At 36.1% G+C, this 72089-nt stretch overlaps 4 protein-coding genes and 1 long non-coding RNA gene across 6 annotated transcripts; 4 read left to right on the top strand and 1 right to left on the bottom strand.

Moving 5' to 3' along the window:
• Nucleotides 1-14280: 14280 nt before the first annotated feature.
• On the top strand, nt 14281-19427 carry LOC148297402 (F-box protein At3g07870-like). The gene is made up of 3 exons (XM_088246828.1): nt 14281-14410; nt 14601-15012; nt 19241-19427. Exons 1-3 carry the CDS (start codon nt 14281-14283, stop codon nt 19425-19427), a joined length of 729 nt encoding a protein of 242 aa, XP_088102954.1.
• A 7007-nt stretch (nt 19428-26434) lies between these two features.
• LOC110744601 (xyloglucan endotransglucosylase/hydrolase 2) lies at nt 26435-28480 on the top strand. Its single transcript, XM_088246637.1, has 3 exons — nt 26435-26847; nt 27436-27629; nt 27963-28480. Exons 1-3 carry the CDS (start codon nt 26566-26568, stop codon nt 28318-28320), a joined length of 834 nt encoding a protein of 277 aa, XP_088102763.1. The 5' UTR covers nt 26435-26565; the 3' UTR covers nt 28321-28480.
• A 12391-nt stretch (nt 28481-40871) lies between these two features.
• LOC110744600 (F-box protein At3g07870-like) lies at nt 40872-42077 on the top strand. Its single transcript, XM_021944589.2, has one exon. It carries the CDS (start codon nt 40872-40874, stop codon nt 42075-42077), a length of 1206 nt encoding a protein of 401 aa, XP_021800281.2.
• A 5123-nt stretch (nt 42078-47200) lies between these two features.
• On the top strand, nt 47201-48745 carry LOC110758117 (uncharacterized). The gene is made up of 3 exons (XR_015835319.1): nt 47201-47726; nt 48011-48206; nt 48399-48745. It is a non-coding gene; the product is annotated as an uncharacterized LOC110758117 (long non-coding RNA).
• Nucleotides 48746-52935: 4190 nt separating this feature from the next.
• LOC110744598 (uncharacterized) lies at nt 52936-57731 on the bottom strand. 2 transcript variants are annotated; one of them, XM_021944585.2, is made up of 7 exons: nt 56946-57731; nt 56647-56746; nt 55701-56542; nt 55398-55500; nt 54505-55286; nt 53379-53477; nt 52936-53257 (listed from the first exon to the last, which is right to left on the bottom strand). In XM_021944585.2, exons 1-7 carry the CDS (start codon nt 57579-57581, stop codon nt 53165-53167), a joined length of 2655 nt encoding a protein of 884 aa, XP_021800277.1. In that variant the 5' UTR covers nt 57582-57731; the 3' UTR covers nt 52936-53164. The 2 variants fall into 2 exon arrangements, with proteins under 2 accessions (XP_021800277.1, XP_021800278.1); XM_021944586.2 differs by having other exon boundaries at nt 56647-56743; nt 56946-57730.
• Nucleotides 57732-72089: the final 14358 nt, after the last annotated feature.

Genomic DNA, 72089 nt, shown 5'->3' with positions numbered 1-72089 from the left:
CAGCAGCTGGCACTAGCAAAGGATATAGTAGGCAGCAACAACTATACTAGCAGCGTCACAAATACTTCCATTATTGCAGACACAACTTCTCTTCACTCCTCCTCTCCCCCTGAAGAGAAGGGGTTGTCAGAACCATAAGAGCAGTGGCACTTGAGAAACAGAAGCTGACTGAAGCTCAGATGTAGAAGAATCAGTCATGGCAGATAGGTAACTGAATTGCAGGCAGCGGAATAGATGAGCAGCAGTGTCACTCCCCCTCAAATTCGACGACGTATGAGAGTCGAGATTTGGAGAAAGCAACACCGGTAATGACAATAAAGTTGCAGCACCCAAATAAAGTTGCATCTATCTCCCCCTCAAATCTGACACTGGTAGAGGGTCGAGATTTGGAAGAAGAGAATGAAATAATAGTAAAGAGACTCAAACATGCCAGTCTCGTGGTAGAAACAAATGCAAGGAAAGGTGGAATGGAGATGGGTATCCGACAACTGGAGAAAAGGAATAAAAGATGGAAAAGAGTCTGCAACCCAAAAAGAAAGAAGGATTAAAAATGAATGAAGGTGGATGACGTGTATGCACACAAAGAGAGAAAGGGATGAATATTGTATAGATAGGGTAGGTGACGTGGACAAGTGTAAGAGGTGTTGAAACGGAAGAGGCTTATGGTGCAAAACAAGTCCAATAAAATAAAGGGAAAAGGAAGCCAAGTGATTGGCGTGAAAGAGAAGAGGTAGCAAAGAAAAGATTTTCATATATATATATATATATGGGTAGACAGAAAACTTTGATACCCACCAAAACATTAGGCACAAATGTGGTGTGCATGAGAACGAAGAGATGAGGAGAAAACACCCGTGGGTAACACAGAGAAAAGTGAAAGGCAACAAGGGAGAAGAAATATATCAGACAAAAATGGGATGGAAATAGAGTGGAAGAAATAATTTAAGGAAATAAAGGGGAATAAAGTAAGAAGTATGTGATAGGTGGTGAGAAAAGAAACCATAAATAAGAAAACACAAGATGTTGGCGTGAGAGAGAGAAATAGTCAAATTGGAAAGGGAAAAAAAAAGGTAGACAAGATAGAAATAAGACAAGAAAATAAAACACCCTTGGGCCTACAAGTTGGCAAAAGCAAATAAAATCAATAAAGAAAAGAAGAGCAAATAGGGAAGAGAAATCCCAATGAGAGAAACTCAGACACAGAGAAGAGCTTATACGGGAGCTAAACAATGAGAGGGGTTGGAAAGAGAGAGTTGAAAGGAGAGCTCGTTAGAGAGCAAAGAGATGATGCAAACACCAGAGTGGCTGTGCAAAGGGAACATCGGCAGTAGTGTAGCTGGGCAGGACAGAGACAAGGCCGAGTAGGAAAAGGCTCAGCGATCGGTGACGAGGCTCGCGGAGGAAAGGAAATGGCTCGGTGAGCGATGACGAGGCTCACGGAGGAAAGAGATCATGGTGATCAAGAGACGTACTGCCCATAGGAAACAAATTAGGCCATCGTGGCCAAGGGACTTATTGCCCATACAAATAAAGAGAGGAAATTTAACAGAAACAAGAGAATTTACAGCAACATGAAAAAAACGCCAACGACTCTCAATTTGATAGAGGATCTTAAGGATTAGCCATAGGCTCTGATACCATGCTAAAACATAGAGAATATTGAGAGTAGAGAGTGGAAAGTGTAGAGAGAATGAGAGTTGTAGAATATTTTCTGATTTTCACTTATGCTTTCATTACTTACAATCAACACATATATATACAAGTTCCTAAGACATTAGTCAAGCCCCCCAAGTTAGGCAACCAACCAAGTTAGGCAACCAAACTAATTAGGCAACCAAACTAGTCAAGCCCCCCAAATATTGTAGGTGCCAAACATAGTAGGTGCCAAACATTAATTGACTACATAATTAACACATTAATTGACTACATAATTAACATAAAGAGGTGGATATTGTGAGTTCGTGCAACGGCTTACTCTGCCTCTACAAATTAGACTCTTGGAATCCGCCGTATAACCGTTTATACATATCCAATCCCATCACGGGTGAGTCTTTGGCTCTTCCAACACCGCCAGATGAGTACGTAATTAATTTTCCATGTGGGTTTGGGTTTAGTCCCATGAGTGGTGCCTATAAGCTTGTTCGGTTCAGGGCTAAAAGTCAATGGGAGAAGCCTTGGGAATTTTAGCTACAATTTGGACTACATGCTATATGGGGTTTGTGTTAGTGGGTTTCTTCATTGGATTGATTGGTCAAGGGCTGTGATATGTGCCTTTGATCTTGAAAGAGAGGTTTTCCAAGAGTTGCCCCTACCCCCTAGTTGGGATTTGGAAGGAAGGAATAATATATCAAGATTGGACTTTAGCGTCATGCAGGGTTGCCTCTCTGTAACTGTAACTGTAGGCTCCAAGCAAAAAATGAGTATTTGGGTGATGAAGGAGCATGGGGTTAAGGAGTCTTGGAGCCTAGAGCTTACAATTGGAGGCGTCGTAGTTCCACGTTCTTACCAGCAGCTGTTTCGGAATGGGCGAATCTCGTTGAAGTTTGGGGATGGGCCAGTCTTGTTGAAGTTTGGGGATGGGCAAGTCTTGTTGTTTATTGGTGGGAAATTGCTGGCTTATGCTTCTGGGAAGGGTCTTGTGGACGTTGAGTTTGATGGGATATATTTTATTTCTGCACATGTCCAAATTCCAAGCTTTGTTTCGCCTAAACATATTATCACGGGATAGAGCTCCAGCTCCGGATCAAATCGGGAGTATTATTATATGTCAAAACTAGTTAAGTTTCAATTTGGTCTTTCGCTGTTGTGTGCAATTTCAAACTTCATGTCAGTTATTTTACTATCGAAAAGTTGAGCTTTTGAAAGATATTGGAATGGAATAATGTTATATAGCTTTGAACTGTTGGAGTTTGAATTATATTGTTAAAAAGTAATGCACATTTGTACTAGAATAATATAGAAATGTCTTGAATAATTTAGAAAAATCAAGAAAGATTGAGTAAAAGTAGACAAGTCAAATTTGAGCTCTACACTAGAAACATCTTATTAATTATTTAATGTATTGTAACTAGACTATTCTAAACTTATATTATATATAACTAGTGGCTGGAAAACAGTTTGAGAAGTCGGTTACTATGCAATAACCGACTTCACTAGATATTTGTTATCTTTAAGTCGGTTCAGCTACTCTATATATATAGCAATAGCAGCCCAAGTGTGTAATCAAGTGAAAGCTGAAGCTACAGCCTGTCTAACTCCCAGCCAACTCTTGTATCCAACTCTAAAGCCTTGTACCCTTCTTATTTCAATCAATAAAATAAAATTATCTTGTTACCCTTTCAAAAAGCTTTCTGTTCCATAAAAAAGAATATTGTCCTAAATAGCAAACCAATTATTCTCTCTAGGCCTCTCTTCTTCCTATCAACTAACAGTGGTATCAGAGCTTGTTCCGATCAACCTTGGGCGTTGGTTCACTCTAGTCCTCCATCATGTCTACCACTAGCCAAAACTCTGACCATCTTCCTATTTTCACAGGAGAAAACTATGACTTATGGAGTATTAAAATGAAGACCTATTTTATGTCTCAGGATTTATGGGACATAGTTGATAGTGGCTTCAATAATCCAGAAAACCCAACTGTGGAACAGTTGAGGCAACTGAAGAAGGATCAACAAAAAGATGCAAAGGCCATGAGGACTCCATGAGGACTCCTTGTTGGAGCTTGTTCACACAGACGTTTGTGGACCCATGAGGACTCCATCTCTTGATAATAACAGGTATTTTATCCTGTTCATAGATGATTATACTTGAATGACGTGGGTTTATTTTCTGCGAGAAAGATCAGCAGTATTTAATATCTTCAAAAAATTCAAAACCCATGTTGAAAAACAAAGTGGCCACTATATTAAAGCTCTAAGAAGTGATAGAGGAAAAGAATATACCTCTAAAGAATTCAACAAATTTTGTGAAGATGAAGGAGTAGAGCATCAACTAACAATTGGCTATGCTCCTGAACAAAATGGAGTCTTAGAAAGAAAAAATAGAACCGTCATGGAGATGGCAAGATCCATGTTATTTGAAAAAGGTTTGCCAAACAGATTTTGGGCAGAAGCTGTGTATACAGCAGTATACTTGCTAAATAGATGCCCAACAAAAGCTTTACAAAATAAGACTCCTATTGAGGCTTGGAGCAATATAAATCCATCAGCAAAGCATCTCAAAGTATTTGGATGCATTTGCCATGTGCACATTCCTAAGGAGAAAAGACACAAGCTAGAAGAAAAATCTGAAGTTGGCATATTCCTAGGATATAGTTCCCAATCTAAAGGCTATAGAGTCTACAATCCCAAAACGAAGAAGTTCATGATAAGCCGAGATGTTGAGTTCGATGAATCGGCATCATGGAACTGGGAGGAAGAAAAAGTTAAAAAGAAAAGTGTTACAATAACGCAACCATGCAGAGAGGAAATTGAAGAAATTCCAGGTACGACTCCACCACCTACAACTCCTCCATTTATACAACATGAAGGCTCTCCAGAACCAGAACAAAGAACTAGATCACTCCAAGATATATATGAAACTTGCAACTTCATAACTATAGAACCAGAAAGTTTTGAAGTTGCAATAAAAGAAGAAATCTGGAGAAAAGCTATGGAAGAAGAAATTAAAACAATTGAGAAAAACGAAACATGGGAACTCGTTGATCGCCCACAAGACAAAGAGATCATTGGGGTTAAATGGGTCTATAAGACCAAATTTAATCATGATGGATCGATACAAAAGCATAAGGCAAGGCTAGTAGCTAAAGGCTACTCGCAGCAGCCGGGCGTAGATTATAACGAGACATTTGCACCAGTTGCAAGACTTGATACTATAAGAGCACTGGTAGCATTAGCAGCTCAAAAGAAATGGAGAATTTATCAGCTAGACGTAAAGTCTGCATTTCTAAATGGAGAGCTCGAAGAAGAAATATATGTGGAGCAACCACAAGGATTTATTGAGCAAGGAGGAGAAGATAAAGCACTCAAGCTAAAGAAAGCCTTGTACGGACTCAAGCAAGCACCACGAGCATGGAACAGCCGCATAGACAAATACTTCATCAACGCAGGCTTCAGGAGGAGCAAAAGCGAGCCTACTCTCTACACCAAAACTCAAGGTAAGTCCGATATCTTGATCGTCTCTCTATATGTGGATGATCTCATCTACACTGGAAACAATGAAGAAATAATTAAAGAGTTCAAAAAAGATATGATGAAAACATTTGAGATGAGTGACCTTGGGTTGATGCACTATTTTTTGGGCATCGAAATAAACCAAGAAGAAGATGGAATCTTCATATGCCAGAAAAAGTACATTGAGAATCTTTTGAAAAAGTTCAAAATGTACGGGTGCAAGACTGTAGCTACTCCACTTATCACCAATGAGAAATTCAGAAAGGAAGATGGATCAAGAAATGCTAATGAATCAGTTTACAAAAGTCTCATTGGGAGCTTACTATACTTAACAACAACAAGACCTGACATCATGTATGCGACAAGCCTACTATCAAGATTTATGCAAAATCCAAGTCAAATACACTATGGAGCAGCAAAAAGAATATTAAGATACTTGCAAGGCACAATTGACTATGACATATGGTATAAGCCTACTACAGATCCAAGACTATTTGGCTACACAGATAGTGATTGGGCTGGATCAGTGGATGACATGAAAAGCACATCAGGCTATATATGCATTTACAATTGGATCAGGAATATTTTCATGGTCATCAAAGAAACAAGAGACTGTGGCTCAATCATCAGCAGAAGCCGAGTACGTAGCAGCAGCAAGTTCAACATGTCAAACTATTTGGCTCAGAAGAATATTTGAAGATATGAGAGAGTACCAAACAGAAGCTACTGAAATACTTTGTGACAACAAGTCTGATATAGCAATGGCAAAGAATCCAGTATAACACAGCAGGACAAAGCATATTGCCATCAAGCATCACTTCTTACGAGAAGTCTCAGCAAACAAAGAAGTTGAGCTCAAGTACTGCAAGACAGAAGAGCAGATTGCAGATATCTTCACTAAACCACTTCCAAGACCAAAATTTGAACTGCTACGAAGCATGCTCGGAGTAACACAAATGTGCATTAAGGAGGAGTGTTAAAAAGTAATGCACATTTATACTAGAATAATATAGAAATGTCTTGAATAATCTAGAAAAATCAAGAAAGATTGAGTGAAAGTAGACAAGTCAGCTCTACACTAGAAACATCTTATTAATTATTTAATGTATTGTAACTAGACTATTCTAGACTTATATTATAACTAGTGGCTGGAAAACAGTTTGAGAAGTCAGTTACTATGCAATAACCGACTTCACTAGATATTTGTTATCTTTAAGTCGGTTCAGCTACTCTATATATATAGCAATAGCAGCCCAAGTGTGTAATCAAGTGAAAGCTGAAGCTACAGCCTGTCTAACTCCCAGCCAACTCTTGTATCCAACTCTAAAGCCTTGTACCCTTCTTATTTCAATCAATAAAATAAAATTATCTTGTTACCCTTTCAAAAAGCTTTCTGTTCCATAAAAAAGAATATTGTCCTAAATAGCAAACCAACTATTCTCTCTAAGCCTCTCTTCTTCCTATCAACTAACATATATGCACTTGTTTCTATTTTTTAAAACAAGTAAAACATATAAATTTCTTTAGCTCATTTGATATTTACATCAACATATATTGGGGTTGTTGCAGACAAGTTGATCTGTGTAAAATAGATACGATTGTCGATTCGATTTGAGTTGTTATGAGAAGGATTAGCAATGATTAGCAAATCTTTGTAAGACAAATCTTGTCTTAGTCCAAATAAGGTGATCTCCTAATCCTAAGAGGACTCGGTTTTCTTAGTTGATCAGGAAACAAAACCTAGTCTTCTATCTAAACACTTATACAGAGTTTATTAAAGAAAACAAGTGTGAAGAGGATTCCTAGTATATTATGGATTGAACTAAACGTAATCTAAATGCAACAAGGACACACGATTACTTCTTGATAGGCAAGGTATCGATGTGATGCATGTATAAATAGAGGTCCCTTCCCTTGCAGCAGATCATCTCACATACAGACCTCACCCTATCTAAGAGACAAGAGAATAAAGGCTGCATAGGTGAAGAAGACACTCTATTCGATTACCATGGCTGAACACGGTTAGTATTGTTAAATAAAAGCTTAGTAAAGATTTACCTGTGGTATCAGAGCTCTAGGTTTTTGTTTATTAATCTAGCTGTTTTAATCATGAGCTAACAAGTTTGCAAGTTCTTTTTTGCTATGCATATTCTAAATTGAAACACGAGCACAAGGTTATTTTCTGCTCGAAAAGGTCTTGATCAATAATTTTAAAACTGTTATGCAGATTGAGCAGCCACAGCTGCTCAAGCTGTGTAAGAGTTTTAAAATTTGACAGTTTGATCAAGGAATTGCATCAGTGTTCGTAGCCTTCTAAGTGATTCTCCATCCACAGATGTGAAATTGCGTAGATTGATCACAACACTGATGGAACAATCTGGGCAGTTGACTACACTGGCTTGCAAGCATCTCTACATCCACATATGTGAGTTTGTTTGCGCAGGATGTCTGTGCAGTTTACTGTCTAGGGTTTTGGAACATGCTAACTTGAACTCACAGATTTAAGTTAACATGTTTAATTAAAGATTTTAGGGACAGTTCTAATTTGCATTGTAAATTTTACAGTGAATCACAACTCCATTGAAACTTTGACTGGATCAAACTATAGCAAGTGGAAGCAGGATTTGGAAATATCACTAGGTTTTTTGGATTACGATTTTGTGCTTAAAGAAGAACCTCCTCAAGTGCCGGCTGCAGATGGTACTGCAGAAACTAAAACCAAGTTTGCCAAGTGGGAAAAGGCAAACAAGATGGCTCTGTAGATCATGCAGAGGGCTATGGCTTCTTCAGTGAAAGGGAGCATTCCAAAATATGAGAATGCAAAGAAATACTATGAGGCAATAGCACGGAGGTTCAAAGAATCCGAGAAAGCTATCAAGAGCACTCTGCTGAATCAGTTGATTGACATGAAGTATGATGGACAAGGTTGCGTTAGAGCTCATATCATGAATTTAATTGATATAGGGACCAAACTGCAGGAGCTAAGCATGACAGTAGATGAAGATATGATGGTTCATTTTGCACTGAATTCATTACCTAAAGAATTTAAGTCCCTCAAAGAAACATACATTGCTCAGAAGGAAAGTTGGACCTTGAATGATTTGATTACAATTTCTATCCAACAAGAGCACAACCTCATAAAAGAAAGAGGAGCTAAGATGGTCAATATGGTTCAGACCAAATAGAACAAAGAGTACAAGCACAAATTTGCATCTGGAAAGGGAAAAGCCTTGAAACCTACAACTGGAATGAACTGTTTCTTTTGCAAGAAGCCAGGCCATATGAAGAGAGATTGCAGGAAATATAAAAATTGGTTGGAGAAGAAGAAAGGAAAAGGTAACAACAACAATATGATTTTGGTTTGTTTTGAGTCAAATTTGGTTAATTTCTCATGTGATTCATGGTGGTTAGACAGTGGTGCTTCTATTCATGTGGCTAATTCTTTGCAGGAATTCACAACCAAGAGACTGCCAAGCAAGGATGAGGTGAAAGTGTTCGTGGGAAATGGAGAAGAAGTCCAAGCTAATTATATAGGGACAGTTAGAATTAAGCTTGATTTTGGTTTTGTTTTGGAATTAGATGAAGTAGTTTATGTTCCTTCTATGAGGAAGAGTTTGATTTCAGTTACTAGGCTTGTAAGATCAAAATTCAATTTGAATTTCAATGGAACAGGATGTTCTATTTTCAGAAATAAAGTTTTAATTGGCAATGCAAGTCTTGTGGATGGAATGTTTAGATTGAATTGCAAGAAAACTGAAATGGAAATTAACACTGTGCAAACCAAAATCAAAGAGAACTCATTCGAATTATGGCATAAGAGACTTGGACATGTTTCAAAAGAGAGAATAACACAACTATGCAAAGAATCAATTTTACCCCCTTTGAATCACGTTAACACAGATGAAATTTGCATTCCATGTGTTAAAGGGAAATTGACCAATCTAAGAAAGAAAGGAGCTTTGGGAAGCAAAGGCTTATTAGAACTCATTCATACTGACATATGTGGACCTTTTCCAGATCCAACTCATGAAGGGTTTAATTATTTCATAACTTTCACAGATGATTTCTCAAGATTTGGATATGTCTATCTCATTAAGGAAAAATCCAGTGCATTAGACAAATTCAAAATATATAAAGCTGAGGTTGAAAACCAGTTAAATCTCAAAATTAAAGTGGTTCGATCAGATAGAGGGGGAGAGTATTATGGAAAGTTTAATGAGGCTGGAAGAAATCCTGGGCCCTTTGCCAAGTTTCTTCAAGAGGAAGGAATTATAGCACAATACACCAATCCAAGAACACCCCACAAAATGGAATTTCAGAAAGGAGAAACAGAACCTTGAAAGACATGATAAGGAGCATGATGAGCTGCACAAGCCTTCCAATTTACCTTTGGGGAGAAGCTTTGAAAACTGCCAATTATATCTTAAATAGAATTCCAACCAAAAGCATAAATAACATTCCCTATGAAGTATGGAATGGAAGGAAGCCTTGCATAAAACATCTGAGAACATGGGGATGTAGAGCAGAAGCAAAACCTTACAATCCTGCAGAAAAGAAATTGGATCCAAAAACTATAAGCTGTTACTTCATTGGATACCCTGAGAGGACAAAGGGCTACAGATTCTATTGTCCTCACCACACAACAAGGTTCATAGAAACCTCTAGAGCAGTCTTCATAGAGACTGACCATGAAGGAGATAAAGAAGGAGAATTCAGTTTTGAAGAAACAATTTTGGATCAAGATATGTTATTGAATCCTAATGAAGATATTGTGGTCTTGCCTCAATTTAATTCAAGCGATACTCAAATGGAACACACTGAAGAGACTAATACAGATGGGCATGAAAATGCAGAACAATTGGAATTGAATGACAATCAAGCATTACAAATGGAGGATCAAAATACGAATCATGCACAAGTAGTGGAAGAACCAGAACCAAACATGCAACTAAGAAGATCACAAAGGCAAAGAAAACCTGCTTTGGGAGATGACTACTTTGTGTATTTGCAGGAATCAGAACATGACATCAACACGCATGATGATCCTGCAACTTTCAGACAGGCAATAACAAGTGAAAATAAAGATAATTGGTTCGTAGCAATGAAGTCGGAATTAAAATCGATGGAAAAGAATGGTGTTTGGAATCTTGTGACTTTACCTCAAGGCTGCAAACCAATTAGTTGCAAGTGGGTGTATAAAACAAAATTGAATTCAAAAGGGCAGATAGACAGATATAAGGCAAGGTTGGTTGCTAAGGGATTCACACAGAAGGAAGGGATAGATTTTAATGAGACATTCTCACCAGTCTCAACCAAGGATTCATTAAGGGTAATCATGGCTCTTGTGGCACATTTTGACCTTCATTTACACCAATTGGACGTCAAAACAGCTTTCCTAAATGGGGATTTAGAAGAAGACATTTACATGGCACAGCCTGAGGGTTTTGTTCAAGAAGGAGGAAAAGAATTGGTCTGCAAGCTATGTAAATCGATCTATGGCTTAAAGCAAGCCTCTAGACAGTGGTATTTGAAGTTTAACAAGGTAGTTAAGGATTTTGGTTTCATTGAGAATGCCTTGGATGAATGTATCTATATGAAAATGAGTGGGAGACATTTCATTATACTAGTTCTTTATGTAGATGACATCTTGTTAGCTTGCACAAATCAGACCATGTTACATGACTGCAAGAATTTCTTATCTAAGAATTTGGAAATGACTGATCTAGGTGAGGCATCATATGTTTTGGGAATAGACATAAGCAGAGATCGAAAGAATGGGGTTCTAGGACTGTCTCAGAAGTCTTACATAGAAAAGGTGCTCAAGAGGTTTAATATGCATAATTGTACAGGAAGTGACATTCCTATAGCTAAAGGGGACATGCTGAGCACTAAGCAAGCACCCAAGACTGAACAAGAAAGGCTAGAGATGGTTGACAAACCATATGCTTCTTTTGTAGGAAGTTTGATGTATGCACAAGTCTGTACCAGACCTGACTTAGCTTTTGCAGTAAGCATGCTAGGAAGATTTCAGTCGAATCCTGGACAAGCACACTGGATTGCGGGGAAAAGAGTGTTGAGATCCTTGCAAAGAACTAAAGATTACAAATTAATCTTTAAAAGAAGTGATACACTTGAATTACAAGGTTATGCAGATGCAGATTTCGCAGGTTGTCAAGACACCTTGAAATCTACATCAGGTTATGTGTTCATGTTTGGAGAAGGTGCAGTATCATGGAGAAGTGTGAAACAACCATTGACAGCAGGTTCAACCATGTTTGCAGAATTCCTAGCCTGTTATGAAGCTACCTCTCAAGCTATATGGCTGAGAAATTTCATTCTCAGTCTAAATGTGGTTGAATCTATCCATAGGCCCCTTCAAATATGGAATGACAATAATGCTGCAGTTTTATTTGCAAAAGGTAACAAGAGGACAAAAGGTTCAAGGCTATTGGATGTTAAATTCATAATAGTAAAAGAAAAGATTGCTCAAGGATATACCAACATAAGCCACATTGGTACAGAAAAGATGATTGCAGATCCACTTACAAAAGGGGTTCCAAATGCAGTTTTTCACAGGTACGTTCATAGGATGGGACTGAAGAATAATTTGGATGTTTAAAACAGTGGGAGCATTGTTAAGATTAAGAAGTTTCGATTTTTATATTGTTTTAAGTTCACAGTTAGTTTTGGTTTCAATGGAGGATGATCTTGTTTTGAGGTTCAAATAAAGGAATTTATCAGTTCATTGAGCAATTATATGTTTAATGGATGAGTATGCGTTTTAATGCTTGAATGAAATGAAACAGAAAAGCTAGCTAAAGATATCTGTGCAAATTTCATTCATGACGGAATTGTCACTGTAACAAGTGATTAGACCTTGGCAGTCGAATAAAGGGACAATGAATGAATGTGTTCATAAAACTCTACAGTAGAACATGTTTGTTTTCTGTTTAATCTTGATGGAAGCTTATGTAGTTTTAAAGGATGTTAAATGTGATTATAAAGACCCTGGGGTATTAGATATTCAGTAAGGTCTTGATGGTTCTTTCACATTCTTTAAAACTGACAATTGCTTGAAGGAATCAACTAGAGTTATGTTTCACAAAGGCCTTAAGTGATCAACATAGAAACTTAGGGATTAGTCGATCAAGTGGGAGAATGTAAGACAAATCTTGTCTTAGTCCACATAAGGTGATCTCCTAATCCTAAGAGGATTCGGTTTTCTTAGTTGATCAGGAAACAAAACCTAGTCTTCTATCTAAACACTTATACAGAGTTTATTAAAGAAAACAAGTGTGAAGAGGATTCCGAGTATATTATGGATTGAACTAAACCTAATCTAAATGCAACAAGGACACACGATTACTTCTTGATAGGCAAGGTATCGATGTGATGCATATATAAATAGAGGTTCCTTCCCTTGCAGCAGATCATCTCACATACAAACCTCACCCTATCTAAGAGACAAGAGAATAAAGGCTGCATAGGTGAAGAAGACACTCTATTCGATTACCATGGCTGAACACGGTTAGTATTGTTAAATAAAAGCTTAGTAAAGATTTACAATCTTGTGTTTGAGAACGATTGCCTCCTTCCTGGGCTATTCCCAACATTAGCAACTCATATGTTAATGTTTTCTTTGATGGATGAAGAGTTCTATATTGGAAAAACTAAAAAGACCAAACAAATGAATTTAGTTTACTAGTAAAATCCTTTTGCACCTTCAAGTTCTTCATCCAAGCATGAGGCTGTTCATATAATTTATTTTTACTATTCCAAGTGAAGTGGAATTGAAGTAAGAAAGTGGAACTGACGTTGCAAAGAAAGTTGGGGAGAAAGAAAGTGTGTGAAGATACTCAGATAAATTTTGGTTGATATATATTAGGGTCGGATAAGTAGACCAAGTCATCAACTGTAGCATATAGAGGAGATCTTCTGCAAAATTCCAATTCGAACCATCATCTGATGCATGTTCGTGTGCAAGTTCTGGCTTCATTTGATATCAGACCCCTGCTTCACGGAACAACTCTTTTCACGAACTACTTGTCTTCTGTTCCGAAGACATATATGGCTGCCAGATTGAGGTGGCCACCCTGCCACCCCGAGCCCAAATGACATCGCATTGAAGGTTTGTAGAGATCGGATTGTGCTAACTAGTACTACTGCTGGCGTGAATATTGTGGGTTTGTGCAACGGCTTCCTCTTATAGGAACAACAAGAGTGACTGTAACTGTAGGATTGGAGGACACGATGAATATTTGGGTGATGAAGGAGCATGGGGTTAAGGAGTCTTGGATCCTAGAGCTTAAAATTGTTATGATTGGATCTCCATCAACTCACGTTTTCAAGTTTGAGGATGGGCAAGTCTTGTTGCTTATTCGTGGGAAATTGATGGCTTATGCTTTTTGGAAGGGTTTTTGTGGACGTTGAGCTTGAGGGGACAGGACACTTCGTTGATGCACATGTCCTTATTCCAAGCTTTGTTTCGCCAAAACATATTATCAGGGGTTAGAGCGCGATTCCAGTTGTGTGCAAGTTCAACTTCAAACTTCATGTCTGCTATTTAACTCTCGAAAAGGTTGAGTTTTTTAGGAAGAAATTGGAATGGTACCTCGGAATGGAATTATGTTATACATTTTAATACTGTTAGAGTCTTTCAGCATTATTATATTTTTTTTAACAAATAAAACAAAAAAATTTCTTCAGCTCCTGGAATATTTACATTAACATATATACTGGGGTTGTTCCAGAGACAAGCTGATTTGTGTAAACTCATATACGTGTAAGTTTCGCAAATCATGTGTTTGTGAACGATTGCCTCCTTCTTGGGCTATTCCCACAATTAGCAACTGATGTTAATGTATTCTTTGATGAATGAAGTTCTATACTTTGCTGGCCAAAAAAAAAAATTACCTAAGCAAATGACTTCAATGTTATTGCTTTTATTACCCTAAATTCCTTTTGCACCTTCGAGTATCTTGGGAGATTTACAGCTGTCGATCCTCCAGGAGTCCTAAACCCTATCACACCCAAATGGCTTCTTCTCGGATTAGGCCTCCGCTAGGCTTCCCTCCTTTCCATAGGAATAAAAACCAACAAAGTTTCATCCATGAAGAAGAAGCAAAAAGGGGATCATAATCCCTACATTCTCCAACTTCCAAACCACATTTTAGAGGAGATCTTCAACAAAATTCCAATTAAAACCATCGTCCGATGCATGTTTGTGTGCAAGCTTTGGCGTCATTTGATATTGAAGGAAGTTGAGGTTCCACCCCAAAACCAATTGGCAATGGGGGGAGTAGCCCAACTCCTTATAAACCCAGGCTAGGTCCCTTAACTTTTCAATGTGGGACAAATACTCTCAACAGATATCAGACCCCTGATTCACTGAACAACACTTTTCATGAACTACTTGTCTTCTGCTCCGAGGATCCAGCTACAATACCGAGGGTGAGGGCCACTTCTTGGCCAATATCGACAACGCCTCCCCGAGCCCAAACGATGTCGTATTGAAGCTTTCTCAATATCCGATTGTCCTACCGGTTGTTAATATTGTGAATAGTGTGGGTTCTTGCAACGGCTTCCTCTACCTCTACAAATGCGACTATATGAACAAGTATGACTCCTTTTATATATCCAATCCCATCACTGGTGAGTCTTTGGCTCTTCCAACAAATCCACCGATGGCTGAGAACATGACTAGTTTTACTTGTGGGTTTGGGTTTAGTCCCATGAGTGGTGCCTATAAGATAGTTTGGTTGCGAGGTCGTTATGGACTGGAACCGGAGGCATTTGTTTTGACTGTTGGCTCTGGGACTTGGAGAAGCACTGGGAAATGTAGGTACCGTTTCATGTACAAACATGGGATTTGTCTTAGTGGGTTTCTTCATTGGATTAATTATTCAAGGACTATGATATGTGCCTTTGATCTTGAAAGTGAGGATTTCCAAGAGTTACCCCTACCCCCTGGTTGGGATTTGCAAAGCCTTAAGAAATCTGGATTGGACTTTAGGCCCTGTTTGGTAGGCTAGACTGGACTGGATTGGATTAACCTTTCTATACTAGACTGGAGTGGTTGGGATATGACTGGATTTTAAGCAGTTGTTTGGTGCAGTAACACCAAGTTGAGATTCTCTGGACTGATACAAAATTTGCAGAACAGAAAAATTACAAATAAATGTATAAAAATTATAATAATGCATACAAATCTACCCAATTCGCATATCCAAGAACAATCATAATTTTCACAAAATCGACACAAACAATGACATGCAAAATATTTCATTTACAAAAACAAAACAGAAGAAATATATTATTTGCATTGAGATATGATACTGAACTACTGAGAAATCACAAGAAATGAAAATAAAAATATATCTCAACTCAATGTTTCATTTAGATTGTCTTTTCATCGCAATTTTTTCTCAGGAAACAAACATAGAGAGAGAGAGAGAGAGAGAGAGAGAGAGAGAGAGAGAGAGCATATGCCAAGTGATTCTTATAATGGAAAAAGCTTAGCCAGATCGACGAGAAGCGGCGACGATCTGTGCAACGCACTCTTGTTGCAGTTCCTCCGTGCCTTGGTCTGCGTGACGCCACTGTTGCTGCAATTCTCAAAGAGGAGGAGAGAGAAGGCGTCAAACCAGAGGAGGCGCTCGCTCTCACAAGATGACACGACTTCTAAACCCACGTCTGGGCTTGGGTTTCATAACCTTAGTTATTTGGGACTTGGATCCAGAGGTCCATATCCAGTTTGAGATAAATTTAAGCCCACCAAACAATGGTTAGGATCCATGTCACGACCCGATTCGAAAATAAAGAATATTCCCGAATCATGGCGTGAGTCATACCATAGTCATAAGAATAAAATCCTACAACCATGATATGATGAGAAATAGAGGCATAAAAAAATACAAATTTACTTAACAATGCAAAATCAGAGTCGCAGTAGCTTGTAATTAACTACACACTAAGATCTTTAACAAACGGTTGACTACTTACAAATATTAATTACACAAATCAACAATAAAAGCTCAGCAGCTTAGTTGAATCCACTTCCTCAAACTTCTTCCTTAATGCTGCACAATCTATTAGGGTATGAGCATTCTAATGCCCAGTAGAGTACCGTCAAACCCCTCAAGGTCAGCTATCACAGTTAATCAAAATGTCATGCATCAAACAACACAAGATATACAAATTTTGCAATCATACCAGATAAATAAATTTTCATATGCGGTGATGCCATGAACTCACTCCCTTCTAATCCCACGAATTCATATCCTAGGGCAACAAGCCTGCATGTCCCACACCATGCGTTTTACCACTGTGGCTCCGAATACCCTAAAATATGAACTAGCGCCCATCCATCCCTTAACCAATTTTTCTTTTGTTTATGAATTTCTCAACTTTCACTTTTCATTAGAGGCCCTGCTCCCATCACCTCAATATATTCAAGCTCTGCTCCCGTCACCTGAATATACTCCATATTTTATTTACTTAGATATATCTAAGGCCTTCTCCCACCCCTTAAATATACCTCAAACGACACACACACACACACACACACACACCCCAAACAGCACTGTCTTTATGATGCATATGTAATGTAACGGAAACATCATTTATCTCTGCAGAATAATAATATAGATAATAACAATAATATTTCAGGCTTAATCACATGCATAATAATATTCACCCAACATCAAATAATATCCACGGAAAAACATCAATAATAATATTCACATAACATCAAATATTATTCACCGAGCAACGCAAAAATAATATTCATATTTATAGTACTATATATAATCACCAAGATTAAAAGTGACATAGCCCAATCATCGGGAAATCAGGAAACCCTACCTCAAGTCCAGCTAGCTTAACCTTGTGCAGTTTCGTCCTCGAAAGTACGTAGAGTAGAACACCTAGTTGAGATAATTTACTGATTAAAATCCATTGGAAATAAGGAAACAAATTTGAGTGTCCTATTAGTGCACGTAGACCTAAAACCCCATAAAACACTTGACAAGTTGTTTGACCCGATTGTTACTCCCTTAACCTCACATCCAAGCAAGCATAGAACCAAGCGTTTAAGGAAAACTAATCTATTCCCCTCCTATAATAGTTCTACTCTTTGGGATGTTTAAAATCAGGTGGTTCGGCTCTAGACTCATAAAGAAAATTTAAAACATCAATTTAAAATTAAAATTTCAGTTTTGCTAAACATTTGGGTTGGAACACGTTAACTTTGAAAATTCATTAAGTATTGAGTTCAAATCAAAATAATGTAAAACTTTCCAGATCACAACTAGACCTAGAAACATTAAAGATGTCAAAATTTGATAAAAATTAGGGTTAAAGAAGCATGTCAAAATAGAAACCAAAACAGACCAGGCTGCATAACGTTCTTTTTTTAAATATTTTTTTATAGGTTTGTACACTTTATTTTGAAAAATCACCAAAATTACAATTTACAACCAAACTGGATAAAACTTTCCAGATATGAAGAAAATACGAGAAAGTAAAACATACTAAAATTTCATGAAAATCCCAGTTTAGGAAGTTTTCAAACACTTACTTCAAAACATGGTATGCAGCAGAATCAAAACAATTTCAGCAGGATAGTCTCTACTTTGAAATTTCACAAAAATCAATTTAAATTCAAATGACACAAAACCAACTTTGAAATAACCCTTGAGATATTCATTTTGATGTAACAAAACCCCAAAATGAAATTGGAACAAAAATCATATCGAAATAATCTAGAACTTCACAAAAACACACTTCGAAAGATATATATATACTTGAGGCATTCTAACCACACTTGGTTTAAAACTAGTACTCAAAGAGACAATAAAAAGATGAGCTTCAAGCCTTCAAAGAATTATTCACTTGAGATGATAGTGGCTAAATTTGAGTAATTTAATGATAAGGAACAAGCCATTTGAGAGAAAGTACACATCTATAACAAGAGATTCAACATAATCAATTGAACAAGTTTTGTTCATACCAATTTTCAGAGAGTTATAATGGTTTCGTTTGGATGATCTTTGGATATGTTATAAATAGGAGAATTTGGAGTAACTATCATGAAGAAACCATAGTGTTTTGAGCTTTTGAAATAAGTGTTTTGGACTGAAAACGAGGGAAGGAACTAAGGTTGAAGACTATAAACAAGTTCCACTCTAAACGTTCCCAAGGTGGCTATAGAAGTCCGATCAATCTGAAATTTTGATATGTTATAATAGACAGCATTTCAAACAACTTTGATGAAGGAACCAAAGTAATTTGAGTATAGGAAATCACAGAAATAAACTGAAACCGAGCATACTGCTGTGAAATCAGGAAATGGTAAACGTATTGTGATCATACCAACGTTTCAGAGCCTATACTAGTCGGATTGAGCTGAAATTTGAGTGTGTTATAGGAATCACGTAAATGAACAACTTTTATGAAGAAAGTTTTCTCATTTGAGCTTCCGAAATTTGAGTTCTCGGCTGCTCCAAGAAAGTGACGAATTTTTTATTTTTGAAGAGGAATAAAAGAAGAATAAGGATGAAACTAAGATGAATGAGGAAGAAAGGGATGATACAATGAATGATGAGGATAAGAGTAAATTCATGATTGAGGAGCCTTAATTAGACTAGGTGAGTCATCCACTTAGAAGAGGGTGATAATACAATGAATGGGGAGAAGAGAATGAGAAGAATCTTAGGCTAGACTAGGTGACTCATTCACTATAGGCTTACAACTCATCCCAAAATCAGATTTTTGAAGAGAATGTAAGTGGGAAGGGGGGAAGAATGAAGGAGGGAAGAAATGCTTGGCTTACACATTGCCTCCTTTTTTTTTCTTTTTTTCTTTTTTTCCTACAAGGGTATTTTGGTAATGTTTGTCCAACTTGAAATTAAACACACTTAATTTAATAACCTCCATCCAAAATCACTTGATAAAATACCCATAATCATTCTCCACAATTATATTAATTTTCACTAAAATAGGAAAGTCCACCTTGAATTTTTCGGGGTATTAGAATCCATGTCCATTTTAATTGGAAATATCCCATCCAGTCCAGCCCACCAACAGGACCTTAGGGTTTTGAGAGGTTGCCTCTTGATAACTGTACGCTCGATGGAGAGGATGAGTATTTGGGTGATGAAGGAGTATGGGGTTAAGGAGTCTTGGAGCCTAGAGTTTAATATTGTAGACATCGTATACACGTCTTACGTGTTGAAGTTTGGGTTTTGTGGATGTTGAGTTTGATGGGATACGACACTTGAGAGATGAATGTGTCCACATTCCAAACTTTGCCAGGGGTTAGACCTCGAGCTCCAGATCGAGAGTATTAATTATACGTCAAAGCTAGTATTAAGTCTTTGGTCTTTGGTGTCTGGTCTTTTGGTGCTGTGTGCAATTTCAAACTTCATGCCTTTTGTTTTTATTTTTTTTAGTATCGAAAACTTTACTTGAAAGAAATTGGAATAGTAGAATTAGTTTGATCTTTCTCAGTACAATTTGTCATTTGATTAATGGATGTTTGCAATGATCCCCTGTGGATACCGATTGTTGCCCAAACAAAGTTAGAGCTCTCTGCAGATTTAGGTGATGTTTGTGGGAAGCTTCTTCTTCATTTCATTCAACCTATTTCCATGCACACTCGCTATGTCTTCTCATGTTCCGTGCTGTTAACAATTAATCCAAAATTAAATCCCATCAATCCTAATGTAAATAGACTACCCAAGGAAAATTAGAAATCCCACAATTATTTATAACCAAACAAATGACTTAATTTTAATCCTATATGTTTACCCTGAAAAATCCAACAAAGCCCTAGAGCAGACTTTGGGAAAGTGTGAGTTGCGAGTGTGCCACTATTAGCAATTAATCAATTTTAGTAGACGAAAATATAAATAACTATAAATAAATAAAAGACTTGCGCACCAAGTAAATGACTTAAAATCAAACAATTGTGATTGAAACGGTAAACTGAATCAATGAAGGCTCTTTCCTATGCCTTTAAATCTAGGAAATCATCATATAATAATAATTCCTTGATTATTTACCATAAATTGGTCAGAATATTTAATCAACGTTAAAAGCCCAAGTCATGAACTGGCCCAATATGGCCTTATTCTCGGTAGTGCGAAAACCAGGCCTAAACACTTACATTATGAAATACGTCCAAGCATGAGTCTGTAATTGCTGGCGTACGTCTCTTTTGGTTGCCCCAATTTAAAATTTGAAAAATAAATACAATAGATAAGTTTATCGAGATATTTAATAATATTAAGTTTAGATGTATTACAATATCCGTATGAGTTAAGAGTTCCAATTGAAAGCGGACTAGAAGCTACAAAGAAACGTGGGGGAATAAGGTTTGGAAAAAAGGTGATTGGGTTAGATAATAGGCAGCTTTAGTTTTTTATTTTTTGAGAAATTTTGGAATTGCATTCATAATTCAACAAAAAAAGTGATCTAACATCAAAATTAAGACAATCTAGCTATGGCTCCTCTACTAACGATCACGCATGATTGAAGAAACTTCAACATAGGCATCCCAACTAAGAGTGCAAACTTAGAACAACCAAAGAGAGATAAAGCAACCAAGCCATAACAATACAAATAAAACTCTCACAGAAGAGAGGTGGAAAACTTTCACAAAATGAAAGGTGAAAACTAAATAAAAAACCCAAAAAGGGTCTGCGACTTATTTCAAACATGAAGAAAACACAAAAAGGATGGTGGTAGAGATCCGACACTGAAACGCAGGTGGAGATTTGACACCGAGATGCATCCGTTTGTGATGAGTGGAGGAAAATCATAACAATACGAAGACAAATAGGAGTAAGGGAAACCATATGTCTCTAAAAATAGGTGAAGATAGGAGCAAGGTCTAAAATATCGATGGTTTTGGAAATATCGGTAGTCCAAAAATACGGAAAATTTGATGGAAATATCGGGTTATTATTGGTATCAATAAAAATTGAATAAAAACCACGGAAATTGTAAGAAAAACTTAGAAATTTTTCTTGAAACTTTGGAGGATGTTTATTTAGTCAATTATCTATTACTTTATAATAAAAATTGGAAGGAAATGCATTACATGATGGGCTTAACATCCTCCTAAGGTTTTAAGCTTTTTCACAAAACTCCTTGAGGTTTTAGAAATTACAAGTAACACCCCCTAAGGTTTTAAATTGTTTTCACAAAACTCCTTAAGGTTTTAGAAATTACAAGAACACCCCCTAAGGTTTTAAATTGTTTTCACAAAACTCCTTTTCATTGATTTTTCATCCAAAGACTGATGATTTTATACAAAAAAATTCTCCAAATGACAAAGTTGGCCTTTGAGATTAGATTGCATATACTTCATTGAGGTTAATTTAGTCATTTGCATAAGTTCTTTTTCAATGAAATCATCAATTTTTGGACAAACAATTAACGAAAAGGGGTTTTGTGAAAACAAACTGAAACCTCAGGGGGTGTTCATGTAATTTTTGAGACCTGTGGGGGTTTTGTGAAAACGCAAGAAACCTCAGGGGGTGTTAGTGTAAATAACTCTTCAAATGTTTCATTGTCTTTATCATCTCGATATTATCGATATTATAGCGATATTTTGGCCAAATATTGCTGAAGTGTTAGAGAAATTATCGACGTCCATATTTTCCGATATTATCAATATTTATACGATATGTGTATGGATAGGTTCCAAAATATCTTTGACCCGAAAAAACAATAATATCCTCGATATTTCATTGATATTATTGATATTTTAGACTATAGTTCGGAGAAGGTGGAGGAAAAAGGAGAAGGGGAGATGGGAGGAAGAATAGTGGCTTCCTCCCCCCTCAAAGTGAAAACGGCTCTAGAGTGTGTTTTTTGGGAAAGTACAACCCTTGACATAAAGGGGGATGTCAATTTTGAAATCAAGCTTCTTGCCTTCAAACCTATGTGGAATTTGATTACTCAGTTGGAACAATTTTTTCTATTGCTAAAATTATAGGATTATTTTATTAAATATGAAGGTTAACGTTTACATGTTGTGCTGAAATATTAAAGAACCACTTTGGTCTAGTGTAGTGGTTTGGAGCAATTGCTCCCCCAAAAAAGGTTATGAGTTCGAGTCCTAACATTCGTGTGGTGTGTTTGAGTTTAATATGTTATCTCCCATCTCAATAGACAAGATCTTCAAAAAAAAATTATTAAAGAGCCACTTTGGTCCAATTTGGTCCAATAGTGAGCCCAACCCACTCTGAAACCAAACCTAGCAAAGCTGCACCATTACATTGATCCGGAGTACGCATAAACAGAACTTCACGAAAACGCTTCAGCAAAGTCTGGACATAAAAAATAAGTCCCTCCATGTCAGCTTCCACCATCGTCTCCCCTATGCATGATAGCTCAAAAAATTTATTTTATTTGCGCGTGTATAATATTAAAAAATAAAACTTTTTATAACCTTAAAAAGAAGTTTAGGCCTCTCACAAAATGTCATTTATTTTCTGTGTATAAAAAATGATTGAAGAAAAAAATTAATAAAAAGCTGAAGTACTTAATAAAACCATGCTCTTTGCTGGGTTTCCAACTTGGGTTGGGTATGAATTAAAAACAGCTTTCACCACTGTTGCAGATGTGAAGTTTGGTGTCGTTATGACTACATTTAAATACATAAATTTTTTTGGGGCCTCCCATGAGCAGAGGCCTAGGGCGGTTGCACCTTCAGTCATGGCTTAGGCCAGCTCTGAACATGAGCAAACCCGTCTAATTCTTGCCATTTTATCTTCATGTGACAATCGGAAATGTTATTTATAATTACAAACTATGAATTAAAAGTGTTCGTTACGCAGATTTATGTGTAAATACAAATTTTTTTTTGTGAGAATCAGATAATATGTCAAAGTCGATTGCCTACTATTATTCTTCTTGTATCATTGTAATTGGAGAATAGGAGTTTGAAAGTGGTCGTTCAAAGTGCTTAATAATTAGAGTAGTTAGATGATCGAGTGATGGCGACGGCTGTTTCAAATCATTGGAAAAAAAAATCACGCGTCGAATGTGAGAATCCCAATTACAAAGGGAATCTCTCTTTATTTTTTTTCAACAAAATAAAGAATTTCTTTTGACAAACAAATCTTCATGAATCATATGCCCCCACTCCACTCCTAATAAATACTAACAACTATACACCGCCGCTCTACCCTATCCTGCCTCATGACTAATTCGGTTGGTGGAGCCTGTGGCTCTTACCTATTCATCTCTCCATTGAACATTCGATAATTTTATTGGCACCTTCATATTTGTTGAAAAAAAAGAGGTGAGATTTGTCCCAATTTAAAAGAATTTAGTTTTAAACCACAAGGTGTGATGCGGTTGGCAAACTGCCACTTTCAACTAGAGAGCTATCTAGTGCCTCAATGGCAGGGGTTCATATCCCATTAGAAGCACTTTGTGGCCAAGGGCATGCCGAACCCCGAACAGAGATTAATCACATTCTTTGAGTGTGGGGACACCTCGTGATATTTACGAAAAAAATAAAAGAATTTAGTTTTGGGTTCATACGAAATGACGTATAGTACACAACACCAAGTATGAAACATGCCTCCCAAATATTTGGTTATGACTTTTTCACTAAACTATATCAAGATTCTCTCTCATTTTGTTGAGTTTGCCAGCCAATGATACTAATTAATATAATTGCAAAATGAACAAATGCTTTAAAATATTGGGGATAGAGTAATAGAAATGGAGCTCTATATGGATGCATCCAATCCAAAACTAAACATAGTAATTAAATGATTAGATTAGAGTTGGGTGCACGCATGCTCTAATTTGTCAAGCATTAATCATCAAACTTGCCTGTATACTGGATGGCAACCTAATTTTCTATAACTTATTTATATGCAATTTACTCCAAATAAAGCCAAGATTTGTTGTAAGGTAATCATTAGCTTCAATGAGGCAATGGAAGGCCTTGATGTTACCCCAAAGTGTGTCTTGCAAACTTTAATAAGCTTGAGCTGGAGTTCCTTTTTCTTGGTGAAATAATTCATTACTAACAAAGAGAACAGCAATGTGTCTATCACCAGCTCAGTCCATTCAATATTCCTAACAGCTAGCTTTGAAGATTTTGAGCCATTGCCCTTCTCATTCATATTATATGTATACACATTAGCTGAATTGAGTATTATTGTTTAGTAGTATTTGTTTCCATTTAGTTGGAGGAAATCTCAGGTTCAACTCAAATGAATAGCGAAGACGATATATATTGTGATGAGTTTGATACCTAATCGTGATGTAGCTTTCTTGTGGGTGTATTGACCCGTTGCGTGGGTATACTGGCCCATTATAAAACGTACATTATAAAAGGAGGAGAGATATCATAAAGGTAAAGAAATGAATAGGCATCTTTACTGCCTGCTTTTCTCGCTCTTCCTACTACAAGTTGCAAAGTGAGAGAATCAGGTTAATTATATTAGACATGAATCATGTTTAACAGCTAATCAGTCCTCAGAATAATATTATTGCATCCAGCAATTGGGCATTTATAGATATTAAGTCACTTCTTGTCACCACCATCATAATTTCTTATTTCTTGGCCGTTAGCAAGGTCCTCATGCCATATAAATTTATAAAAATCCATTGCTCGAGCGACTAAGTTGCTGCGATCAAGCGCAATTAAACTGAATTGCTCTAAACGTTATTAAGTTTCAAACACTTTCTTTGTTGCCCGATTAGGATTATTTTTCACAATACGAACACAAACTAATACACTAAAGCACAACATGTTGCCAAGTCTAAGAAAATGCTATAAACCGATATGTCAAATTGCCATATGAACATGAAATGAAAAAAATTGAAGGTTCAAATTATTCCAACCGAATAGTTAAATCCTACATGAATTTAAAGGCTGGAAGAGATATGTCAAAAATAACATATCGAAAAGCTTGATGTCAAATATTTTTTTAATCATGGACCCCATTATAATTTTCTCTATTTTAAAACTTTATGCATCATATGGGCCCTATTTGCTTTTAAAAATATAATAAAATAATATGATATTTGGCACTTCAGATAGAGTTAAATTTTTTCCAAATGCCAAATTACAATATAAGCCATCAAATTCAAATTCAGCAATTTTCTATCAAAAGTATTCATGCTGCTTTGGAATATGTGATAGTACCGATGCAAAGTCCCCACAGTTCCAGGGACCCCTTGGGAGATTTTTCCCTGCCAAATGTTGGACCATCAACTTTGGAAAGGATGGCTTTATTGCCACCTCTGAGGTATAGTAGGTCTCAAAAACTTCAATTTTTATCATGTACTATGAACCCAATTTCACCCTTATCCATCCCTAATTTTTTTGAAAGGAAAAAAGAAAAATTGCCCTTTCCCTTTCCTTTGACAGACCATGGCCACCATGATGGGTTGCTTTGTGTGTGAGAGAGAGAGAGAGTGAGGACGCTAATAAAATACAGAGGGAGTTTTTCTCGTACATTATCAAAGTGTCATAAGAATTCGAACTTATGATCACTGATCAATAAATCAAAATCATTAAAAATAGCACTTAAAAATACAACGATGTTTGTAAGAAAATAGAGAGAAATTACAAATGATATATATGGATTTGGGAATCAATAATTGCTGGGATTGTATGTATCAGTGACCATTAGGTCTGAGATCACTTTCAAGCACCTAATAAAAACAAATCAACCTTGCAGCTCATAAAAACCAAACCTATATATGCTGTAAACAGCCAAAGACAATTGAATTTTTAACCAATTTCTGAACTGATTGTCTTTGTGAATTGAAATACAGCCGCTTGAAATCAAAACCCTTGTTTCAAAAAATCAAGCCATGTCCTTTAAACACTATATATCATGACACAGAAGCTGGTGACTCAGATATTATTTTGCCAACTGTCAAATTCCTAATGGGAAGCCTTCCCTCCCTCTCCCAAAGACACGATTGATGGTCCCAAAGAACATTAGGGAAACTTTATTCTCCCATACCCACACCAAGTTGTCATCCACCACCAAAATTTAAATCATACCAAAAGAGATGAGGTCCTACCAATCAGCCATCATGTATCCTGGGGACAAATCCATCATTTTAATAGCCAAGCTTTAGCTACAGCCAAAAACAAACCCAAAACCTAAAGCCTCTCCCTTCATGCCCAAACAAAAGTTTCCAGCTTTCATTTTGTGCTTAGCTGGCTTCTTCTTTTGTGTTTGGCTCCTCCAGTTAATATTGCTCACAAGTGCCCCACCCCTACCATTACCTCTCCTTTACACAACAACCTGGCTCTCTTCCTTCCTATATAAATACACCTCTTTCTAAAACCCTATCACACAATCACAAACACACACTCTCTCTCTCTCTCTCTCTTTTTGCCAAAATGGGAATTTCTAGTAATGGGTTGTGTTTGGTTTTGTTGGTGGGATTAGTTTTTAGCTCTTTAATGGTAGCAACTTATGCTGGAAACTTTTATCAAGATTTTGACCTAACATGGGGAGGTAAGCGACCCAAAATATTCAAGGGAGGCCAGCTTCTGTCTCTCTCTTTGGACAAAGTTTCTGGCTCTGGGTTTCAGTCCAAGAAAGAGTACCTATTTGGGAGGATTGATATGCAGCTTAAGCTTGTTCCTGGCAACTCTGCTGGCACTGTCACTGCATATTACGTATGTCTTAATACTCATACACTCATACTAGAAAAAGAAAAAGAAAAAAGAAACTTGCACATTTTCCCTTTTTTTTTTTTAAATTTATTTATTTTTATATATAGCTTATATAACTCAATTTTTTAATTTTCCACCTCTCTCATGTGACATGGTGGGGTCCATGTTGCGTGGGACGCATAAAAAAGTTAGGTCTTATTTTATTGTTTCTTTTGGATAAAGTCACACATTTTTCTACGTATATGTAGCTTGACATGAATTCTGATGGCCCACTTGAATTATTAAGCTCGTCGTATTGAAACATCTTCAAAGGAAAGAGACAGAAAAAAGAAGCTCAAGTTTGTGGATAAATTCTGTAATTTAAAAAAATAAAAATAAAAAGAAAGAAAGTTACTATACATTCACGAGGGCTTCCTCTAAGTCAAAATTCACTCGAGGTTAAAAAGTTCGTTTTCAACTATATATTTGCATGCATAATTATTAACCCTTTACCCCTTGCATGATAGTGAGGCTATAAAAAGATCTCTTGTTTTACTGTATGCAGACAAGAATTTTAATAAACTGTTTGTGTTTGTGTTTGTTTTCATGTAGTTGTCCTCTCAAGGCCCTACCCACGACGAAATCGACTTCGAGTTTTTGGGAAATCTCAGTGGCGATCCTTACGTTTTGCACACCAATGTTTTCACTCAGGGCAAGGGAAACAGAGAGCAACAATTCTATCTCTGGTTTAATCCCTCAAGAAACTTTCACACCTACTCCGTCATCTGGAAGCCCCAACATATAATGTAAGAAATAACTATTAATCCATTCACACGTTCACTAACATTTATACTTACTAATTGGTTTAGCCTCCTTACCATTTTTAACATATAGTGGAGGTTTTTAGCCCGTTAAAAGTTCGACTCTCGTTCCTCCCATTCATACAACATATAATATATAAAAAAGAATTCGTTAAGTTTCGAAATGGGAACAATAAAAGTCGAACTTCAATTTTGACAATTTCAATTATGTATGTCGGATTTCGGTCTTGAATTATACTAAAAGTATAACTCATATCCAGAATTATACTAAGTAGATATATTGGGTTTTAATTGGGTTTATTGCTTCTCTACTTGCAGCTTCTTGGTTGACAACATTCCCATTAGAGTATTCAACAACGCCGAATCAGTTGGTGTCCCATTCCCTAAGAGCCAACCCATGAGGATTTACTCAAGCCTCTGGAACGCCGACGACTGGGCCACCAGAGGAGGCTTGGTTAAAACGGACTGGTCAAAGGCGCCGTTTACAGCATACTACAGGAATTTCAATGTCATAGAATCGAAAATATCCCATTCCTTCGCTGAGTGGCATACCAATGCGCTTGATGCTCCCAGCAGAAGACGTCTCAGATGGGTTCAGAAATATTTCATGATTTACAACTATTGCACCGACTTAAAACGCTTCCCACAAGGCCCTCCGGTTGAGTGCAGACATTGAAGGAGATTACTTTATGTAAAATATCGATGTTAAATAATAAAAGAAATCTTTTCTTTTTTTCTTTGTGAGATTTTAGTGGTGTTTTAAGATCTGTTTCATATAATAAAATTTCATTTTGGGCTCTTGTAATTCAATGGAACAGAAAAACAGGTTTGGTTTATTTTTTTGGGCTTTTGCGAAGTGGATCGAAAGACAAAAGCAGGGGTTTTAGGTGCACACAAGACCCATTCCACAATTACAAACATACTAACGCCCAAATTAACATCAGAAAATACTACAATAATTTGTTCAAGAGGCAAAAGTTGTAGCACTTTAATTTGAACAACCAAAACCCATTTTTATTAAACAATCTGCCCATATAATCCGAATAGTATCTTTGGGCATCCAATATCTTTGGTCTAGATACTCTTGTCAAGGACAAAATAACAACTAGGTGCTTCCCTCTTGCAACATTCATCTACGGAAAGGGCTAACCTTTATCTCTAGATTAAATAGGGAAATTTGCACAAATGCCATATGAACTTTTAGATATGTGCATAATTACCATTAAAACTTTTTATTTTAATTTTTAACCCTATACTTTTAATTTGAATTTTTAACTGCCTGAACTTTGTAAAGTATTGCAATTCGCCAACTATGTCTAACTCCGTTAAAATTTCTGTTCGCCAACTTTGTAAAGTATTGAATTTTATTTAAGGGCATTTCCATTATTTTTATTTTCAATGGAAAAAGTTTTTCAAATACCATGACTAAAAATTTAAAAAGAGTTATTTACCCCAACACCCCAACACCCACTGAAGTTTTAGGCTTTTTCACAAAACTCCTTGAGGTTTTAGAAATTACACGAACACCTCCTGAGATTTTAAATTGTTTTCACAAAACTCCTTTTCATTGATTTTTCATCCAAAGATTGATTATTTTATACAAAAAAAGTTTCTCCAAATGACAAAGTTGACCTTTGAGATTAGATTCCATATACTTCATTGAGGTTAATTTTGTCATTTGCATAAGTTTGTTTTCAATGAAATCATCAATTTTTTTTACAAACAATCAACAAAAAGGGTTTTTGTGAAAACAAATTGAAACCTCATTGGGTGTTCGTGTAATTTTTGAGACATGAGGGGATTTTGTGAAAACACGAGAACCTCAAGGAGTGTTAGTGTAAATAACTCAATTTAAAAATGAACAAACAGAATTTAAAAATAAATAAAAAAGTCAACATAAGTATCTCATGACTCCCCAAGCCATTCCAAAACCTTTTCGTCCCCCACTAACCCCTTCGACCACCCTCTCCAATTGAAGATGTTTACACCCTTTTTGGAATAACTATAAAAAAAATTACTCGCTGGAGAGAGAGAGAGAGAGAGAGAGAGAGAGAGAGAGAGAGAGAGAGAGAGAGAGAGAGAGAGAGAATAACTGTCGCTGAATAGTGCAAGCCAACAAGTTCATGAAGGCAACTGATTCAATGAAACGACCATTGCAGTATACTATGAGATCAAGTGGAAGAGAGATATGGAGCAATGCGGGAGAATTGGTGTTGGAAAGGGGTGGTGGAGGTCGTGGGATAATTAGGTCAGCTCCTTTTTTTTTTTTTTTTTTTTTTTTTTTTAATGTTTAAATTTTGTGTGTTTTAGTTATAGCGAAACTGACGAAAATGGCCTTAAAAATACACTTGACTTAACGGAAATTTTAATGAAGTTATATATAGGTGGTGAATTGCAACAGTTTACAAAGTTTAGGTGGTTAAAAATAAAAATTAAAAGTTCATGTGGTATTTATGTAAATTTCCCATATTGTAGGAAAATAAAGCATAATGAAAGTTTAGGAGTACTTCTGGAATGACGAAAACCTATTTATGACAACCAAAAACATTTTTGATTGTGTTTGATAGAACAATTTAAAAGTTCTTATGGGTCATAAAAGCGGTTTGCAGAGAAGTACATGGAGCTGCTTCTTTTAGGAAGCACTTGGATTTTGAACAAATTTTTTATGCTTCTAAGAGCATCACCAAGGGAGATGTCAAATGCAAAATGTTAAATTTGAATTTGATGGCTTATGTGGCAATTTGACACTTTAGAAAAATTTAACTCCACCCGAATGCCAAATATCATATTATTTTATTACATTTTTAAAAGTAAATGGGGCCCATATGATAAGTTTTAAAAGAGTGTAGATGATAGTGCAATATATGACTAAAAAATATTAAAATAATATTTGACATCAAGCTTTTTGATATGTTGTTTTTGACATATATCTTTTGGCCTTCAAATTCATGTAGGATTTGACTACTCGGTTGGAATAACTTTAACCTTCAATTTTTGCAATTTCATATCTATGTGGCAATTTGACATATCGGTTGGAGATGGTCCAACAAAAGTGCTTCAAATAAAACAGTCCGATTATGAGCAAGAGTATTGCATATTGAAGCAGTCTTAAATGGGCCTTAAGTAGGGGTGGCATTTTTTACCGAAAAACCGAAAAACCGCAAAAACCGACCGATAATTTACCGCAATGAAACCGCAATCGCGGTAAACCGAACCGCATTTGCGGTATTTAAAATCGAACCGCATTTGCGGTTGCGGTATTTGATTTTCAAAACTTGCGGTTACCGCAAACCGCAAATATATTTTAAATAATATTATCTAAAATATATTATATTGAATATAATATAAATATACTTATATAATGAAGGATTTTGGCTTTTGGCTCTGTGACTAATATAAGTTATATTCAATATATTGTACGTAAACAAGTATATTTCATACAATATTTATTTTGTATTCACACCCATTAATCGTAGCCGTTAGATGCGATCAGACCTAAGCCTCTCTTCTCTCCTTATGCGATCTCACTCTCTCATCTCAACTCTCTGATTCTCATTCGTCTCTCTCTCTCTCTCTCAACTCTCAAAATCGGCTTCTCTCTCACAGACCCAAATTGAACTCAATCTCTTGAATTGGTGGAAAGGGAATCAAACAAGATATCCTATTCTTTCACAAGTTGCCAAGGATATCTTTGCAATTCCAAGTTCTACGGTTGCTAGTGAAAATGCTTTTAGCTTAGGCAAGAGGATTGTGGATCCTTTTAGAAGTTCTTTGCATCCTAAAATGGTAGAGGCATTAGTGTGTACTAGTGATTGGCTTAGAGCGGACAAATTTTCCTTTTACAAGGAACCAACGGATGATGAGGTTGAATTCTACAAGGAAATGGAATATATGACAACTTGTAAGTAATTAGTTTATTTTTGCTCATGTTATTATGCTTCTTCTTATAATAAAATGTACTAAACTTATGTTGTTTTATTTGTAGATAGCATTGGTGCTCAATCAACACAATGGGGTTCTTCAAATCCACTTACCACCACCAACACTTGAGTTGGTAACTTTAGTTTGTAATATTGGTGCATTGCATTTTTGTTCGGTTCATTTTTACACATGATTTTTCATGTTATTCACCCACTATTTTGAGTTAGTTCTTGACATTTTATAGCTTTTTACTTCCTTTTTGTGTTTTCTTAGATTTTACCTTGGTTGGAATGAAAATGAGCTAAAAGTGCTTTATTAGTTATAAATTTTGTTTTTGTTCATTTTCGTAGGTCAACTTCTTGGCCTGGGATCAACATGCTCTGGTGCTCGGATGAGGTCATGATCTTCATGAGACTTGTTCCAATGGATGTTAACTACAACATATCCAAATTTGAGCTCCATTGGACAAGTATTGCCTATCCAACCAATCCAGCATGTTACCACAGCTCTGGAAATCCAGAATTGGCCAGCTTTTACCTCCATTGTGTCATCTTGATTATTCTTGTTACCATAACACTTGGTAACAAGAATTTACCTTAGTAGATGAGATATTTTCTGAAGCATTTGGCATCTTTGTGAGGAAAAGGCTTCATTATTTGCAAGGGGACAAGAAGACAATGGGTGAAGACTTTGCATTAGAATACTAAAAGTAAAGCTAGAAAGGAGGAGAGAGGGAAGCAAAGGGAGTGTAATTTGATATTGGAGAGGCTTTTCAACGGGGGTATTGGATCCATTACAGAATTCCACAATTGAGGAGCAGATTGGAGAGCAAAAAAAGCTAAGGAAGGAAGGAGAGGGAGGTGCAGCCGCAGGAAGAAGGGGGAAGACTTCCACCATTGAAGACTTCAAGCTTTCATCATTTCCAAATCTGTAAACTCTTTCTAGTTATATTTCGAATTTGTGTTTGAAATGATTATGAGGAACTAAACTCCATAGCTAGGGCTTAGGTTGAAGCCCTAAACATGATTACCTTATTGTTTTGATGCTTGAGTGTATGAATTTCTAGATATTGTTGATGAATTCCAATTCACCAAATTAATCTATCCTTGATGTGTGTTTTTCCTTGGTTGGCCATCTTTGAAAGCATGCTTCTTGAGATTGTTGGGATTATGTGTATCTTCATGTTATCCTAAGCAATAAATGGATGAAGTAAGAATCATCCATGTGATTTGGTTTCTTGAATACCTAATGTAAACACCATGCTATTAGGATTCTTGTGATGTTCATATTCTCTTTGAACTTAATGGGTTCTCCTTGTAATTGAATCGAAGTACGAACCATACCTAGGTTCGGTTATGGGGAGGGCACAAGTATTGTAGCACGAACCATGCACTTTACGTATATTAGAGAGAATCAATGCGTCTTGAGCCACGACCCATGGTCTTGATTGCGAACATCTTCATCAACACGTTTAGAGTTCATCACTTGAGTATCCATGAACATTGGTAGAATTGTTTAGGGTGGATTCCAAAACCCTAGTGTTTGTTACATCTTGATTCCACTCTTTGATAATTCATCTCTGCCATTCTCATTTAATTTCAAAGTCCATTTACTTTCATGCAATAGAAATAGGTCACTTCAAACAAATCAAAAAACCCCCCCCAATGTGTGTGTGAGTTGCGTGTTTGACACGTTATGTGTCTTTGTTACTAAATTTTATCTATTTCCGTAATTGTTTTGGACCTTTAGTCCGCGTTGTGTTCTTGAATTTTCTGTGCTGAATCCAACCGTATAAAGAACGTGAATTTTGGACGTACGGTTGGAAAGTTATAGGCAAAACACTGGACAGAGGTCGAAACTGAAAAACAGAGAAACGAATCTGCCAAAAACGACCGGTCGTTACTGTTTAGACGACCGGTCGTCACTGTTCACGGTACTGTTCACTGTTCACAGCACTGTTCACAGGTGATAAAGTGGTGATAAAATGGCGATAGAAAATGCTGTTTTTGTTTTTGTTTAGTTTTCTTGTGTTGTTTCATTTCTTTTACACTTCTTTACTCATTTTTAGTTTCCATTTTGCATTTGTGCATTTGTGGTGTGTCAATTAAGTGTTCTTTACGTACTCAAATTAGAACTTATAGGAAGCCGACAAGTTCTTCGTGGGATCGACCCCGTACTTACATAATCTATACTTCAATAGATTCGTGCACTTGCGGGTATTTTTAATTGGTTGTTTGCACATTAATTTGTGTCCTCTTAGGAATGCAACAATTTTCCTTTTAGTTTGTAACTTTAATTAACTTTAAATTGGATTTTCTTTTGGGTTGTAAACTTTAATTCATTTTGCATTGTATTTTCCTTTTCGTTTGTAACTTTAAAGAATTTGGAATTGGAATGCTTGAGAAGTTTAACTTTAATTGGAATGCTTGGAATTGAACTTTAATTTTCTTTAGGTTGTGATGCTTGAGAAGTTGAATTTTTATGACACAAAAAGAACTTGCGGTTTTAAACCGCTAATTCACAGTAACCGACCGCTTTTTGCGTGCGGTAAACCGCAAAACGCGGTCGGTTCGCAGTTTCAAAAATCACCATACCGCAAATAGTCGGTCGGTTTGCGGTTTGGGCAAAAAGTCGCGGTTACCGAACCGCAACCACCCCTAGCCTTAAGAGTGAAACGTGGGACCCACGTAGGTACTTAATAGATTTAATACCGGATTGGCTAACAGTGGTGAATATGTAGGTTTTTCGAGAGTTCATGTATGAGTTTAAAATGTTGAGAAGTTCATAGCTAATCGGAAAATGACCTAAAAATTTGGGTAGATTTATGTCGTTGAACCGAAAAAGATATTAAAGGAAATATAGCCAATTTGTTTCATTTTAGCTCTTCATTTTTAAAAATCACAAAAATAGAAACATGAAGGGGTTTACCACCTTAATCAACTAAGCCTCCCACCTGCAACATGCATCCAGTGAACGACTAACCTTATCTCTAGAATCTAGATAAATTAATATATATATATATATATATATATGTAGGAACATAAAAGCAATCGAAATTTGAGCAAAAGTAAAACTTAATAATTAAGCATCATATCAGTAAGAAAAATAACCTCCAAGCCGAACATAACGTGAAAGACCAAATGCTTGAAACTAGCTATACATACATGATATTACCATCGACTAACCTTTTATAACATCCTTAAGAGAAACTGAGCTTGGAATATGGACATTTGCATGACCCACCAAAGGAACCCTATCAATCTCAACCCTCACAAATCCCTTTGGTCTACTTGCAATAACGCGCAAGTCAGACTTATCTAACAACAACACTTCCCCTTCCTCTGTAAGATTCAACACTTGAGGAAAAGATAGAGACCAAAAAAAGAGGTCGCGGATAAAAATCCTAAGCTCTGGAGTCCAAGACTCTTTAACGCCATAATCCTTCATCACCCAAACAATCATAATATTAAGCATCTGAACAGTTATAGACAGCCGACCTTTCAAGACTCCAAGCTCAAAATTAGGAGGTGCTGTTCATGCTCTTCTTCTTTTTCATCTTCTTGTTTTGTAGGTCGATCAGATTCAATGCTCTTTAGGGAGTGGCTTGGGGCCAGTCTCTTTCTTTTCATGCTTGCAGCTTTGGAGGAAACATAAAAGCGAAAAAAATAAAAATAAAAATCTACGAGAGGAGAGATTTAGAGAAGGAAGCTTTGGAAAGAAGCGAGGCTCAAGGTTAAACTTATTGTGGAGACTTACATTCATATAAGTATATGTATGTTTGTATGATATAAGTTATTAAGTTGTATTATACTTGTGTTATTATATATCTTAATATGGTTGATTATATTTTTAAGTATATATATTGAGTAGTTTTATTATTTTTTGTTTTTACTTATTTAGATATAATATTTATTTTAAATGGTGGATTAGTTTGGGTTATAAAGTTTACAAAGAAAAGAAACATAAAACAATGCTCTTTTCTATTGCTTGATGGCATGGGAAAACATGAGTTGCTACCATTAGTGGGTTTATATTGAGAGAAATTATAGAATACTACGGTAATATTATATAATACTCGTTGCATTGGGATGAAATTTGTACTCCACACCTGTAGAGATAGATTTATGTAAATCTTTTTCCTAGGAAAGAAAGTTGATTTAGGGATGAAAAACTGAGCTCGCACATTGAAGACTAAGAAATGAGCTCATCAACTCATAGCTGGTGAAAAAGCAACTGAGCCCCTCGTGAAAAAGTTTTTTCGAAATAAAATATTAAATTTAAATAGTAATAGATAATAGGGAGCTTTAGTTTTCACACACAATATAGCTTACTATTTAGGTAAATAGGAATTCAATTTCAGCTAATTAGGATAAAGTCAAAAGCCAAAATATAGTATCTACTTTTACCAAAATATAACTAAAGAACATCAAAATTACAACATATGCCATTATTGTCAAATTTCAATATTTAGTTTTAAACCAAAACTTACAGCTGTCAAAACGACATCAAAACACCAAAAACTTAACCAAAAACGACATCTACTCAAATTAAATGCTAACCCCTTTGTGTGACCTTTCATCTTCACCTCGAGAAATCGCCTTCAATAGTTCCACACTATTCCCCAAAATCTCATAAACGATCATTCGCATCAACGGTGACCACCAATGGTGACAACCACCAATGATCGAAGCCGATTCTTCATTCTCTCTTTCAACAAAAACTGGAAGAAAATGAACGCTCTAATACCTACTATTCATTCTTCATTCTGCAATGTAGTTTAGGTTTTAGGTTTAGTTTTGGTTTTAAAACCTCTAAAAACCAAAAAATACCAGAGAAAGAGAAAGAGCATCAAATATATCTATTTTCTGCATCGCAAAAAATGGAAACTGCACTGCAGTTTCTAGTTTAGTTTGTAGTTCTTTAGGGTTTAGACTTTCCTAATCTTTCCATTTTATGTCAAGTTAATGTATATTTTCTGTTATATTTTGTGTTTTGGATTTCTCCTATTATATTTCTTGACAGGACCCACCCCTAATTCCTCAGAATCCGAGACGAATCCCGTGGTATTTCCGACATCAAACCGATGCCGGACCCACTTACTAAAGAACGAGAATTTTTGCCGAAATTTCGGCAAAGTCTCCCCTGTAAAATGGACTTTTTCCAAATTTTTCAACTTGTTAGAATCACAAATAATATCCACAATTGGAAGCATGCACAAGTTAGCATTCAAATAGTTTACAACAATGGCCTCCGACCTCACAAATCAAACCCTAGTACGGGCAATAACAGAGCAATCTAAGAGTTTCAGTTTACAAACGATAACAAAGTTTAATGGGAAAGGGACGAACAAAGCTTAGTCTACTGAGACTCAAGGTTTAGGAGTTCAGGGCTCAGCTCTGCTGCTCAACTCAGTCAACTACTGTCTGGGGGGCGCAAAACAGAAAAGTGTGGGTGGACAAAAACAAAGTTTAGTTCACAAACCAACATAATATAACCCCACCGTTTATAAAATGATGCCGAAAACCATATGCACTCAAAATCGATAAAGCCATATATAATAATATAGTTGGGTCAAAACCATAATGAAATCCGAAATCCCATAATGAAATTTTCCCTTATTATACCCAAACTAGTCTCTCGAAATGCGTGCCCATTGGCAAGGTGAGTGAGGAAGTATCCTCACCGATAAACAAGAACGAATGAATATATATATAAGTATGACACCAACTAGTTTGTACTGGGGAAACAATCCAATCGGGGGATTGTTTGACTAGTCCACATGGAAGAATCCTCAATTAACCATGTGGCTAGGGAACGAGCCGTCCAACTGGGACTAAGCTCACTAGCACGTACAGCAGAATCCTCAATACTCGTACGCTTGTGACAAGTCCTATGGAAAGAAACAATTTAATGCAAAAACATTACCATTAAGTAACAATTTAACATAAAGACAAAAAAAAATGTTGAGGCCCAAAAATCCAAGGGCTAGGCCCAAACTTGTTCTTAGCCCGGCACAAATAATTAGTTGCAAAAGAAGCCCAATCGGGACATAAAAAGAAATTGTAGGACACGCCTACATAAGCCGTGGGTCATGTGTCACGCCAAGCAAGCATGCGCAAAAGGGCCAAAAAATTCAACAGCCTTATAAATTCACGCTCATGAACCTGTCCGGTGCCATTTAATTCGATATTGGCTTAATATGGAGCAATAAAACTCAAGCACAGGCACGACAAATAAACACGCGATGCCGTCAAGCCATGCTGCATGCTCGAGTAGGCCCAAGCCACATAATTACCCGGGGCTTGCTGAGAAGGTTGTGGTATGGACGGGTACGAGCACTCGCAGGGCCCATTGAGGGACCAAGGAATGGAAGTTTTAGGCCACTTGGGAGCACTAAAATTCAAGCCCATTCCCTGAGCCCAAATACATGAGTTAGCATGAGAGAGAGAAAAATGGGGTCCAATGCCTTAGGAGAGCATCCCATAGGTCGCTGTAGTACTTAGGCAGACCCATGTTAGTTAGAACGCCCAAAAACAAATAGGCCACTTCCAGCAGCTTGACGAAAACATGCGGACCGCTGGAAAAGAAGACACCAATAACCCAATACCTATGAGCAAAGCCCAGCCTAGGTTCTTGCTAAAAATCTAGTATCGTGTTCCAACCTTGACAAAACTCCATAACGGTCAACAAGAAGCCATTGAAGGAACCGAAGGAAATTCATAAGTATAGAAGGAATATCCATTGGACAAACAACTCTACCCATTCCCTTTTTCCTCTGCGAGCTCTAGTTTGAAAACCAGGGAAGAAAGCAGGTGGTGCCTCACCCCCATGGGGAGGTTCAGCCGCATAAAACCTTGGAACCCCAAGAAAACATTGACTCAGGCACTCTGGTCGAAGAGATTTCACAAGAAAGGGAGTAATTGGAAAAAAGCAAAGGAAAAGTGGGAATGGAGGATCAACGAAATTAGGGTTCCAAATGCCTATAAAAGAGAGCTTCCTCTACCCAGAAACACACATCATTCCAGAGCAAGACCAAGCTTTGTTGAGCAAATTGGAATTTACCCCATCTTTTATTTCCATCGTTTCTCTCTCTTTCTGAGATAGAAACGCTCCTAATCTTCCCCTCTTCCACTCTAAACCTTATTTTCCGAAAGAAACTCATGCTTTGATCTCTCTCTCTCAAATTGCTAAACTTGTGAAGGCTTAGCTCCCATGCCACAAGCTCCTCAAGCTAAGTCACTAATAAATTTGATACGTTCTTCTGGTTGTTGGTGAAAAGAACCCAAACGTATTTTTCTTAGGCTTCAGCAAGTCTTTTAAAAATTCTTTTGGGAGTCTGGTTCTTGAACTCAGGCATCAGGAGGTTTTGTTCGTTTTCTTCTTACAGCAGCCCAAGCCTATTCGTCAGGCTGCTGGAACAAAAAGACCCCTACAAAAAATTACAATCTTGATTTAAAAAAACAACTAGGAACAAGGAATAAATTAAAAATATAATTGGAGAAAAAAAAATCAAATAAGATCAAAATAAGATATCAAAACAAAGCTAAAAAATATGGAAAGAAAATAAGACATCAAATTAGTTGGGAAGGACCCCACCACTAATCATGTGACTTTCCACTAGTACCAGCGAAGAAGCCTGAAACATCAAGGTGGGTTACCATCGGGTGCAAGTCCAAAGGAACAACTTCAAACCAATGTATGTCAACCATTTTTTCTTTGCCCTTTATCGCGACTTGGTAAAGATCTACCAAATATTTTGACGTGCGGCAGACCTGTGCCCAATGCCCATATGCACCACACCTATGACAAGCTTCCCTAATTACCTTATTTGTCGACTTTTGGGGGCCTTTTGCCTTGTCTTGTTTGTTCCACTTATAGTGGTTATTGTTTATGGAGTAAACATTAATACATCTACCAAAACTTTTGATTTAGGATCTTTACAATTGGAATTGAGACACCTCATACCCTCATTTATTTAGAATCAAAAGAACTTTAGATTATGATTCGATAAAGGAACTTCATTAGGTCCTAATCTAATTATATGATGAGGATCGAGGAACTTCAAGCCCTAATCTCTTCTATATTGTAATGAATTAAAAACATGCTTAAAATTAATAAATAAACTAATTAATTAATGTATGATTAGATATGAGAAACATGTCAAGTGTGAAAAGAAAAAAAATTTGTAGCTATATGACAGAAGAAAAGAAAAAATGTCAATAGTAAACATGTATGCAAGTATATTAGGCGTATGCATGCATAACAATTGTTTTGAGGATATGAATGCATGTTATTATGCTCGGTTACTATGCATACCAATTAACTATGTTAATGCATATCAAATAACTATGTGGTTATTATGGTTATCACACCAAGACATCAAAAGAAAATAAAAATAAATAAATAAATAAAAGAATCATAAGCATCATGAAGCCATGCGGGTGAGTACATGAAAACTCTAAACCACGTGATGACTTTAGCTTAGATAGAAAGAAAAAAAACTCAGATAAAGAAATAATATAAAGAGCAACATCATGCTGATAACGTGTTATAAAATTAGGGGAAATTGTAGAGAGTAATAAGAGGAAGAGAAAGATAGAGAATTTGTTATATGAACTTGTATATCATTCATCTTTAATACCTACTATTTATAGGCTTCGGGTATAGACAAACATTCATCACCCATTATTGGTAGGTTACAAACACATAATTACAACCCATAAATGTACTAAATACAATCCTTAGTATATAGGTTACAATGATATTATGATGTGTTTTATGGTAGGTATTAAGAGTGATATTATGGTGGTCATCCACAATCAATGAATTTACAACAAATGAAAAGTTTTAAGTTAATCTCCATCGGATGATATGTGGTGATGGTTTGGTAAAACGGTTTTCAATTTTAATGTTACTCTTACCACATTTGCATACCACATTCGCATACCACCTTATGTGGCAGATGAAGTGGACAGCCACATCAATTAAAAGTGTCAATAAATCATAAAAGAAAAGAAAATGTTAAACTAATTTTAATTGATGTGGTTGTCCACCTTATCTGCACATAAGGTGGTATGGGAATGTGATATACAAATGTGGTAAGAGTAGAATTATTCTTTTTTTAAATAATCAAAATATTCTTTTGATGTTGTAAAACTGTAAAAGTGAAAAGATAATGATATAATAATATTTAAAATAATATTTTTCTCCAACCCTTAGATTATATCTAATGGTTTCCTTGGAACAAATTTCTTAATAAAAACTCTGAAAATACCCAAAACCCTAAAACCCTAAAGCACCGCAGCCATGACAGAAAGCATCCATGATGATTGTGGAAAAAACAACATAGTTTCATTCATGGAGAAACGAAAGGAGGATCATAACATTCCCAACATTCTGCAACTTCCAAACAACATATTAGCGGAGATCTTCCAGAAAATTCCAATTAAAACCCTCGTCCAAAGCAGGTTCGTGTGCAAGTTTTGGCATCGTTTGCTATCAGACCCCCAATTCAACGAACAACTGTTTTGGCGAACGACTTGTCTTCTTTTACGACCATCACGCTTTAAGGTCCACCTGGTCACCCTCAAAAACGACTCCTCGAGCCCATATGACGTCGCACTAAAGCTTTCGGAAGATCCAATTGTACGACGTACTGATCGGTTGCATATCGTGGGTTCGTGCAACGGCTTACTCTGCCTCTACAAACTCCACTCTTGGAAACCGCCATGTGGCCGTCTATACATATCCAATCCCATCACGGGTGAGTCTTTGTCTCTTCCAACACCGCCAGATGAGTGCATAATTAGTTATCCATGTGGATTTGGGTTTAGTCCCATGAGTGGTGCATATAAGCTTGTTCGGCTCAGGCCTCAAAATAAATCGCGTGATGAACCGCAGTGCTGGGAGGTATTGGTTTTGACTATTGGCTCTGGGACTTGGAGAAGCATTGGGAATTTTACGTACTGTTTGGACTACGTGCTATATGGGGTTTGTGTTAGTGGGTTTCTTCATTGGATTGATTGGTCAAGGGCTGTGATATGTGCCTTTGATCTTGAAAGAGAGGTTTTCCAAGAGTTGCCCCTACCCCCTAGTTGGGATTTGGAAGGAAAGAAAAATATATCAAGATTGGACTTTAGCGTCTTGCAGGGTTGCCTCTCTGTAACTGTAACTGTAACTGTAGGCTCCGAGAAAAAAATGAGTAGTTGGGTGATGAAGGAGCATGGGGTTAAGGAGTCTTGGAGCCTAGAGCTTACAATTGTAGACGTCGTGGTTGGATCTCCTCCACATTGGGTGAAGTTTAAGGATGGGCTCTCGGCGAAGTTTGGGGATGTGCCAGTCTTGTTGAAGTTTAGGGATGGGCAAGTCTTGTTGCATATTGGTTGGAAATTGCTGGCTTATGCTTCTGGGAAGGGTTTTGCCGGCGTTGAGTTTGATGGGATACCAATCGTGTCTGAAGCACATGTCCATAATCCAAGCTTTGTTTCGCCTAAATATATTATCAGGGGTTAGAGCTCTAGCCCCGGATCAGATCGAGAGTGTTATTATATGTCAAAGATAGTAAGTATGCATTTGGTCTTTTGCTATTGTTTGCAATTTCAAACTTCATGTCCTTTATTTTCCTATCGAAAAGTTGAGTTTTTGAAAGAAATTGGAATGGAATTATCTTATTCATTTGAACTGTTGGAGTTTGAAACTATATGCATACTTGTTTCTACTTTTTTGTCAAGTAAAACAAATAAATTTATTCAGCTCATCCGATATTTACATTAATATATATTGGATCGTCAATTCGATTTGAGACAAACGTTAGCATTGATTAGCAATAATCTCAGTATAATTTTCATTTGATTATGGGTGTTTGCAATGATCCCATGTGGCTATTGATTGCCCAAACAAAGTTAGTACTGTGTGTGTTGAGAGGTATATATGAGAAACTATGAGAGAATATTGTTTGTGGGGGGAATTTCTATGTATTCTTCTCTTTGTGGTGAGGATGGGTTGATGGGGCAGGTTGGTGCATGCGGCGGCTAGTTGGGGGAGAGAGAGAGAGGTCAAGCGCTACAAATACAATTAGAAGTTGCTAGGAAGCAGTGTGTTGCCAACTTTGAGAAATGTTGGACTGGCATGACAGTTATTATTTAGCCCCCATTTATTTAGGAAGAGAGTTCTATACACTAGGATCTGTTTTCCCTAACTATAGGTTTTTCAGCTATATTTTCTATTCTTCTTCAAGATAGAGGTTGATTGTAATTCTAATTAACATGTTTGAAATTAATGATCTAGGAATTGATCTTGTACTGTTTCCCACATTCTTAATTTCTATCCGAAGTTTAAACCTCAAATCATTGTACACATTTGATTGTCTTTGCTTAAGTTTGCATCTCCTTCTTCTTTTTCTTTTTTTCTTTTTTTGGATTTTAAGCATGCATCGTATCCACATAGATACTAGAGTTAGTTAATTTATATATATATATATATATAAATTCTCTTATGCGGACATCCGGACGTTATTATCATGCGAACGCCGTGTATTTTGTACTACCCCTCTCTGTCTCTGTTTTCCTGCCTGTTTACAATAGGATCAGCACGATAATAACGTGCGGACATCCGGATAAGAGAATAAATATATTATATATATATAAAGATACGCAAATAGATACCATAGAGTTGTGTGCAAGCAAAATAATTGAGTCTAGATGAAATTGCCTCCTCACGGGTGCTTAACATCTCCCAACTTCACCCAGAAGCAGCACTCCAATCCCCAAGAAAAGCAAACTCAGACAGTACCAATGAGACCCTCGCCTGTTTCTGGTACAGCGATGACAAAAAACATCCATGGTAATGGACAAAACGACAGAGTTTCATCTCTGAAGAAGCAAGAAGATGATAACAACCCCTACATTCTGCAACTACCAAACCACATAATAGTGGACATCTTCCGCAAACTTCCAATCAAAACGCTCGTCCAATGCATGTCTAAGTGCTTGGGAACGATTGCCTCCGTCTTGGCTATTCCCAACATTAGCAAAGACATTTGATGTTTTCTTTGATGAATGAACTTCTATCGTTTGCTGGGCTTGAAAAAAAAGACCAAGCAAATGACTTTAATTTTATTACTTTCATTACCGTAAAATCCTTTTGCACTTTCGAGTTCTTCATCCAACCATGAGGCTGTTGTTGTGGGCCTCTCTGGTTGGCCCCAATAGTAAGTAAAATATAAATAAAATAGTTTGATTTAGAGGGATATTTTAAGAATATTAAGTTTTTTTTTTTGTTTTGCCAAATTAAGAATAATAAGTTGAGATGAATTACAATATTTGGAAGTGTAGGAGTTCCAAGTAAAGTGGAATAGAAGTTAGAAGGAAAGTGGAACTACTGAAGTTGGGGATAAAGTTTAGGAAGTCTCATTTTGTCTCACCTTGTCTCATTTTGTTAAGAGCTACTCTTACTATATTTTTATAGTACATAATTTCGTCATTTGGGCTTTTGCCAAGTGGGTTGAAAGACAACAACAACGATTTTAGTTGCACCCTAGAGTTTTATTTGGACACCCATTCCGCAATTACAATTACAAACATACTAACGTACCAAAATAACATCACAAAATTATAATAATAAAATTTCTTGAAGAGGCAAAAGTTGTAGCACATCATAGCAGAAGCAACACTTTAATTTGAACAACCAAAAACCCATTTTCATTTAAGATTATTTGCAACTAATTGGCAAAACTAACTTAAAAATTTCACTAATTAAGTATGAGAGACGAAATGCTTCATTACCTATGACACATGATCATATTACCATCGAGCACTAACTCCCTATTAAAAAATAGAAAATAAATTAAAGTGAATACCCTTACCCATAGGGGTGGAAACAAAATTGCAAGGGCTGCCATCATTCACGTGAATAGTTATAGCCCTTACCGTGCCCTTGCTTTGCTCTTGCCCATAGGAGTAGAAGTGCTCCAATAGAATCTTATGGAAGGGGATATGGTGTACCAAATTTAGCGTCCCCTCATGTCCCTTTATTTTTATTGCTTGACATCTATCCATTAGTTAACTCCAAATTTAACAGGGTTAACTTTGAATAAATAAATAAATAACTAAAAAGTTTTTAAAAAAACCTATAAAATAAATAAATTAATAAATAAAAGACCTAACCCAACTTCACCATATTCGTAAAAAAAAAATTTAAAATTATTTTTTTGTTCCAATTATGCCCCTTATAATTTAAATCGGGTAAGTATAATTTATATCATAATAATTAACTAATTAATACAGTTATTGACTCTGAATAATTAAGATTAATTGCAATTCAAACGAGTAAGAAATTAATTTTATGCCATAATTAATTACTATATTTGACCTTTTAAATAATTATGATTTGAATGTATAAAATATTTGCATTTATTATAGTCTATCAATTTGAATCTTTTATTCTAAAAAAAAAAACTTGATTTAGTTTATTTTATTTAGTGATTTTTTTTTTCCTTCTCCAGATAACTTGATTTGGTTTGGTTTAATTTTATATTCTTCCTTATTTGCGCATGATTATCTCCAAATATTCCGGAGATAGTTACTGATCAGCACCGTAAAAATTAAAAAAGATGTAACCATTATTGGCTGAAATGGAACTTGGTGTTCCTGCAGCCATTCATTTTAATATTATAAGGATTTAGTCATATTTTTTACTAATCAATAATGCTGTTTGTATTTGTGACCAAATTAGTACATGGTCGTGAATAACATATTTTGTCGTGGAGACTGGAGAAAATCTTTAGCATATCATTTGTTAATTACTAACTACCCACAGTGGAGCGGACCATAGTATGAAATATTGATAATATTGACGAAATATCGAGGATATTTTGGTTGTTTCGAATCACGGATATTTTGGAACATATCCATGTACATATCGTATAAATATCGACAATATCGACGATAATATCGGAAAATATCGCTAAAATATCGAAAATATCGAAAACATCGATGTAAAGGAAAAAAAAAAAAAGAAAAAAATGGGAGAAAAAAAACACAAAGGGTATTTGAACCCCTCCCATTTTACTCCTCCAACACCTTAACCACTATATCACTTATGTTTTGTGATAATATGCTAAAATATTTATATTTATATGGGTGGCATGTTAACAATTACATGCAAAATTATTTTGGGGATTTATCATTTGATGACTACTCTTCACAATACCCTTACTCTACACATAGAGATGATGAAGATAGTGAAAAATTTGAACCTCATAGGAATTCTATGTGGTACTAAGTCACTCATGTATCTTACCATGCAATGTATAAAGTGTAAAATATTATAGTAAATATTATATATAAATGATTATAGTGTGTTTAATCTTTTTTCATTAATTACTACATATTTTCTACACTTACAGTGTTTGCCAGCTCACTGTATAATCAACTTAAATCAGTTAAATCCATCATGCAATGCATTTTCTTCTAATTTTTTGTGATAAACTAATAGATAATTGACTAAATAAACATTCTCCAAAGTTTCAATAAAAATTTCCAAGTTTTTCTTACAATTTCCGTGGTTTTTATTAATTTTTTATCGATATCGATAATATCCCAATATTTCCATTGAAATTTCCGTGTTTTTGGACTACTGATATTTCCGATATCATCGATATTTTAGACCTTGGAGCGGACAGAGTGTGGGGAGGGTGTGTGTATCCTGTTGAGCATATCGCATGGGTTAAATTTTTTATTTTTAATTTTTATACAAATGATAATGATATTCTATTTTAAATTAATTTAAATTATGGGAAAAGGGAATTTGAACTCGGGTGCAGAGTGGGGAGCATATCCGCCTTAACTAATTGGCTAAGGCTCCGTTTGGGATTGAGTTTTTTTTTTTTTTTGGCTAAAAACCTGCTTCACTTTAAAATTAAGCAGTTTTAAGTCCATGCCTGTGTATCGGTTTAAATTTTAGGGTTGTTCCAATATAGAAACTTACAACTACTATATCCTAAACACCTACCCACACCCACCTACTTTCAAATCTTTACTTAAAACTCAAAATTTTCATCTTCTTGTTTGGTAGGTCGATCAGACTCAATGGTCTTTGGGGAGTGACTGGGGAGCAGTCTGGTTCCTTTCATGCTTGCAACTATGGAGGAAACATGAAAGCAATTACAAGAGGAGAGAATTAGAGACAGGAAGCTTTGGAAAAGAAGCGAGTGTCAAGGTTAAACTTAAATATATTGTGCAGACCCTAGATTCTTTAAGTATACCATGTTTGTATGAGAGTTTTTTTAAAGGGTTAATTGCTATAGACGTCCGTGAACTATGGCCCCAGTTGCAATTGGGTCCGCGAACTAATTTTTGTGGCAAAGACATACTTTAATTAGACAATTAGTTGCAATTGAGTCCTACCGTCCAACTCTGTCAATTTATCCGTCAAAATGAGGGGTAAAAGCGTCCTTTCGGGTTCTTCATCCATCATTGACCCCAACTCCACCTTCTTCATCCATCATTAACCCTAACAACCCCACCTCCATCTTCACAAGTTTAGAAAAATGAAACACCCACTACTACAAAAATGGAAAACTACGACGCCTTTTTAACGACGGTAAAATTAAAAAGCGTCGTGTTTTTAAAAACCATGAAAAACCACGACAGTTCCATCTAAAACCGTCGTGTTTTAAAATAAGCTGGCAAACATTACGATGGTTACTTATAAAAACCGTCGTGCTTTAAAAGGCGCTCGACAAAAAATTCACTTAAGTTTTCGCTGAAAGGCAACTTTCACCGCACTCTCTCGCAACCTTTAGAAACCCTATCTCTCTCAACTCCCCTTTCTCATCGATGAAACACTCCATCGCCCCCACGATCTTCACGAGGACACCTCCACAATCTTCGAGATCTCCTTCATGAGGTCTCTCTCGAGCCCACAGGTTTCTTCGCCTCCACGATCTCCTTTGCGATCTCCATTGATGCCGCGAAGCCATTGACTCGGCGACGCCGTGGATGCCATCATCTCCTTCGCATCAGTCATCACCTGCCGCCATCTTCCTCTCAACGGATCTCTCTCGTCGTCTATCTCTCGATGGTTCTCTCTGGTCGGCGCTCTCTGTCTTGTTATCTGTTTCTCTAGCTCGTCCCCAAAGCTTCTCATGTCTACACTCTCAAGGTAACCCTCTCTCTCTGTCACTCTTCTATGTTCAAAATTTTGTCCTAAAATTCGTTTGATTGGAGATCAAGATTTTATCAAGGTATCATCTCCCTCTTTTCCTTTTTGTTTCAATTTTGTTTATGCTATTGTGATTTGATTTGCTGTTTTAATTTCTATATTTATCTGTGGTGTTGGATTTTTTAGATTTGATTTCAGATTCGATTGGGTTAGTGAGGTAGCAGTGTCATTCTTTCAGCCTAATATTCTTTTTGCGTTGTTTTTTTTCTTCCTTAAATTGTAAGGATATGGCTGCTGAGTTCTGTAGGCTATAGAGGTGAAGCTAGCTGCAGTAAGGGAGGCCTGCAAGACAGGTAAAACTTTAACTTGGTTTCTGATTAAGTGACTGTGATATTGAATGAGATATTGGGTTTGCTCTGTTTGGGGCCTTGCCGAGTTCTATCACCCTGAGAAGGAGTATAATGTTCGTGTTGCTTCAAGGTGGTTTTCATATATTTTACTTCACAAAAGACAATAATATTTATTCACATCTCATACATTCTTATCTGAAACTGTGATAACTTTTTAAAAATTTTCTGTTGTAGAAACTGTTGCTCTTGCCTAAAACCTTCTTGTATATAGAGAATTGATTGTGTGGAAAGTTTAAAATTACAATTCTATATTTGAATGTAGGAATGTGGGAAGACACTTGCTGGACAGAACTTCCCTTATTAAAGCTACATTGTTTTAGGAAACAAGTCCCCTTCTCCCTCCAGGCCCACCCTCTTTTTCTTTATTTTGAGGACTTTTTCCCTCAAAACTGCATTCTTTCAAAAAAAAAATTTCTTTATTTTGACTTGAGGAGTGATATTGGAATAGACCGGATGGAAATTATGCCACATTAGTGCAAAATCATACCTGCAGTATTTGGAGTTATTTGGGAACATGGGAACCACAGCAAAGTAGAAAATAGATGCAGGATGAAAGGGATACTTTTAGTTTATACTATGAAATGATGGTTATTAGTAACATAAAGCTGATTGCAGGTAGTCGCTAATATACCCTTTAATATAAGTACAGATGTAGTCAGACAACTTCTTCCAATGGGTGAAATCTTTTCTGAAGTAGTACTCTTACTCCAGGTTGGCATTATTCTATTAATATTGTTCTATGATTCTCATTGTTTCAAGTTAAGTAATTATATTATGTAGCCCTGTATTAATAATCCTTTCATTATTGGTAATGTTATATGGATTGTATATCTCACTATTACATTATTTTGGCTTGTTAAGCAATTTCCTATGCCATGGAAGTGGTTCGAACGAAGCTACTCCTAGCTTGGGGGAAGTAGTGTTGGTTCAAGCTGCTGTTAGTGGTAAAAGTGGAAGAAATGCAAAGGAAAATTGGTGATGATGAAGGCATAGCTTTGTATGCATATGGAGAACTTGACTTGAAGGATAATTAGGTATAGGAATTTTGGTGTATTATTGTAATTAGGCTTGTAGCTTGCAGCTTGCAGCTAGCAGCCCTAGAGTACTTTTATTTTTTAGATTTTATTTTGTTCTATTGTACTCTTGATATTCTATTTATGAAAAAAAAACAATTTTTGAGTATATATATGTATGGCGCGGGTAATAGCATATTTAGTATATATTTCTTATACCATTGGAAACAAGAAAAAAAAGAAGCTAAAATGTCAAATTACGATGTCAGTGTAACAGTTAATAGACGATGGTTTAATTGAAAAAACCGTCGTTTTAGAGTTAATAGACGACGGTTTTTTCAAAAAATCTGACATCTTCGTCGTCTATTACATACAATAGACGACGCTTTTTCTAAAAACCGTCGTCTATTACTTCTAATAGACGACGGTTTTTCAGAAAAAGTGTCGTCTTTACAAATAATAGACGACGGTGAATAACCGTCGTAGTTTGGAAATTGAAAAGACGGCAGTCGATTTAACGACGGTTTTCAAAAGAAAAAGACGACGGTTTTTCCCCGTCGTCTATTTCAATTTTTGTAGTAGTGACCTAAAACCCACATGCAGGTTATACGAAAATATCTAATCACAAACACCAACAAAACCCAGTTCACAAATTCATCAGTTCAACAAACAACAAACAAAAGGAGAATTTTTCAAAAGCTTTCGAGATATGAACATCTAAAAAGAATTAGAGCAAAATCGGAGAAATAAAATCACAACAGGATCATTGAAGTTTCTGCCAGACCCTTATTGAATGGACTTGGATTGGAAGCTTGATGCCTCAATTTTCCACTTTGGGAGCCTTCCTTTATTGCATTGTTTAAATTAAAACCTGCAATTGCAATTGGAAATTAATAACCCAAAACTAAAATGGTTTGATGATAATTGCAAATGTAAATGATAGCAAGAGACAATGAAGCTTTTCACTTACTTGATCGGTCTATGCTTAATAGTGAATTGGAGGTGGGGGAGATGCATAAATGTAAACCGGTGGTGGTGGTGACTTCACAAGAGGTGGAGGGGACTCGTAGATGTATGGCCATCATGAGCTCGGTGGTGAAGTTGGAGTCGCAGCACCTGGCGTAGATAGCGAAGCAGGTGCAGAAGCTGACGACGTTGGATTTGGCCATGGCGTTCATTTTGGAGCCAAGGGTGCTGCCGCTGTTACGGCGGCAGCGGAGGAGGAGAGCTTGAGCGGATGGGGTTACGGGTGGGTTCTGCGGGTTGGAAGATGGGGGGTGGGTTGCAGGTTGGGTTTGGATTTGGGTTTTGAGGGGGTGGACTAAGGAGGAGGGGGAATGGGTTGCAGAGGAGAGAGGGAGAGACAGAGAGGAAAAGCTGAGAGAGAGGAATTTGGATTTGGATTTTTTATTTTTAAGTTTATTTATTTATTTTTTTATTATTATTATTTTTCAGTTTTTTTAGTTTTTCTTTTTAGTTTTACAAACTGTATATTATTTATTATTATTATTTATTTAACCCGAAAGGACGCTTTTACCCCTCATTTTAACGGATAAATTGACAGAATTGGACGGTAGGACCCAATTGCAACTAATTGTCTAATTAAAGTATGTCTTTGCCACAAAAATTAGTTCGCATACCCAATTGCAACTGGGGCCATAGTTCACGGATGTCTACAGTAATTAACCATTTTTTAAATTATTTTTTTCCAATTATGCCCCTTATAATTTAAATCAAGTATGATTTATATTATTATAGCTAATTAATGTAGTTATTGACACTGATTGCAATACATAAATCGAGTAAGTATGATTTATATCATAATAATTAGCTAATTAATACAATTATTGCCTCTAATTGCAATTCATAAACGAGTAAGAAATTAATTTTATGCCATAATTACTATACTTGACCTTTAAAATAATTATGATTTGAATTTATAAAATATTTATTTTCTGGTTTGAAGAAAGAGAGCAAGGGATAAATTCAAATCTATTGAGGCTTCAAGAGTCGAAGGGAACTCCTTTTATTTATTTATTGATTTTTGCTTATGTTTTCTTTCTAATTTGCTTTTGTTTTTAGTAGGGGTGGGCACGGTTCGGTTTGGATCGGTTTTTGTCTCAAATTAGAACCGATCCGGTACTATTTATACGGTTTGGTTTAGTTTGGTTTTAATAAAAAAAATTTAAAAACTGTTCGGTTTGGGTTAAATCGGTTTTGGTCCGGTTCGGGTTTGAACCGGATTATAAAATTTATTTTTTAATAAAATTTTCAATTTTATTTATTTACTTGAAAATTAACAAATTATTCAATTTCATATAAAAATAAATATTAAAGCTAGAAAAGAGAGATTTTTTAAAATTGAACTTGAATAAATATTAGTTGTGAGATTAAACATATAGCATTGAATATAAATAAATATTGAAATTATATATTTTTTAATTTGACCGGTTCGGTTCAGCATGGTTTAATTTTTGAAGACATAGAATCGAAATCAAAATCGGTCCAAATCGGTCCGGTTTGGTTTTTGACCGGTTGTTGACTTTTTGGTCATCTCGGTTTTTTTCCGGTTTGGTTTGATTTGGTGCGGTTCGGCTCGAATTTCCGATTCGCTGGTTTGAATGCCCACCCTTAGTTTTCAAATTGAATGACGTCCTCATTTAAATGGTAAGAAAAGCATCAGACATCATCCTTAAAAAATGAAAGCGTGTTGGGATCTCATCCCTTGTTCCCATGACCCATGTTTTCTAGCTTTCCAATTTGAGCTACACACCCATGTTTTTTGACTTTCCACGTCAACCCACTTAATTATAAATTTTTTTTTTAAAAAAAAGGAAAAGAAAGAAAAAACAAAAATATAACAATATCAATTTATAAAAAAAAATTGAAATGGCCTGGACAAATTGTTGGGGGTTTGCAGAAGATCGCCACTATTATGTGATCTGCCAGATGGAGAATATAAGGCTTCTCATCATGCTCTTCTTGTTTTGCAGGTCTATCAGATTCAATGGTCTTTGGGGAGTGGCTGGGGAGCAGTCTGGTTCCCTTCATGCTTGCAGCTTTGGAGGAAACATAAAAGAAGAAGAAAACAAAAAACCGAGTCTCAAGGTTAAACTTTTTTGTGCAGACCTGGTCGAGGTTCTCTCAAAAAAACTTTATTTTGCAGACCTAAGATTCTTAAGTATACCTATGTTTGTATGAGATAAGTTATTATAGAAAATTAGATACAGATCCAAATTTCTCTTCAACATAATTTGTTCTTCTTAATTATTTTTTTTCTTTCCAATTATGGTCCTTATGATTTAAATTGGGTGGTTTATATAATAATAATTAGCTAATTAATACAATTATTGACTGATCTGATTAAATTTATAAACGGGCAAGAAATTAATTTTAGGCCATAATTATTTGACCATTTAAGTAATTATGATTTGAATTTATAAAATATTTGTATTTATTCTAATCAATAAATGATCCTTTTTTAATAATCAATAATGCTATTCTTATTTGTGACCAAATTAGTACACGGTCATGAATAACATATTGGGTCGTGGAGACCAAAGAAAACCTCTAGAATCGCAAATGAGCACTGGGTGCAGAGTGGGGAACACATCCGGACTAAGCAACTTGACTAAGCCCATGTCTGTGCATTTGTTTAAATTTGAAGGGTAGCTATTTTTGTTACTCTTTTGTAGTATTTTGCACTCCAAATTGAATATTTCTTTATTTCAAGGTCAATTATTTAAGAAAAAAAAATCAGCGGCTATAAGCTGACGAAGAAGAAACTCACAATTAAAGTTAAAGCTATTAAAAATTCAACATTCAAGTGAATAAGGAATTTTTACAGAAATCTGAAACATTAGTATTACTTGAATCTATAAGAGTGCAACAATGGGTACATACAAATGCAGATAAAACACTCTCATCTTTGCGTTCTTTTGTAACTTTTTTTTGCCTTTAAATAGCAATATACTTCTTAATCTTGAGCAGCTTCTCAGTCCACTCTCTTTCTTTCTCATGGCTTGAGACTAGTTGCCTGAAAAGTTTGCTTTTGGGATGACTTTTCTTCTACATAATTTGCAAATGTGACCTTTGGTCCATGCACGCACTGTAAGAAATGAATTTAGCTAAGACTTGATGCTTAAAAACCTAATTTGGGTATAAACACACAACAGAAGAACTTCATACATGCTAGAAATACTTTCTTACAGAGTATTTTGGACACTTACTGTGATTCTGCAGTGAATGTTGAGATCATAATTCATTTCATCAAGACGGTTTCTTGCATTCTCTTCTGCTTCAGATGCTTTCCTGCAAGCTTCTTTCACCTGAAATCAATAGAAAAGAATTCTAGAATTCCCTAGTCGAAGAGCAAAATCAAAGCAGAATACTTTTGAATAATCATGGAGAAAAGGTAACTGAAAATAATAAATTGTTCAATAGCAAAAGTGCTATGTCTAGAAAGAAAGATCTCTTGATTCTTGAAAAGATCCTTTCTTTGGTTTCGGAAAAGAAAAGCAATGAATGCCTGCCAGAAAAATAACATCCAGAAGGCCTAAGAATTTTGGTTTTCCGAATGAAAAGTTCGAACCAGATGGTAACATTTTGAGCAGATGTAGATTAGAAGTTGTTTAATTAAGGAACACCTAAAAACAAGAGCCCAAGATTCAGGGGATTGAATTGGGCATGTAAACGATGCAAAATCTAATTTAAACTGGTGTAAATGCTCTTCAAGCTTCTTGATTAGAAAAGTATTCTTCCATTTGCTTAGCATACATCCGAATGCTAGTTTTTTTAATATGACCCAAAAAAAACTGGCAGAATACAATAGTAATGTCACATGAATTGGGAAAATTAGTAGAGCATATCCCGTTTGTTAAGAGTACTATTATACTTTTGGTCGACTTCGGTGTACTACTGTATTGAATTTGAACTTTTTTGAAAACCTGCACTTCTATACTAACATGTTATGCATGAGACTTTTCTATTGTATACAGGCTAGAGGCCGGCTTTCAGCAAATATACTCAAGCTGTGTGGTCTGCCCTGGTAATCTCACATTCCTCATAAAAACTATGTGATGGAAGGCAACCGGAAACTGAAAGTCTAAAACATCAAATATAGTTTTGATTTCTATTGTGAATCAACAGTTATTCTAGTGAATAAGCATTGTGAATATCACTGAAGCATATCCAATTCAGGCGATCAAATGCTGTATTAACCAAGCATACAAATAAATATGGACTGGGACTTGAAACCATATATTTTGATTAGTGTAGAAAAGACTTAGCACAGCAAGAGCCAGAATATTAAAAATTTGTAATTGCATCTTTCGTTCAAGCTCAAGTGAAACTGACCTCATTTAAATCCACGACGTGAGTATTTGCACCAACAGCTGACATTTCAAACATCTTACGTAAACTTGATAGTTCCTTCATCAAATCTAAAGCTACTTCTTCAGCATCTTGCATCTGATTTCTGGAGAACTCAAATGCTCTCTCTGCATGGAGTCGAAACGAAGTGCAATTCAAACAAGTGCAGAGCCCTCTGCATCCTCGTGGATTTCTTTTAAGGATCTGTTTTCTGAGTCCATCTGAATGAATACCAGAAGAAACTGTTGCATCAATTTGGGATGAGTTCTGACACAAACTGTCGGCTTGAACTGGCAATGGCTTTCCCCCACTGGACAATGCTATTCTTGAGCCTATGTGGTCCTCTTCAGGACAATCAGATGATGAATTTGTGACTGATATTGCACCATCTTTTATCGAAGTAGCTTCACAAGTGCTTGGGAAGAACAAAGTGATTGGATCTTTTTCATGTCCCAAACTCACAATGTCAGGGGAAGTTTCTAATTTACTTTGATTACCTGATGCAGCCTGTTGAACATGTTGTTCCTTTTGTACATCAAATGACATTTGAGATTCAGCCACGTGTTCAGGAGATGTTAGATTATCTCCACCGTAATTGGATGAGCCATTAGCACTGGTTAATTGAGGTGTTGGTAGAGTACCAGGATCACAAATCTGATGCTCGGAATGAAATCTGAAATCATTTGATTGATCCATTAGAGTTTCTTGCTGATTAGGAGTCAATGGTGGCTGTAGCCTATGCTCCAAATCCTTATTAGTATTTGCACCTATGAAAATTGATGATAAGAAAGGTTAGTTTAAATCCACTAAAGGCCCCAGGTTAACAGAACTATAATGCTGTATGATTATAAAGATAGTTCAAATATAGTAGAACTTACAAGAATTATTTTTTTCGATATCCAAAAGATATGGAAGCAATCTTCTGTAGCTGACTGAACCTGGACTTCTAAATAACTTCAGGCGTGAACAAGGATTCAAAACCTGTTTTTAGAACAAACACAACTTACATTAGTAGAAGGATAAATGAAAATTTAAAAAGATCATTAATCAACCAGCTTCTTCCTAGTACCAGAATGCCTAAAGATTTAAAGATATGTTAACCGGAAGTTATGATTTTCTAAATGAAATGGTATTCTACAGATAGCCAGACTGAGAACTTGGAAGGTCTGATAAATTCTTACCCGCTTTCTCTTCGGAGTAGATTCCTGTTTTTTAACATCAACGCAGGTAGCATCTGTATGATTAAATACATTGGATGGCTTCCCAAGACTTAGATTTGCAGTCTGAAGAACATATCCCGCTCTACTAATTCTTTTCACTTCCACCTCTAGTTTACCTAACATTTCAGCATCTGGTGGTGTCCTCTGGACTGATTCTTCATTTGAGTCATCTATCTGATTGAGAACCAGACCAGCATTGTAAACTCTCTGCTCGTTTATATGATTTTGATTTGAGTTCTCACAGTTCTGACCTATGACATTAACCTTGCATGAGTAGCACTCATCCATCATAGATGACGACAAGGAATTCATATCTTCCACATTTTGAGCTTCGCCATTACCAGCTTTATCAGAAGTCCCCACATCTTCAGCTGGTGTATAAAAATCAATATGCGTGTCAATTACATGATCCTTGTTAACTTGAGAATCCTCCATAGCCGAAGAGGAAAGGGGTGAGGCATTTAACTTCTGAGCTTTACAAGAAAATCCCACATCAAACTTTTCAGTCTGTCCATCGACAGGTGGCTTTGACAGACACTCATCCACCACAGTTATAGATGGTGACGCAGGAACACATTCAGGAGATTCTGAACTTCTCTCATTGCCATTAGATGTTTCCTGGAAACAAACTTGTACATTTTCTAGCAGAGTAGAAGAACCACTGGTATGATACTCCCTGGAAAGTTTGTGGGCATCAAATTGATGTAAGGAACCCGGTGGATTTTTCGAAGCCCGCATACCCTGGAATGGTTTTCCTTCTGATCCTTTATAAAGATTTGGGTGTTGACAAAAATCAAGCGCACCTGTGGACAAAGAGTACTACAACTTTTAGTTTCCTGAGTACACTTCTCATCTTGGCATTTGATAATCTTGACAACAGAAAAAGGTAAGAGAGTAAAGCAGTTACAAGAAATATCTTCGGCAATATCCTTAAGATACGGAAGCAATCTTCGATAACCGAATGATCCAGGAGCTTTGAACACTCTCTGTCGAGGCTTAAGGACCTGCTATTAGCACAAATAATACGACAATAAGGCACACACCAATTTGCTCAATTGTCTTGTATGACCCATAAATGTTTCAATCCTATCTCAAGTTTATAATCAAATGGTACAATTAAAACCAAAGTCCAGCAAAATTTCCATACCAGTAAAAAGAAACATTAGTACTTCAATAAAAGCCAATTGAAGTGATAATTATACATACCAATTTGGTTTTATTTTCAAAATTGAGACGAACACCATTTTCCTTCACATCAGCCGATGATTTCTGAGAACAATCCTGATTCGCATCACCACTCCTCTGCTCCACATCGGATGATATGCCTCCAATCCCTTCTCTCACCGGAGATTTAAGACTCAAATGATCTGTTCTTCGGGCTTTAGACACAAAACCCATATCCAATCTCTCAGTCCCTTTGCTCTCCGAATCATCTACATCTGGACCTGAGCGAGAAAACCCATTTCCAGAACTCTCAACCCCACCATTCTTCACCGACTTGGGGCCATTTTCTTGTTCATACGAACCGAATTCGGCGCCAAATTTGTGGTGGTCAGTCAGATTCTCAGGGGGCTTAGAGGTTGCGGAAAAGACCCTTTTGACGCGGAGATCCTTAATCAGAGAGTGGAGGGGCATGTTGCCATCCAGAGAGCCTTGTCTTATCGGCTCTACTGATCTGGGCCTTTTCGGGTTCGATTGGTGGCTCAGAAGCTCGGGATGGCCGTTACTATTTCTGACCAGACCGGAGCGATTGTTGTGATAGATCTGAGATTTGCTGCTGGTGCTGATGTCCATTGAAGGTGAAGGTCGCTTCCATTTCATGGAAGTGTGTTTTGCTTCCATGGCCGCTTCAGACTAAGATGGAGAGAGAGAGAGAGAGAGAGAGAGAGAGAAAGAGAGAAGAGGGTTTGGAGAAAGCCAGAAGCGGAAAGAGGGATATTTCGCGGGAAAAAAATGTGTGAGAGGGGTAGTTGATGGCGGGAAAGTAAGGCGTTGGGTTAATTTGGCGGTATTTTTATTCTGGTCAAAGTTATTTTTTGGCCGTGTAGGCAAAGAAATTGGTTTCATTATTGGGAAATACCTTAAAATACCATCAAGGCCAAACTTACTTCTCCAAATTAGGCCTCATCATTTGGCCCGCGGGCTCATGGGCTTTGAGAGGGCCCGGCCCGCTTGAGCTTGGGTGTTTGAAGCCCGGCTTGGTACATAAGCCCGGCCCGATTAAGCCCATGAAAGCACAGCCCGACCCGCTCACAAAAGCCGGCCCGTTAGGCCCGCATACATATATAATTTTGTATAAATAAGGGTTTAGGATTATGATTACATCACTTGAATGACAAATACCCCTCTTTCATTTTTTTGTATGTGTGTTATTTGTTTGAAAAATTGTGTTTCTATTGAATTCTACTCATTCTTAGTTTTTAATTGGATGATTAGCACATTAATTTGTGTCATTTATTAATACAACAATTATATATATATATATATAATAAGACGAACAACATATCATATCACCAAACATAATCATACCACCAAATATAATCATACTTTTCTTTAACACATCACCAAACATTTGCATATTTATTCATACCATTCTTATAAATAAATAAATAAAATTTACACTTATTATTTTTTAGGCCCATTTCGGCCTGGCCCGTTGGGCTTAGCGCGGCCCGGCCCGATGGGCTTTTTCAAGCCCGGCCCATGAGATGGGCTTGGGCTTTGAATTTTCTAAGAAAGCCCGGCCCAATATTTTCTCTCTCTTGTTTAAAGCCCGGCCTGGCCCATTGACGAGCCCTACTCCAAATATCATCCTTGACTGGACATTTTGGGAATACTAAGTATATACATACTTATTAGGCCTTTATCACTTTTTCTTTTCCCTCTCTCTCTCTCAATGGTCGCTTCGCAACCACCACCACTCAATATCTGAGCTACGCGAAACTCATCTCATCCTCTCATCTCTCTCTTCGAAATCGCAAAACCCACCATAGACCCCCATGTTCTAAATCTCTCTTCTGAATCGCCTTACCAAGTAGCGGGTTTGAACCTTGAAGCTCAACTCCATCGCCGACCTCTAATATGTTGTCTTCTTGTATTTTGTTTGTGCTTTCTAAAGCTGTGTGGGTTTCTATCAAATGTGTTTTGTTTTGATTATTGCTCTGGTTTTTAGTCTTGATGGTCATTTTCTTCATCTTTGTGGGTTTCTCTCAAATTGGTTTTATTCTGATTGCTCTGGGTTATCTGTTTTTAATCTTCATGCTCATTTTCTTCATCCATCTGGTTTTTTCTCAAATGGATTTAGATTGTTATGGATATATGAATCTTGAAACTTGGGATTTTCCATTTGGTGGAGTAAATTTGTATTGTACGATTTTGATGATTCTTTATTTGAAACAGCCAATGGGTTTGTTTTTTGTCAATTGATTCTTGCATTTCTTATTGGGATTTGCTTCTTTATTGCTGTATTACTTATGTATTGTTGTTTTATTGCTGTTGTATTGCTGATTCTGATGATTCTTTGTGGTCACTAATACCCAAATACTTATTTACAAATTAAGCTACTTGTTGAGGTATATGATTCTTTTGAGTGTTTTTCAATTTGATGTTGTTATTGGTTTCTATAAATCTTGGATCTGGGTTGTTCAATCTGATGTAAAATTTTTGGTTTTCTGGTTCGAATTGTTCTTTTATGGTTTTTCAATCTGAGAATCTGATAAGGGGACATGAGGGAGATGGAAGAAAATTTCAATTGAAATATTTGTTCCTTTTGGTTGTACAATAGAGAAACTTTTAGCCATGTTAGACCACATTCAGTCCTTTAGCCAGCTTTTAGCTAGGGGACATAGGAGTCATGGTATTACATCTGCAATTGAAGGGGATTAGCAATCATATGACAGTTTAATTTGCTTGAAGCAAAATTGTTTGTATGCATGTTCCAATTTTTTTATTTCCTTTCTGATTTTATGTCCATTGAATTGGTAAGAGGTATTCTGCAACTGTGATAGCTTGCTTTGTTGTATGTATTCAAACTGCCTCAAAATGTTTTCATTGTTGTTTGGAGTTCAATACCAGCAAAAGTTTTTAAATAATAAGAAATTATGAAAAGATTATACATAACAGACATATAGTTGAACATAGTTAGCAAATTTGTGGGGTAAAAGCACAATCATTGACATGCCATTCTTCATTTGATGAAAATAATTGATAACTTTGTATGGAAGTAGGCTCATTAAATATCTTAGATTCTATCAATGAATGAAATATTTTCTGTTGAGAGCTTCATGTTTTTGGGTTTGTTTTATCAAGTATCTTATATTCTATAAATGAATGAAATATTTTGGTAGATTGGAGAGACTAGTCAGCTAGTGGATTTTGGATCATGACTTTTGAGGAGAACTAACAAATAAGTTTGGCTTATGCTTGTTATTATTAGGCCCCAAGAATTAGTAATTGGCTTATTTACTGTAGTGCCACCTAAAACTATGGTCAAATCTCACATTGTCCCCTAAAAGTTAAAGTGGCCCACATTGCCCCCTTGACCGACGTTTTACGTTTCACTTTGCCCCCCACTGTCAATTCCATCCAAAAGTTTGTTAAAATTGCTAACATGACATGGATATTTTTGTAATTCCATACATGTGGAGCCCACCTTTCTGAGTAGGTGATGTGGCAATGTGGAGCCTACTTTCAACATTTAAAGAATTCATAAATCAAATTTAAGCTAAAAGAATTAATTAACTAAAAAATAATAAAATATTTGAAACTAAAAAATTAAAGAAAACCACAAATATCTACTCCTTCTTCCTTTCCACGTCACCTCAACACCTACAATCCTCCCCAAACCCATTTGCCTGAGTAATTTTTGGGTGTTCCCGGTACATCACGTGGCTGGTGTACCATTCGATAGACGGAAGACATATGAAATATTTCCAATACAGTCCGCCACATGTCATAAAAAGAAATGCAGTAAGTTGGATAATAATTCCACATTTTCTATGTTTATTGGATGGTACACCAGACACGTTGTGTACCTGGAACATTTGTTGAGTAATGCTATTTGGACACACAACATTGACACACTTAGTGACACCCGCTGATGTGTCAATGTATCATTTGCTCTTCTTTTCTCCTCTTTTTCTGTTCAGCAAATGATACATTGACACATCAGCGGGTGTCAACTAAGTGTGTCAATGTTGTGTGTCCAAATAGTATTACTCATAAAAATTTATCCATTTGCCTACCTCCCTAAATGACACTGCTCAAGCCATGCTTTCCATAAACACAACCATGCCGCTTCTTCTCCCTATCACCCCACTTTTCCCCTAATTAAGGCCATCATATTCTGACCAACATCAACATAGGATGATGATAATGAGGTCCTATTGGATTGCTCACAGTTGGAGTGATGAAAGAGGAAAGCGCGGCATCCCATTAATTGGGGAAGAAACATTTACCCATCATTAATCTTCTTCTATTTTCAAGAATCCAAATTCTTCATCCCTTGAGTTTTTCCCAAAATATGTCAATCTCTCGTTTTTAATTTTTTTCAATTTTTGAAATGGAATTATTGGGCTTGTCCATGGAATTATTGGCTTTGTGGGAATCGGTTGTGCAGGGGAGGTGGGGACGTCAAGTTTATGGGTTATGCAATGGAGATAGACTGTTGCAAATGAAAGAGGGAGATATTTGGGATGTCTTGAGAAGATTTTGGTTGGGTAGGGAGAAATCTTTCCACCGAGGAGGAAAGTGGTTGGAATGGCCGGGATATTAGTTCTATAAAAGAAGGGGTTTTTTTTTGCTATTGGGTTGCTAGGTTGTTTTTCAATTTTTATTTGAATTTCTTTTTTTTTTAGCTTTATTTATTTATTAATTGTTTACATGTTGGAGGTGGGCTCCACTTTGCCACGTCACATGTATGGAATTACAAAAATACCCATGTCATGTCAATAATTTTAACAGACATTTGGATGGAGTTGATGATGAGGAGGCAAAGTGAAATGTAAAATATCGGTCAATGGGGCAATGTGAGATTTGACCATAGTTTCAGGGGTCAATATAGTAAATAAGCCTTAGTAATTTTTAAGTACATCTGAGACATTATGTATTATTCTTGTGGAGCCTTATGACATGATGTTTTGTTTAATTGGTTCTTGTGTATTCTTCTTATAGCAATTCTATGAGATGTAGGGGAACTCATTGCTTGCAGTTAGCTTGTACTTAGTAGCATGCAATAGTGATCTTCTTTAGTTGTCTAAGAAGTGGAAATTATTTGGGACTTTGAAATTCAAATTTGTTTTTTATTGCTTGTTTATTTCCTTTTTTATTTTTTATTTTTTATTGTCATTCTATTGACAGTTTATTGCTTGTTCATTGCCATTTTATTGCTTTGTGGTGGATAGTTAACTTCACTCTTAATAAGGCTACTTGTTTAGGTGATTGTATCTTTCCCCTAAGTTCACCTAAGTTGGACAATTCCAACACTTACTAGCATCTAGATCTTGTTAATCACCATTGGGTTCTTTGACACCCCACTAATTTAGATGTAACCAGAAAATCTCTACTGACAATTAACTTAACTAAAAGATCACGTTGTCAAGTATAATTGGGTAATAATCATTTTCAGCATAATATTTAGCTAAAATTAGAAAAAACAAACAAACAAACAAAAAAGAACTTCAATTGTTGCTTCAAAATTAGAATTGGAACTCACAAAAAAGGAATTAGAGATGCACTTAATTACTATGTTCAAACACAAAAATCCCAAGAAGACAACTACGTTAATCATTCAAGTGTTAAAACAAGACCTAACATCATTGCTATGGGCATTAAGGATTTTTTAACCCCTTGTTAATTCCTTTCAGTTTTCACTTTTAACATTTATGAGACTATTGACATTGCCATTGCCAAAACCATTTAATCTTCATTTCAACTAAACTCATCATCGGCTCATCAATCAAATTGAAAAGATTCAACATTAAGAACTCATTTGATAAAACTTTTCCATTTCAAGGTTTAAAGCATGAGGCATGTAGTAATGAAAGAAAACAAGAAAAAATAGAAAAATCTTAAAGATAAGTCAACTATGCAAAAGAAATGTAACCATTGTATAACAAAATAGCAAAAGCACACATAAAGTATACAATGTAACCAAACATATAGAACGCAGACCAATTTTCCCAAGATGCATTGATGGTTGTTTTAAGATAAAATACCAACAAAAAGTAGCAGTAGGCTATGAGGTTGCATTTGTATCCACTGCAATGTTGTTATATTCCAACATTTGAAACGAGCTCAACCAAACCAGTTAGTACAACAGTGGGCAGTCAATAGCTGCAAAAAATTTGACAAAGAAGTGGGTCAACCTCATATGGCCAAAAGAACATGCTTATTCAAAAGCAAAATTATGTTAAACATTTACACAAAGACAAAGTTTTCAGCATGGCATATCTACGGAGAATTTATTCAATGGATATTTCTTTAAAGAACAATCTATCGAATCTCATAATATGCAGAGATAATAATCTTCCAAAATCCCCCAGAGACCTCAATTTCTGAAATTTTTGTTACTATAATTCTTCATCCAGATATGACGAAAAAAAAAATCATGTACTTTGTGAAAAGTTTATCGTGAAAATTATTATAAGCAACATCAACAAGACATTTCCCAATCCATGTAATGTATCCTACATCAGTATCTGTAGAAATAAATTAATCATTCCTTGGAAGAAGACTTCTTATTAGGCAATGAAACTCTGTAAACCACTACAAAGGCTCCTTCACCCAACTTTTTCCTCATAGTCAATCATGGCCAAAACTAAAAATTCCAGCCATTTGTATAAACAGAAACCAAAAGGCATAAAAGTAATACAATTTGTAACAGATATAAGTGAAAACAATAACTGATTACAGCTAGTCAACAAGCTAATCTAATGATTACAGAGTAAAAAGTACCCACATGCAAAACAAGAAGAAAGAGTCGAAGTTCCCTCTTTTACGAGTAACTCATCCCCATTGTTTGGTTGTAGAGAAAATTCTACCAAAATATGAAATCAAAAGGTAAGAGTTGAACAAGCAAATCAAAAGGGGTATGCCATATTTGAGAGACCCAACTGAGCAACTTAACACTAAGCCCAAACACGGCAAATGAAGGGCTACGGGATGAGAGGGAAAAAGAGAAAGAGATATGTTACCTTGCACGAGTAGGTCAGAGAGAGCGACCCAGAGAGAGAGAGAGAAAGAGCTGAAAGGGAAAAGAAAAAGTTATAAGGGCCCAATAAGTATGTATTTATACTTAGTATTCCCAAAATGTCTAGCCAAGAATGGTATTTGGAGAAATAAGTTTGGCCTTGATGGTATTTTACAGTATTTTCCTTCATTATTTTCAATTACAAATTTAGGAAAATAACTCTCCCGTAACTTTTGTTTTTCTTATAGCATAATGTAATAATAACACTGTTCTTCATAAGCTCCTTTCATCTCATGCAAAAAATTGACAAGTTGTAGTTCAATCTTAGAACAAATATCACAAACTTGATTAACATCACTTTGATAAACATGTTGAGGCATATGAGATTTTTCCAATTTTAAAGAGACCTCTCTTTGGCCATATTATCATATTTTACTTTTTGACACATGAGTACAAAGGACACATAAAGTAAAAGGAGCCATCTCAATAACAATATGGCAGATGTGGGAACATGAATTTTAGCAACCAATCATAAGGGAAATTTGCACAAACAACAGACATGGGTAAAACTTCCCCAGTGACCTGGGCCAGCCAAAAAACTGGAATGATATTGAGAGAATCACTCTCAAAAAGAAGGGAACTGTTGGGGGTGCTTGGTCTAGTGTGAGGTTGTCCTTTGAATTTTATTTGGTCGTAATTTTCATTTATTATTGAGGTCGTACATGGTTTAGATGAACATGTTGTTGACAAGGAAATTATGGGTTGGGCTATTAAGGTGTTTGGTAAGGTGCAGAGCCGGTCTAGGGTTTTCTAAGGCCCTGGGCAAATTTCACAAGTGTGCCCCTTTAGACAAATTAAACACTAAAATTACAATTTTTATCAAAATTATACATTGCTCAGATGCATTTGGTAAATTTTCAAGTGAAGCATTGGTCTTTTTAACAAAATATTTATTCAAAGATCCTCTTACACTTCGAAAATTTTCTTTTTCTTTTTCTTTTTTGTCTTTTGAGATTTCCATAAAGTTGTTTATTAGGAAGCATTTTTTAATTTTTATGATAAACACAACACAATAACAAAAAAACTAATTAACAAATAACAATAAAACTTGGATTTTGAGCATCTTTTCTTTAACTTGAAACTTCCAATTGTAAAGAACAAGAATCTTTGCCAATGTTTTTTGTTGAAACAAATAATAAAGAAAAAGAAGTTAATAAAGATGTGTATAATGTATTATAAAATTTATACATCTATATCTATCTATAAAAAAGGAAGAACCTTGAAACATCTGATAAATAAATAAAAATCTGGAAAGAAAGGTACTGGTCTGGTCTGTGGATGATTGTTTTCCAACTCCGTGTTGGAGAAGAAGAGAATCACAAAAAATAAAAATAAAAATTTGCTTACATTTGAGAGTCTTCTTGTGTTGTGTTTGAGAGCTTTTTTGCTTTTTGATTTTTTTTATTAGAAAAAAAGGCATGTTGGTTTATCTTTGTTTAATTTCCTTGGTTTTTCTTTTGTTATATTATATAATATATAATATCTAGTTGACTTTGTTTTCCAAGTAAGGAAGTTTTCTTGAGAGTATCAAAAAGTGATTTGTGCTAAGATGCCACCATATCAAGAACGGCTCCTTCTAGTTTTGAAGGTTTGGTTCCTATTTTTTATTCATATATTATATATATATATATATAAATTCTCTTATGCGGACATCCAGACGTTATTATCATGTGGACGCCATGTATTTTGTACTACCCCTCCCTGCTTTCCTGCCTCTTTACAATAACATCCGCACAATAATAACGTGCAGACATCCGGATAGGAGCCTGCTTTCCTGCCTCTTTACAATAACATCCGCACAATAATAACGTGCAGACATCCGGATAGGAGAATAACTATATATATATATATATATATATATATACACATATACACATATATGGGCTGTAAAAAAAATTGTGTGCCCCTCTCAGCTTTGGGCCCCGGGCTATAGCCATGGTAGCCTTGGGCTAGGGCTGCCTCTGGTAAGGTGCGAGTTTGTCCTCAGAGTCAAAATTGTTATTTTTTGTTGGGTGTTCTTCGTGTTGAATAAAGGCAGTTACTCTTTTGAGTTGCGCGGTCTTGGCTTTCATTTGGATAATTTGGTTGGAACAAAATAAGATGGCCTTTGAAGGCAGGGAAGAGGAAGTGGGGTTACTTTGGGATATAGAGCGATTAGAGCATCTCCAACAATAGTAGCAAATAAAACTTTTTAAGTTGAAGTTTGTTGACCATTGTGGAAATTTGAAAAGCCTTATTTGCTACTTGAATAATTTTTGTTCCAACAGACTCTTCAATTCAATTAATGCAATATCATGGAAAATAATGAAAAATATGAAAACATGTGAAAAATGTTTATGTATTTATTATACGAAAAGAAAAAATGCATGTTTTAAACTTTCAAGGTAGGTTTTGTTTTTCCAAAGTAAAATTAAATGTTTGAAGAGTTAAAGTCAACTTAGCAGTTCTGAAGAGAGAGAAAGAGGTTGCAGCTTTGATGACTGAGGTTGAAGAGGCTATTAGAGAGAGTTTTTCTGATGTGGCTCACCTATTTTAGAATTCCAAAGCTGTTGAAGAGGCTGTTAGAGATATTATTTTAAGTGTCATTCTTCTTGATTAGAGCATTTCTACCATTTGCCTTGGCAAAAGGTAAAGGGAGGCAAGGGTTGTTACTATTCATATGAATAGTGCCTACCTTAGAATTTTTTTTATTGGTTTTCCACCCACTGCCATGGCAACCCAAGGGCAACCACTATTCACATGAGATATGAGAAGAGGAATTTGTATAGAGTTTTGATGTGGGTAGTGAAAAATATGGGTAAGTATTTATAATTTTAAAAAAATCTGAAATTTTTGGTTTTTTTGCCTTTATTTTTTCAATTTTTATTATTATTTAAATTGACTGTTGACGTCACAATGACATCATCATTAAGTCATCTTACCCAAGCAAGTCTTGCCTTGGGCCTTGCCCAGGCTAGTGGAGCCTAGCACTTGCCTTGTCATGCCTTGGCAACTGGAAATGGGATTGGAGGTCTAGGGGGCCTCTTGCTCGTGCTAGCCCCTCCCGTTGGAAATGCTCTTGGGGAGGAACTTAGATTTTTATTGTAATTTGTATTTATTAATTAGCAAATGTGAGAGACATAGAGCGATTAGAGGGACAATCAATTGATTAGCTTTTTCAACAATTTCCTCAAGTAATTCCAACGTCTCATTAGGATCTTTTTGCATATATTCTTCATTACACATAGACTCAACAAATGAGCGATCTCAAAGAAGAAGTCCCTCATAGATCTAATTGGCAAGCGCCAACTCTCAAAGTCAAATTCATGGTACTATGGGCACATATCCAAAAGATCTTCTCTCCCATGTCTGATACAACGACCCTTTTTGAGAAAAAAATAGAGATTTTTTTTCTTCAAAGCCATTGTCTTATAGTTTGGAAAATATTTATGAAAGAAAACATGAGTCATCTGATCCCAAGAACCAATAGATCTAGCCCTCAATGAATTTAACCAACTTTTTGTATTTTTTTTCCTATGCGAAATTAAAAAAACTTAAACCTTTATTGAATCAGTTGCATCAGTCAGTTATGAAACAAGCTAATTGCATCTTCAAATTCTCAAACATGCACATATGGTTCACTCTCCATCCCATAAAAAAGGTGTTGAATCATGCTAGGTTTAAATCATGTTTTGCCATATTAGTTGGAAACATTTTGCATGAAGGGGACAACTAGGATGCAAAGAATGATACAATGTTTTAATAAGATCATCCATAGTCTCAGATTTGCTACAAGTATAAAAAAAAAAAAAAAAAAAAAAAAAAAAAAAAAAAAAATATATATATATATATATATATATATATAGAAGTATAACTTGGTAATGTAAGAATAATTGTAGCAAAATAAGTTTAAACAAGATTAAGTTTATTAGATGAAAAATATTCGATAATATAAAAGCACTAAGACGTTGGGCTGTCACCTTGAATACACATGTGTAATCCCATCAATCTGATTCGTTTTTATAACTCAACTCAAAGTGTATTTATGAAGTTTCCTCGACCGGAAGATTTGAAAATTATTTTCTTCAAAGAATATCACAAAAGATAAATTCTTATTACTATGATTATTCACAATCAAAACTTATTTTTGGTTACAAAGAATTCCAAGCATAACCTTTACATGACAACAAACTATCATTACAACTTCCCCAAATCTAAAAAGCATGCATGCTTTTACTAAAATATATAGGAAAAGCATGACTTAACCTATGCAAGCATTGTAATAAATTTCTTAATCAAATAATGCACATCACTAGCGCTGCGACCTAGCAAAACTTGGGTCTCCAAATCCAGCACCGCATCTCCTCTTTGTGGGGGAGGAGGTCTCTACCCCTCCCCCCACATCTCTTCCCTAGTTTTTGATTTCCTTTGGCAGTTCGTGCTCGAGCTTTCCTGCTCGTTTTTAGGGCTTCATGCCTCTGGGCTTCTTGCCTTTTTGCTGGGGCTTCTTGCCTCTTTGCTGGGGCTGTATGCCTCTCTACTGGGGCTTCATGGCTCTTATATCTTTATTGTTCCCCCAAATCACTATCATTCCATTCCGCTCAGTGTTATCCCTTTGTTGCTCTCCAATGGGTTCATGTTTCTCTTCGTTGAAGCAGATTACCCGCAAAGCGATTTCTCGCGATTATCTTGGAAGGTGTGCAGAGTCACGACACTGCAACGGCTCGGGTGCTTACACCACCTCCTTCTTGTCCTGATGGTTCTGTTTGTTTTGCCTTGGGGTTGCCTTGAGTGTTGCTGGTATATGGTGGCTGGTTGGTGGAGCTTGTGCTTTTCTGTGGTTTTTGCTGCTATGTTGTTTTTAATTTTGTTGGTTTTTTTTTCAATTTTTTAGTTTTGTTTATTTGTTGATATCTTTATCTGGGGTAGTTTGTTGCTCCTGTTCATTTGATATTTCAGATTAGATTTGTGCTTCCTTACTGGGTTGCTTGTATTGTTGTATTTGTACCATCCTCCTGGGTGAGTTTTTTGTAATGAAATTTCATCCTTCGACCAAAAAAAAAAAAAACACAATAATACTATGTGCACCAATGTATTTACCAGTTTAACATACATGTATTTTACTCAATAACAGAAGTCTCCCAAATTCCTATACAAGAGAACTTTGTGTTGCATTTTATGATTTGGCTGAGTTGTGTTGATGCTTGTCATACACCGAGCCCTTCTGCCCAATAAAAACATAATACGTGGACCTTGTGCACCACGTCAAAAAATGACCAAACCACCCTCTATCTCGATCTCGAAACTACCTTGGGGAAATTCGAAGGGATACTAATCAGCCACGTCGACGACAAGACCTCCTCTGACCACAAGTTCACCACACCTCTTAAAGTGTGCCCATGTCCTCTCAAAAGCCACGCGTAAACCACCTAAACCACCACTTGATCAAATGGGACTACTGCCGCGCGTGACAGGCTACTCTGCTCACACCCGCCCCTAGTAAAAGCGTGAAGTCATCATGAGAAGAGGACGTGGATGAACCCCGACCGTCCGTCACCTGACAACTTGGTGTGACTTGGACGGCTTGACTCCTAGCAAAGGTGACTGGCTCGTAAATTATCTTGTATAAAACCTCCTATAAATAGAACCTATGATGCTTGTAAAAAGGGATCTTTTTCTCTCTTTTGGGGAATCTTGAAAGAAGAATAGTATATAGGGGAATACACAAAGAAAGCCTTGTTTCTTATTGTTGTTCTTATCCCAAAGTAAACTTGGCCCAACGAACCAATTCTCTTCAGCTTCTCACCTAGGAAATTGCATTAGCCACAGTTTTCATACGTTAGCCACAGGAATATTTGTGGGTTAAACAAGTTGGGTATATCAAATTTGTACGTCGATATCCCTGTCTCATAGGCCGTCAGTATATATAATCAAATCCAATTCGGCATATCCAACAAGATCTAACTGGACAAATCATTCATTATGCATGTGTATTCTATTGAACTACTTGTCCCTCTGACCACATCTGACCTACAAGTCCATATGTGTCGTGTTCTATTGAACTTTATGATATAAAAAACAAGAACGGCCACCCTAAACATAAAACATAGACTATGATACAGCTTAATGCAATTTAGAATGTCCAATCGTGGAATTATAGTTTTTTCAGTATAACCATGACACCATCATGTGTATTTTTTAAGTAATATTATATTCTAGGTCCCTAATAAATTATATAATTGTTCAATTATACTATAATATAATATGTGGATTAATAACATCACATAAGGATATGATGGTGATGGAAAAAAGGGTTAAAATGGAATACAGCTTAATGAAATTTAGTATTAGAGTTAAATCTTGGGTAGAAAACTTGCATGTGGGTGTGTAAATCAGTTTGTGGTCACTAAATTTAACCTTGGGTAGAAAACTTTCTATGTGCTTTCACTACAAAAAATTTGAACAATAGTAACTTTTTCTTTGGTGAGTATTGGTACTTTAGTCACCTTTAGTCACCATTAGTCATGCATATTTACGTCTTTTATATCATCTTTTGTTCATCTTGACAGCATTTGTTTGTACCATATCTGACTCTACACTCATACTGTGACACGTGGAATGGTAAGCTCTCCCAAATCACCTCGATAAAGATTCGGCATTAGCTACCGATCAACATGCAAAGCCTACAATCGGCATGCATCGAAGATTCTGCAGAGCAAACCTCGAAGGTCCCGCCTAGATATCTACAGACTCGTGTCAACCTCAGAAGACCCTCCCATGAGTCCCACATCGAAACTAAGTGCTAAGGGCATCCCAAATGCCCTCTATAAATAAGCCCCTTCACTATAGACAAAGGTAAGACTTTTCAGCTTGACTTTTATGCTAAATACATTGTCAGTGGCAAAAGCTCTTAGAAAAAAACTTACTTCAGCATCGGAGGGTCTTAGGCTGGTTCCACACCGGTGCCATAGACCTCACGAGCCTCGGCTTCCCTTGATTCAGGATCGGCATCCTAGGACGGGAAGAACCTGCGTCAAGCACTCAATTGATCCTTGATCGTCCACATCACCTGTAAGTTGCACATATCTCTATCTGTTCAGTTTTAGTGCCAACAGCGTTAGCAATGCTATTTCCTTTCGGGTGCATTTTTGCTCACCACTTTAACCATATGTGTACCTTCACCACCATTCTCAATGCTTGACACGTGTCCATAGACATAACCATAGTTAACTTTTGCTTTGTATTTATGGAATCATGATTATACCGATGGACACGTGTCAAGCATTGAGGATGGTGGTGATGGTACCCATATGGTTAAAGTGGTGAGCAAAAATGCTCCCATTTCACTGATGGATGGTTGTTATTCTGCTAGCACATAACAATAGTATCCTTGGTGGGTACACTTTGTGTAGGGTACCGTACACTATATTATATTACTTTTTAGATGTCAGCCCAATAATTTAATTGTATATTTATTATATTTCATTTGAATGTCACCAAAAATGGTGAGGAGTTCATTGAACTTTGACCAACAATTCAAAACGGATACGTGCATATGCCTAAAGACAGGATCCTTCTCATATGGTTAATTAGCAAGTCATAGTCTGACTAAGAATCTTAGGCACTGTTTGATAACTTTTCTTAGAATATTTTCAAAGAATGAAAACAAGATAACAAATTTGCATTTTCAGGAAATGAAAATGCGTCTGGTAGATTAATTTGAAAACATCTTCAGAAAACAAAAACAATGAAAACATGTCTGGTAGTACAATTTGAAATAATAATATGTGAGTTATTTTTATGAAAACGTTTCCCATGAGAATGAAAACAATTCTTTTTTGTTTTCTACAATTACACATGAACTTATTTCATAAATGAAAACATTCTCAGTGTTTTCTGTTTTTGGGTCACCAAACGTATTTTTGCCTCATTTTTGTTCTTTGAAAATGAAAACAACCTCTTAAAACGTTACCGAACGGAGCCTTAGTACCTAGCTACTAATTTAACAATAATTTACTATTGATGTTAACCTAATCCTAAATATTATAATTAACTAAACAAATCATACACTTTGCGTTTACTAATGAGTTTTGTGATCATTAATTTATGCTACTTGTCCATGT

This window comes from Prunus avium, chromosome 1, assembly GCF_965620075.1.
Source record: "Prunus avium chromosome 1, drPruAviu1.hap1.1, whole genome shotgun sequence".
Taxonomy (NCBI): domain Eukaryota; kingdom Viridiplantae; phylum Streptophyta; class Magnoliopsida; order Rosales; family Rosaceae; genus Prunus; species Prunus avium.
Note: the sequence above shows the minus strand (reverse complement) of the source record. Positions and strands in the feature narration are given on the sequence as shown.

What these genes read in the sequence shown, in the direction of transcription:
- LOC148297402 (XM_088246828.1), top strand. Translation starts at nt 14,281, where the DNA reads ATGAAGAAGAAGCAAAAAGGGGATCATAATCCCTACATTCTCCAACTT. An exon ending in GTTTGTGTGCAAGCTTTGGC is followed by an intron (nt 14,411 to 14,600) that starts GTCATTTGATAT and finishes TTCTGCTCCGAG; the next exon opens with GATCCAGCTACAATACCGAG. An exon ending in AGAAGCACTGGGAAATGTAG is followed by an intron (nt 15,013 to 19,240) that starts GTACCGTTTCAT and finishes TATCCCATCCAG; the next exon opens with TCCAGCCCACCAACAGGACC.
- LOC110744601 (XM_088246637.1), top strand. Translation starts at nt 26,566, where the DNA reads ATGGGAATTTCTAGTAATGGGTTGTGTTTGGTTTTGTTGGTGGGATTA. An exon ending in GCACTGTCACTGCATATTAC is followed by an intron (nt 26,848 to 27,435) that starts GTATGTCTTAAT and finishes GTTTTCATGTAG; the next exon opens with TTGTCCTCTCAAGGCCCTAC. An exon ending in TGGAAGCCCCAACATATAAT is followed by an intron (nt 27,630 to 27,962) that starts GTAAGAAATAAC and finishes CTCTACTTGCAG; the next exon opens with CTTCTTGGTTGACAACATTC.
- LOC110744600 (XM_021944589.2), top strand. Translation starts at nt 40,872, where the DNA reads ATGACAGAAAGCATCCATGATGATTGTGGAAAAAACAACATAGTTTCA.
- LOC110744598 (XM_021944585.2), bottom strand. Translation starts at nt 57,581, where the DNA reads ATGGAAGCAAAACACACTTCCATGAAATGGAAGCGACCTTCACCTTCA. An exon ending in TTGAAAATAAAACCAAATTG is followed by an intron (nt 56,747 to 56,945) that starts GTATGTATAATT and finishes TTGTGCTAATAG; the next exon opens with CAGGTCCTTAAGCCTCGACA. An exon ending in ACATTCACTGCAGAATCACA is followed by an intron (nt 53,258 to 53,378) that starts GTAAGTGTCCAA and finishes CATTTCTTACAG; the next exon opens with TGCGTGCATGGACCAAAGGT.